General features: G+C 36.5%; 2 protein-coding genes across 5 annotated transcripts; one reads left to right on the forward strand and one right to left on the reverse strand.

Annotated features, from left to right (window-relative positions):
* The first annotated feature begins 17639 nt into the window (after positions 1-17639).
* Positions 17640-60600, forward strand: LOC127851265 (heterogeneous nuclear ribonucleoprotein R-like). 4 transcript variants are annotated; one of them, XR_008035720.1, is made up of 14 exons: positions 17640-17787; positions 30784-30928; positions 31174-31397; positions 37630-37740; positions 42494-42670; positions 45388-45523; positions 47977-48185; positions 51052-51225; positions 52009-52109; positions 52443-52537; positions 53113-53231; positions 57458-57928; positions 58978-59445; positions 60450-60600. XR_008035720.1 is itself a non-coding variant. In XM_052384909.1 (12 exons), exons 2-12 carry the CDS (start codon positions 30784-30786, stop codon positions 57803-57805), a joined length of 1839 nt encoding a protein of 612 aa, XP_052240869.1. In that variant the 5' UTR covers positions 17640-17787; the 3' UTR covers positions 57806-58800. The 4 variants fall into 4 exon arrangements, 3 of the variants coding, with proteins under 3 accessions (XP_052240869.1, XP_052240872.1, XP_052240870.1); XM_052384909.1 differs by lacking the exons at positions 58978-59445; positions 60450-60600 and having other exon boundaries at positions 57458-58800; XM_052384912.1 differs by lacking the exons at positions 58978-59445; positions 60450-60600 and having other exon boundaries at positions 53113-53235; positions 57458-57644.
* On the reverse strand, positions 21580-23621 carry LOC127851266 (uncharacterized). Its single transcript, XM_052384913.1, has 2 exons — positions 23355-23621; positions 21580-23072 (listed from the first exon to the last, which is right to left on the reverse strand). Exons 1-2 carry the CDS (start codon positions 23569-23571, stop codon positions 21853-21855), a joined length of 1437 nt encoding a protein of 478 aa, XP_052240873.1. The 5' UTR covers positions 23572-23621; the 3' UTR covers positions 21580-21852.
* Positions 60601-63378: the final 2778 nt, after the last annotated feature.

Below are 63378 nucleotides of genomic sequence, written 5' to 3' on the forward strand. Positions count from 1 at the left end.
CATGATATAAGTTTACAACTTGAAACAAATTTACAGGCACACATTTGTAAGAGATATCCAAGTTATATGCAAACATGTTGATAATGCATTTTACCTAATAGATGCAATTGTATTTGATATAAAATAAGTAGTGATGGGACACTTCTTGGGTCCTCACGTAAGCCTCAGGTAATGACGGACATAACACACATCGAAATTCACACACATAATGCACAAAATCCATATACTTTTGACTAGTATGACATAAAGGCAAGGACGAACAAACAGATTGAAAAGGGCATTCATTATAAAGTTCTTATAGTAGATCGCAAATATAAATTTTTGTGTTTTACTAAATGACATTATTAGCGGTAACAAAACGCCCAACAAAGGTATACAAAAAACAGATTGCAAAAATGCAAAATGACAATCCTTTATATAATTATAAAAAAAAAGATTTATGAAAGGGGCAGCCCAAACTTATGCCGGAGAAGGGTTGAGGTGGGTGTTATATTTAACTACAAACAATTGCGAGGCAAGTTTTTTTAATACACCACCATAGTTGGATGGAAAGATAAGGTCACAAACTTGTGAAAACAACAACATTTAGATTTATTGTATACGTTGTTTCATTCAATACAAAAAGTATATAGTATCTTGTACCATAGCGCGTTCGACTGTATGTCTTCTTCAGGGGTGTACACTTGGAGACTTTTCTACCGAAACACTTATCAAACTTGAATATCTCCGTTTTGAGTCAATATTTGTATTTAAAATTTTAGATGCGATTATTTGACTACATTATGTGCGAGCTCTCGATAAAATCATTCATCCGTGACGATAGGACGCTTTTGCACGTAGGATATGAACGGTTTCATCTTTGTGAACGAGGAAATGGTGAAACGCGATATAATGTCAATACTATTTCAATTTCATCATTTTAGGTGGGTTCTTACACTCGGAAAACATACAATTAATTAAAACATACAATTTGGCTCGAATGAATACTCAGGAGCGCAACAGAGAAATGGGCATGTTGCAGGCTACGTACCCCACGTGCTTAGCCGTCCGATCGTCACGGATGAACGATTTGATCGTGAGATTGCACCGATTGAAGTCAAATGGTCCCATGTACAATTTTAGATTAAAACCTTTACTAAAAACTCAGATATTCAAGATTAAAAAGTGTCGCGTTAGAAAATTTTCACTCTGCGTGAATAGTTGTTATTCGGAACTCTCCAGTCTGGGTTTTTCCGATATTTGATCACGCGCGGTAGGTACAAACAAAAGCTGACTAGCATATTTTAAAAGAGAGTGAATCAATAATTTATCTTATCGCTAAATAGTAAATACCACTTTTTCTGCTCAAACGTTCGTTATAGTTGATAAAAATACCATGGTTTAATCATTTTTCTTTAGATGAACTAATCTCGATCGTTTTGAATTTGTAAGAGTATTATGTAACACGATATAATGCTGCATGTACATGTAAACAGCTTCGGTCACGTATTAACTATGTCATTGCATATGCTGTGCGTAGGCCTTGGCATAAACAGTTTTATGGAAGTTTGTCAACGAAACTACCAAGACGTGTGTATATTATGATATTCAGATATATTTAAAATTATACAGACAAGTACCAAACAACGAAAACCTTACTATCCTAAGTTCATTCGTAGTACTAGATATCGTTCCATATCAGTTGGATATATTGATATAGCTCTATTGTGATGATGTTCTTTAATCTAATCTGAAAAGTAAAGAAAATAATTCGCTAAAAACTAAGACCTTAAGATTAGAAGGCACATCACTAACGGGCTTTACCATACATTATCTATAAAGCATGCCGAAAAACAAGAACATGAATAATGTTTTTTTAGAAGTAATATTGTATATGTCAAGCCGTTTGTATAGGTTCCTTCATACCATACAGCTGACAAAGTCTTTTTTATGTCTTTTAAGGATGTTAGCTACTGGACCCATTCGTCTAGGCGGCTGTACATCTGAACAGCGTATTTAGACTTTAATCCTGTATTAAACGTCTGACATACACGTATATCAGTGTTAGATTTGCTACGTGTAATTATTAATAATAATAGTAATAACAACAAAAGACGTAAATTTTGACATTTCATAAAAGAAACACAACTGTCGTTTAAATATTTATTATCCACGACTGAATGGGAAGCAAATCGGATATCTACGTTACTGGTAATTACTGTATTAATGAAAATGTTTGTACCTCCCGCGCGCGCTCAGAAATCGGAAAACCCCACAGCGCGCGAGTTCCGAATTAAATCTATTAGGACAGGCCCTTGTGGAAGAGTGGCGGAACAACCCGCATTTTTTATTTTTAACTACGTGACTTTAACGAGAAAATGATGTGTACACGTTGTAAGATTCATGGAGCACATACAAGGTATAAACCACCATTTACAACAAATATATGGAATTATTGCACACACATATGAAAGTTTAGAATCACACACATATTTTAAAAATTTTACAACACAAATATCATAATAATCAAAATATTGCATACATATATGAACTTTTAGAACATATGAAAATATCGAGCATCAATATGAACTTATACAACATGTATTTGTTAAGCAATACATATATAGGATTTTACCATATATATATGCAACTATACCACACAAAATGGAAATATAAAACATATATGTTCAAATATACCACATAAATATGGAAACATTGGATTTTGCAACGTTTGACGCGCCATACACATGCGTCTAATACGGATTGCTAAACTGAAAGGAATATTTCTGCAGCAATGACGTGGGTGGCAGCTGGATGGAAGAAGGCATTGATGACTATCCGTTGGTCACAAGGTGCTCCTCTTCAATACGTGTCACGAAATACGTGTTGTTCATTCGATAGTTCACTGGTAAATTCAATAGAGTTGTGGAAAGTATTAGTTGGTGTTAGAGTTAACCACAAATATTTGCGAGACACGTTTTTTTCTGATACACCACCATATTTGGATGGTAAGATAACGTGTGAAAACAACATTAACATTTATTGTATACATGTATATATCGATTCGCTAAATTCACTAAAATTGTTCGCTATTGAATAATTGTACACGTAACTCATTTTTTTAATTAATCGCAAGTTTGACATGAACACAAGCCATTCACATTTATATAGAGTGTACGTGTCTTACAAAGAGGGTACGTGTCTTAACGCGCTGGTCGAGATTTATCAATCTCTTGCACGACGGTTACATTACATTCACCTCTGTGTTGGGCTCAGAACGGACTATTGTTATGAAAGCGTCTCATTCATGTCATGATCATACCAAGCGTTCATCATTGAGGTTACAGTATACTAAACAATCTCTTGCCCGACGGTTACATTGCATTCACTGCATTAAAGAAAACCATCTCATACCATGATATCTTATATTAGTCTTAATTCATTATTATAAAATTGATATGTTTTTTTGATGTTAAGAAACCAACATACATACGCACGTCGAAGCAATTCCTAACGTCACTCAATAAACATTATGTTCAATTATTTACATATGTAAAGTGCGTGGAATGATTCCATCTGCGTAAATGGGCAATAAAATAGTTCGAAAGAGTTGCATTAAAACTCGCAAGTATTTGCACGATTTATCGTACATTTTAAAGTCATATTTCTTAATTTAATGCATGCGATCTTAAATATCCAATCAAATATACATTGAATGCTTTTGTTCGGTTTTAGCTATTTTATAGACAAAATGGCGTGCTGAGCCTTTCGCAGAGTTGTATGTGAGAGCAAGGAACGACAACTCTGCGTGGAGATTGGAGATTTATGTGCACTTTTTATCTGCCTATATATTTTATAGAGATAACTTAGACAAAATGACAACAACATGGCTCTTTTTGACGTTCCGAAAGCATAGAAAGTATAATGAAAATGGTAATGAGAACTGAATATAAAGAAAATTTGCATTCGCCATCATATTAAATAGATATTATTGGAATATCTAATACCTATCTCACTAAGAATATAATGTCATGATGGAAATTCCCTGTACAAAACTTTTGATTTTTGACACCATATACGAATTCAAAATATACTATTAGATAATTGATGAAAATAAATAAAAAATAAATCTGCGAGCAATACTTTTTACTCACGAATTAGGTAGTCATAAAGACAGCGCTATTGACCCGTACTTTGTTGTTTATGCATTTCTTGTTACCCTTGCAATTCACACAACAACTAAAAATGGGTATACTAATGCGCTTCTTCGGCATAGCTGTTTTACCCAGCTTTTCACCTTAAATGGGGATTTATTGTAAACAAACATTTGAAGGATTTAACTAGTGAATGCAGCGTGTGGCTTGTCCGCCAAGGGGAGTAAAGACCGCTGGAATTGGGGATCTTTAGTTGAGACCAAAAGTCGACAACAAAATAAATTCATTTACCCCCCCCCCCCTTAAAAATAAACTATTCGCAAATTAGTGCAAAAATATGCGGATGCATTTTTAACATGTCGGCTATGATCTGTATAAAAAAGATAGTGCTCAATGCAAGTGCAATCTATAAAGGCATTAAAGGGGGCTTTTCACGTTTTGGTAAATTGACAAAATACAAAAAGTGTTTCAGATTCGCAAATTTTCGTTGTCGTGATGATATATGTTAGGAAACAGTAATACTGAACATTTACCATACTCTAAAATATCCAAAAGGAGCCTTTTGGAAATAAGTCGCAAGACTTTCAAGGGCTTTCCTGGCAGTACATGTCCTTATATCAGACTTAAATAAACTAAAAGTTATCAGTCCAATGTAAATTTACCTAGAATTTATACCTCATGAAGTCAATTTAATCTGTGATATTTTTGTGCTTAACTTATGTGTTTGTTCTATTATTTTGTTTCACGGATCATTTCGTAATGTTCAAACAAGTAAAATAGTATAAGTCACAAATCAATAAGATTGCATATTATTTTATTAAAGTCGGTATGATCCGTAAAACAAAATAGTGTCTTTGTGTCGTATGAACGAATCTGCATAAAACTCAATTTAGATTCACATTGTACATCGAATCATTCTTGTCGTCAGTTGTCAAAACGAAAGTACGGTTGATATTCAAAAGCATATTACTAGTATATTTCTCTGTCCGGGATATTTTTTCAATATGTTGATGCTGCATTAATTAATATAAGTTTATATGAAGTGAAAACACCAAAAATAAACAACGGTTGCGATAGACACCTATAAACTGTTAGATGCACATAATATCACTTAAACATTAGTTCATTTTTGTCGTTGCAGAATTTATATATGTCGTGCATTAATTTATGACATCAATCTTAACTTGTTATATCTAATTTAAATCTAGATTAGCATAAATAATATTGTTTCACAAGTTTTTCATTAAATTAAACGCCTGCATTTATTCGTCTTCTGCCGTTTGCATATTTTTGCTACTGACGTTTGCCATTCCTAAACGTACTACTGACGTTTGCCATATTTGTTTTCACTCTTTAAACATTTATTTTATATCTGGTAGATATTTTTGTTTGTTTATGCATAGACATATGTAATATATGTTCGTCCGGTAAAGCATAGACAGTTCTGTGATAGTTAATTTTCGATAACACTGACTGTTTGTAATTTTGCTACTGACGTTTGCTTCTTAAATGGAAATTTGCGCCGAAGTGTTCTCGAAAACCAGAGCAACACACAAAACGCGTGATATACCGATTGAAAGCTAAATGCATGCAATATTGCCTGCACTAGGTCGTATGAAAGTCAGAGAATGATCAGTAAAGATATTGGAAAAAAACCTACCTTGCGCGGCTGTTTGTTGTCATAAAATGACTACTGACGTTGACTTTTGTGGTCACGTGACAGTTTTTGTTCATTCACAGTGTCTAAGCTAATTTGTTTTAAGCTTCTGTGAAATTGTAAAAGTTATTAAGGTATGCAAATGTATCACACATTTATACCTCATGATATCATGATATCTATCTATCTATCTGTCTGTCTGTCTGTCTGTCTGTCTGTCTGTCTGTCTGTCTTGTCTGTCTGTCTGTCTGTCTGTCTGTCTGTCTGTCTGTCTGTCTGTCTGTCTGTCTGTCTGTCTGTCTGTCTGTCTGTCTGTCTGTCTGTCTGTCTGTCTGTCTGTCTGTCTGTCTGTCTGTCTGTCTGTCTGTCTGTCTGTCTGTCTGTCTGTCTGTCTGTCTGTCTGTCTGTCTGTCTGTCTGTCTGTCTGTCTGTCTGTCTGTCTGTCCTGTCTGTCTGTCTGTCTGTCTGTCTGTCTGTCTGTCTGTCTGTCTGTCTGTCTGTCTGTCTGTCTGTCTGTCTGTCTGTCTGTCTGTCTGTCTGTCTGTCTGTCTGTCTGTCTGTCTGTCTGTCTGTCTGTCTGTCTGTCTGTCTGTCTGTCTGTCTGTCTGTCTGTCTGTCTGTCTGTCTCTGTCCTGTCTGTCTGTCTGTCTGTCTGTCCTGTCTGTCTGTCTGTCTGTCTGTCTGTCTGTCTGTCCTGTCTGTCTGTCTGTCTGTCTGTCTGTCTGTCTGTCTGTCTGTCTGTCTGTCTGTCTGTCTGTCTGTCTGTCTGTCTGTCTGTCTGTCTGTCTGTCTGTCTGTCTGTCTGTCTGTCTGTCTGTCTGTCTGTCTGTCTGTCTGTCTGTCTGTCTGTCTGTCTGTCTGTCGCTGTCTGTCCTGTCTGTCTGTCTGTCTGTCTGTCTGTCTGTCTGTCTGTCTGTCTGTCTGTCTGTCTGTCCTCTGTCTCTGTCTGTCTGTCGTCTGTCTGTCTGCCTGTCTGTCTGTCCTCTGTCTGTCTGTCTGTCTGTCTGTCTGTCTGTCTGTCTGTCTGTCTGTCTGTCTGTCTGTCTGTCTCTCTGTCTGTCTGTCTGTCTGTCTGTCTGTCTGTCTGTCTGTCTGTCTGTCTGTCTGTCTGTCTGTCTGTCTGTCTGTCTGTCTGTCTGTCTGTCTGTCTGTCTGTCCGTCCGTCCGTCCGTCCGTCCGTCCGTCCGTCCGTCCGTCCGTCCGTCTGTCCGTCCGTCTGTCCGTCCGTCCGTCCGTTTGTCTGTATGTCTGTCTGTCTGTCCGTCCGTCCGTCCGTCCATCTATCCATCCATCCATCCATCCATCCATCTATCGATCCATTATATGCATCTTTGGCGATTAAAAGCGTTGCAACGGGAAACGATTGAATAATTTGGAGAGTTCTGTTGTTGTCGTTATATTGTGTGATACTACGGGGAAAGCTTATCTAAAGTATAAAATGCATCAATCATTGTATCATTACGGATGGCCGAGTGGTCTAAGCGATAGACTTTTACTCCAGGGGTATAGCACGATGATAGGGCGAATACCACAACTTTTCCGCTCACCGTCAAAATACATGGCCTCAAACTTTTTGGAGAGTCCAGAAATGAAAGAAAAAAACGAGAAAAGAAAGTAGGTTAATAATAAGAAGATATTCCATCGAACGAAGTATATACTTTACGCCTAATTGCCGTTTACCGCATCAAAATTGAGTCGCTATTAACTTCAAAATAGTGAAAACAATTTGAGCATGTCATGAAAGAAGTGACTTTCATGACGCGAAAAATCGTATTTTTGCAGATTTTAAATATTTTAAATGAAAGATTTTTTTGTTAAACGGCATTTATGGTAGAAGAATCAATTTACAACAAATTATGGCATGTTTTATTGAATATAACTGTGATTTTTACATTAACACGTGTTAGCAAGTATGCACCGCTCAACACTAACATTATAGAAATATGGACACCGCTCAACGATGTCCGTAAAAGCACCGCATCTTTATAATTGTTTGGCACCGCTTTATTCTGATATTTTTTCTTTCAGAAGGAAGAGACGTTCAAATTTATGTTTGAACGAACCAAAAAAACAATAAAAGGAGACTTTTCCTCCCGGTACTTAAGACAAGCTTCTAAAGACAGTCTCGAAAAAGTTTTTTAATTAATATAATTGTAACCCCTTTGTTTCTTATATAAGTAGTCGAGAGCATCTTTGGTATTTATCTTTGGTTTTGGTCACAAACACCAAATTCATATTTCATGAAATGTAACCAATGCAACATCACACTGTACACTCTATACATAACTAAATGTATTATTTCCTTCGGTTAGTTTTACACCAACATTTGCTTATAACTTTCCATAATCGTAGCTGTACATCTTTTTTACGGATTATGAATCTGAAATCAATAAATAATATTTTTTGGTGCAAGCATGCCATCATTTTTAAGATCAATTCTGGGACATGTAGCTTTGTTAAATGGAAGATTATCGTAAATAAATTGAGCTCATGATGGCTCGTTCTAGCTTATCATTTAAAGGGACCTTTTCACAGATTTTGGCATATTTAGAAGTTAGTCATTAAATGCTTTATTTTGATAAATGTAAACATTGAATCTTAAAAGCTCCAGTGAAAAATCAAGAATAAGATTTAAAAAAGGAAAAAAATGTATCGCGCACCGGGGCTCGAACCAGTGACCCCCGGAGTCCTGGAGTAAGAACGCATTAATCCTCTCGGCTATTCTGCCGAGTGTTCATGCAGGACGTATTTTATATCTTGTATAAGCATTCTTCGTAGTTTCGTAAATTTAAACGACAACAACAGAACTCTCCAACTTATTCAATCGTTTCGCTTTGCAACGCTTTATAATTTTTAGGTTTTTAAATCGTCAAAAGATGCATATAATGGCTATATTAGACTATGGTAAATGTTCAGTAATACTATTTCCTCACAAATATCATAACTAAAAAGAAAATTTGCGAATCTGAAACAACTTTTTTTCAATTTTGTCAATTTACCAAACCGTGAAAAGATTCCTTTCAAACCATGTGCAGAAGTTAGCGGTGCCACGAATTTCAGTTACACGGAATATAAATACGGTGTTTATAATCAGTGTTGCGCGGTGCATCGATATTTATGTAAGTGATGCATGTTTTTACCAAAAAATTAGGCCATTAACAGATATTCGTATGGCAAGTTTTTTGTATATATACAATGATTTAAGTCTGTCACATCAGGTCTGACACATCGACAATCATCTGATTATTACATTTTTCTCACAAGTACGAATGGGGTCGAGCGCGACACGACTTTTTGTAAACGCTCGTTCAAAGTCATGCTAAATATTTCACGACTGGTGAACTTTTAAATAGACGACATATTGGTTCAAAAATTCGATGGATTTCTTCGCAAGTTGCAATCATTTTGAAGTGTCTTATAATAAAACATTTTGTCACCCACTTACCGGATATTTCTTCGTCCACCATGTTTCTTTCCGTCAGAAGGATACGGTGCTCTTGTCAGAAGTATAACATTTTGACGGTGAGCGGAGTAGTTGTGGTTATCGCCTTATCACCGTGTATAAGTGGTTCGAGCCCAGTTGAGTTTTTTTTTTCTTTCTTTAATTTTATTCTTGTTTTTTTTTTACTGGAGCTTTTTTGATCAAATGTTTACATTTATCTATATAAAGCATTTAATTACAAACTTCAATACATGCCAAAATCTGTGAAAAGGCCCCTTGAAGACAATGACATTCACCAATTTTGTATGGAGTCCAAGCGACTATTACCAGACATTCGCCGATTGTGTATGGAGTCCAAGCGACTATAGACAAGTAAATTGTTATTGTTTACATTCGGGATTTTCCGCGCATGCGCACTGACTGGTTGGCAAAAACACTGGTTACAGTAATGTAAAACATGTATAAAGGACTTTTGTCATAGACAATATAACGATAAAATAATCCGAAATAAACATCAAATCTCTTCAATAATAGCGCAAATAAATCATATTTAGTACCAATACATTTGTATTCATAAATATAGTTTCGTCTTTATAAAAATGCAAATTAACATGACGCCGCCTGTCAATCAAATCCTTATCTAAGAATTGATCTACCAATCAGCGATCGATTAATCGGACGCGCGAGTTAGCAACGAACTATCCGCCATTTTCTAGACAAGCCATGTCTAGGTTCACTTTTATTTCAACGAGTTTCTTTTGTTTTCCTCTTTAAAAAACGTAGATTAAAAATGGTTTAACGGTGTCAATGGGGATTATGTAACTCTGACAATCGATATCTTAAAAGATTAGTTGGTGGCATTGAATTTATATCGTTTCCAAAGCCGAAAAGAGATCTTGTAATAGATGGATAAAGGCATGCGGTCGTCCCCACGAACAACTGAACGTCAATACTGTCAAAGACAATTACAATATCTTATTATCGAATACACTAGCAGATTTAAATAGTTTATGTTATTGATCTGATCATCACATAAAGTTAAGTTAGATTAATTAAATTTATACCATTTCTAACGCGCAAATGCGGTCTTGATAAGAGCGAGTGGAAGCTTCACTGTGTAAAATTAGCGAGATCCCTCTTATAGAACATTAATTTATTTCAAAAACTGGAAATGTCATATAGGAAATAACTAAGCATTATTAAGTATGAATAAAATCACGTGTGCATGTAAAATAATAGAGAATATTGGTACCCACTTTGCGTAACTTAACGAAATCCCCGTTATAAATCGAGTTTTTTAGTGTGTCAGAAACAAGTGAAACCATTTTATGTTACTAGGTTATAAAAACGTTTCGATAAATGCCATTGTATAAGAGTTATTATTACTGATATAACCAATAAATGCGGTAAGTTGGGGGAAGTCGGTACATGCGCGAGCGTCTGAAACTGGTGGCTTTACCGAATTCCCGCTCATACAACACTACATTATATCAGAGAATGACCAAACTGATTGTTTTGTCTTGCACTTTCAATTATAGTGATTGATAAATGTCCCATAAGCAATATTTATATTATTAATATCACTTTTATACGTAATAACATGGGGGATTTTGGTACCCACTCGGTGTCAGAAAGCGCGTAAAACTTCACAGAAGTCCCAGTTTTAAAGCGCTATTTCGTGTCAAATACACGGGGGGGGATGTTTCGTTAATATTTTCGTAAATAACATGGGTAAATACCGGTGAAGAAGTGTTAATTTATTGCTAATACCACCATTACAGGTAGTAACAGGTTCGATTTCGGTAAGCGCGCAAGCGTATGTGAGCGTGTTTCATGTACCGAAAAACCCGTTATAAATAGCTGATGTTCTCTAAAAACGTATATTTTTGCATTTGAAGAATAACTACATGATAACTCTTTTAACAAGTGTTATGTGGTGTCAAAAAGTCCATAAAAATCATCCGGAATATCGCGTAAATCTATATGCAGTCTATAGGCAAAGAAGCCATTTTGGTGTTAGCTTGTCTATGTTTGCTTCCCGCTGAGCCACGTGATTAAGTGGGCGGAGCGATCATCGTCCAGGCGTCATGTCAATTAGTTATTAGCATCAGAGTTAACGTGATTGGAAGACTAAATACTGAAAATCCTACAAAACAAAACAAATAAATAAGCCGTATTCTTTCTTATAGTAAGACCTTTAAAATAATATTTTAAAAATAATGAAACATATATTTATTTGATCACAATTATAAGTGGTGCGGATTGTTATTGATCATCAGAGATCGATCGAATGTGTAAGAGGTGCATGCAATCAATTATACAACAAAACCCTAAAAAAGCGGAAAACATAACTATTGTTAAATTTTATCATTTTCTTTTCCATTGAATGATTTTTCGTTTCGATCGTTTCCATTGAATGACAATATTAATAATTTTAAGAATACAAATAGAAAAGAACCTGCATATTGTGCAAATTAAACTGTCTATGCATGTATATTGATTTTTTTTATTAAGTGATAAGGAGTGATACATGTAACAATCAAGCATTCTATGATAAATAACACTATATATTTAATTCATTAAACGCAAGTATTTGTGATTGCTTGTTTTCATGATGGTGTTCCGTGCACTGCTGTTATAAAAATTAACATACAATGTTTACACGTACTTGCCGATTTTATATTTACCGGTAATCGTTAAATACATTAACTGTGTAGCAGTAAAATTGCACATTTTTTTATTTATAGATTTATTAAACACTGTTTTTATGATTAAACTGGCTAATATCACAGAGCGTATATTGAGTCCGTGCTAATATATATACACTTAATCTTGCTTATACATTTCGGACTAATATCTTCATTTTTTTAAATATGTTAACATATTTTATTAAAGCAACTGAACGTGCCCACCGTCTTCCAGGGAAAAACTATCCACGTCCTTTGATCGTTAAATTTTCCCTCTTTAAGGATAAGGAACGCATTATCAAACGATATCGAGAGCAAAGGAAATCCGATCGGGAGTACGAAACCAGTGATGCAACTTCTAATGAGGCATCTGCGACTGATACCGGAAGTGGAAAACGTGTTCGTGTGAGTGAGGACTTTACGGAGCGGGTCCGGAAGGCTAGATCCTCTCTTATTCCATACTTGAAAGAATCACTTGCAGCTGGAAAGAATGCTTATCTACGTCTTGATAAACTTATCGTAAATGGAAACAGCTATGTGTACGACGAAAATAAATAGCGTCCAGTTCCATCATTTAAATAGGTTGCCGGCCAACGCTCCTGTGATAACATCAGTGTTAACAATGACTTATATTTAAATGAAAATAACACTGACTTAACTGTGAACTATTTGGACTCTCAGCGTAATACACTAACGAGTTTGAATGACAAAAGGATAATAATTAATGATAACAATAATGATTCAACAAATTGTCTTCATAACAACATTTCTTCTGTGAAATCTTATCTTCATATTTGTACGTGGAACATTGGAGGTCTTTTTAAATACCAAGATGATATAGATTTTCATAATTATATCTCAACATTTGATATTGTTGGATTAAACGAAACGTGGTCTGTCAAAGATAATATGTTTAATATTCATGGTTATACCCATTTCTGTTATTCTCGACCGAAAAGACAGTCCGCTTACAGCGGTTCCGAAGGCGTGTCAGTTTATATAAAAGATAATCTAATTAATGATGGGCTTATTGAACGTATTTGTCATGATGTTACTGAATGTGTTGTCTTATTATTTAAAGGCTCATTGTTTAAAAATTTAGATGACATTATTTTTGTTTTTGCCTATGTTTCACCTGAATACTCAACTTTTTATGATGGAAACGATAACAATGGTATTGATATTCTATGTACCAAACTAAATAATATTATTGCTGATTTTCCAAATACCGAATTATTTTTGGCAGGCGATCTAAATTCTAGGATCAAAGACTTCAACGATTTTATTCCAGAAGATGATCTGTCATTTATTTTTGGGAATGATAATGATTACCCATCTGATAATTTTGCAATTCGAAGAAATTCTTAAGATGAACATTATAATAGTTTTGGTTTATCACTTATAGAATTATGTTGTACATTTGATATCCATATTTTAAATGGTCGTCTTTTTTGGTGATAAAGATGGTAATTTTACATGGTTTGCTAAAAATGGTGCAAGTGTCGTAGATTATATGATTGCGTCATCAAGTTTATTTAGATATATTTCTGACTTTAAAATCAGTGATAAAGATAATTCTGATCACTTTCCACTTATTTGTCAATTATGTTTTGAATCAACACAAACAAATTATTCAACAAGCAATATTTATGATTCAAATGTGCGTTTATGGCAGAAGTTTATTTGGAAAGATGAATTGAAAGACGATTTTTATAATAAATTTTGCATAAATTTCCGATGCTTTAGAGAAAATCTAAGAAATCGTAATGATCGTACTTTTAGTTCGTATATCTCTGATTTTATTAATGTATTTCAAACTGCTGGGGAAAATATGAAGTCTCATTCTAAATATTTTACTTCTGACACAGCCTGAATGGTGGGATCATGAATGTAATATTGCTAAAATTGAAAAGTCACGAGCTTTACGATATTTTAGAATTACAAATGATAGACACGATCTTATGACATATAAGGCTAAAAAAAGTATTTTCAAATCTATATGTTCAAACAAAAAAGTCGTACTAGCTGACAAAAAACGTAATGATCTAGTTAGTTCCCGGAAAAATTCTAAAATGTTTTGGAAAACTCTAAAAGGAAACCGTAAACATCAATCAAATAGTATAGATCAAACTCAATGGCAAGATTATTTTAAAAATTTATTCATAACTAAAGAATACAATTCTCAAGAGCAAGATGACATCAGTCTTGAAAATATTCAATACGATTGTAGTAGTTTAAACGCACCCATTTGTAACCAAGAAATCATTGATAGTATACATCACTTGACATCAAATCGCTCAGGGGGCCTTGATGGAATTTGTGTTGAAATGTATAAATTTACTATTAATGATATATTGCCCTTTTAAAATCCACTTTTTAATGAAATTTTTGATTCTGGTATTTTTCCTGAAAATTGGAGCGAGAGCATAATTACTCCACTACACAAAAAAGGATCTATTAACGATCCTAATAATGACCGTGGTATCTCACTTATAGATTCTATATGTAAAATCTTTTGTCATATATTAAGTAATAGATTGACCATATGGTGTGATACTTTTGGTGTTATAGATGAGTCACAAGCAGGGTTTAGAAAACAATATACAACATCAGATAACATTTTTACATTAATGGCGCTCTGTCAAAAATATTTATCTAAGAAAAAAGGTCGTTTTTATTGTATTTTTGTAGATTTTGCAAAAGCATTCGACAGCATACAACATCAAAAACTGTGGAATGCTTTTGCAAGAAAAAATGTTAATGGTAAATTTTGGGTTATTATTCAATCGATGTATAGCAAGTTAAAATCATGTGTTTAGGTTAATAACAGATTGACGGAATTTTTCCCATGTAATATTGGAACCAGGCAGGGCTGTATGGCCAGTCCCGTAATTTTTTCTATTTTCATAAATGACTTAGTTACATATCTGCACTCAAAATGTGATCATGGTATATATGTCTCTGAAGATATAAATGAGTTAATTGCTTTAATGTTTGCTGACGATGTTTTCAGTTTCTCTGATACCATCATACGTCTGCAAAGGCAAATTAATTTAATTGAAAATTTCTGTAAATCTGTTGATATGAAAATCAATCTTGATAAAACAAAAATCATCGTATTTAGAAATGGCGGTGTTGTTAAAAAAAATGAAAATGGACATATTGTGGAGAAAACATTGATATTGTATCATCTTATAAATATCTTGGTGTTTATTTAACGCCAAAACTTCTTTGGTCAAAAACTCAAGAAATGTTAGCATTGCAAAGTATAAAATCAATTGCTTGTATATTTAGATATCAACGTAAATTTGGTCATTTAAGTTCTGTAGATATTTTTAAAGTTTTTGATGCCATGATTAAACCTATACTTTGTTACGGGTCCGAGATATGGGGCTATTCATATGTAGATAAAATTGAAAAAGTACAAATACAATTTTGTAAACAATATTGTAACTTACCGCAAAACACACATGATATCTTAGCTTTAGAAGAATGTGGTAGACATCCTTTATGTATAACATAGATGTCAAATTGCATCAAGTTCTGGTTGAAAATCACCCGTATGGAAAATCATAGATACCCGAACCAGTGTTATAAAATGTTAACAGATTTAGATGATGCAGGTAGAAGGACATGGGCTAGTCATATCAGAGAATAACTATTTAGTTATGGATTTGGTTATGTTTGGTTTGCTCAAGGTGTTGGGCATGAAGACAATTTTATACATCTGTTCAAAACACGATTACAAGATTGTTATCTTCAAGTATGGAAATCAAAAATTGACAATTCTCCTAAAGCATTGCATTATAGATTTTTTTAAACTGATTTGTACTGTGAACCATATCTGAATATAAATATGTCTTTTGTTTTAAGGAAAACTTTGTCGTAGCGGATCCGTGGTCTAGTGGTAACACACTGGCTTCACAATCCAGAGATCGCTGGTTCGATCCCCCGCTGCACCTAACCTACTAACTCGCCTTTCGCATGAGACGTTAAACCGAGGTGCAGTGTACTAGGTGCTATACACCGGGCACTAAAAGACCCATGGTCACCTCTGGAACGGGGTGTCTCCTGTATCTTGCACTATCCCCCGTAACCAACTAACACGTCTTTCTGGGGGCGATGGCCATATGGGAGACAATCCCGGTGCACTCGATAAAAAATAATGAAGAAAGGAAAAAGGAAAACTTTGTCATGCGTAGCATGATCTCATGATTGAGAAAGGTCGACATTTATCAATAGATAGACATTTAAGATTTTGTCCATTATGTGTAAAAAAATAATATAAGCGTAGTTGAAGATGAATATCATTTCTTTTTTGAATGAAATGAATACGAAACATTTAGGCAAACATTCTTCAAACCTGACTTGTTAAGAAACCGATCTCATCAAATGTTTTATGCTATCTTATGCTTAAAAGATGAACATAATATAATAAGGATTGCTAAGTTTTTGCATAAGTCGCTTGTGAGAAGAAAATAAATTTTAAACATACATACTTGAATATATTTTTGTAATGCTCTATCTAACATTTTAATCATGTGTATCATTTCAGAAACTTTTTTCTTTTTTGCTTAAATGTTCTAAAATGTATGATTATGTATCACTCTGCCTGATATATTTTGTAAATGCTGTATTTTGGGCCGGTGGCCTATATTACTTAATAAACATGTCTATGTCTATGTCTATTAAAGCAACTGTCACGTATTTGGTTTTAAAATTTGGCTTAAATGACTGCTCAATATGCCAAAAGATGACATGGAGGTATCATAAATTGTGTTTAACGACCATATAATCATCTGCCACATGTGGTTTATGCAGGCACCCCAGGTATAGGTCCCTGGGTTTATGACACCATGTTTCTTTGTAACTGTCTGGACATTATCCGATCATAACGAGATAATCGATTTGTGATACACAAACATGCAATTAAACACCGGGTAAACATGATGAAACAAACAGTGTCAAAATTGGTGTGAACAATTAAATAAAAGCAATTACATTTATCGAGAGAATTTATTTAATGTGTAATATGGTACGTTTTTACAGACATATTAAGGTTCAAATCAAAACTATATGTTGCTTGCATAAAATCGATCTATTTGTTGTTTGTTTTCATGCTGTATTGTGTTCTTTTATTAAATTAAATTTATTCTTAAAGAATTAACATTTCTCAGATTTAAAAAAAAAAATCAAAAATGCTGTGCTAAGCAGAGAGATCTTTGTGGTAACCACATACCGAGCTCGTAGATTGTGTTCTTCCCCCAAGTTCGTTTTAGGTAAAAACAAATAACAACAATACAATCGTTACTAAAATGCATTTCCTTGCATGCTTATCTCTTTTCAGATATATTTTATAAAATTATATTTGATATAGTTCATTATTATCAATAATATGATGATTAATTTATGTTCACCGTCTCTATAATTTTTTATGCGCTTATACAAAGACCTATAGAATACAGGAATACCTAGAATACCTATAATGTTATCTATAGGTCTTTGGCTTATATGATTTCCATCTCTTTTTGCCAACCAGTGGGCGGAGTCTAACTTTGCAGGTGCGCGTGACGTCACGCGTTTACTCGTCTATTACCAGTATAATCTATATTTCGATTCAAGATTCTTTCTTCGAAAATTCTTAGTACTTTATCGTACATTAATCATATTATCAACTAAATTTTCTTAATTTACAATGTTTATATGTAATTTTTTGTTAATGTTTAATTTATTACGATATTTGTTTTCTTTAGAGACTATGAACCCCTGCGCTCAAATTTGAAAACCCTGTTTCTACCGCGTGCCTGTTTAATAACAAGAAGGGTCAAATATCTCTTTGTTGGAGGGCTAGAGAATCATTGTTTAAAGGTATTTAATTAAGGTAGTGATTTATAGTCGGTTGACGAGAGAAAGATAACAGTAACAACTCGTCTGCTATTATATTTTGGTTCTTCTAAACTAGAAACCTATTCACGCGATGTTCTAAATTCAAGATGGTGGACTTCAGCATTTTGCCTTTCTTTTGTTTGCGATCAGATGAATCATGCTGGTAAAGCTTTGTTGATCCTTCTTCGTGCGGATCACAATATTTTGATCTACATTCCCTTTGTATTTGCAATAATTCAACTCTCAGCTTTATAACCCAAAGGGTTGCAATGGCCGTCTTTTGTCTAAAGGAAAAGTAGTCCATATAAACGGACTCCCAGAGCCTTTGATAATTTTTGCTATGGCGGCTCTGGCAGTCCATATGCACCCCTTCATAAACATGGGTGCAGTTCAGCGCAGCAAATCTGTTCGCTTCACTAAACAGACGTCGTTCGAGACAAATTGAGGAAAATAATGAATAAACTTCATAAACATGTTAAATTTACCTGAATGGCAACCTACGCAGGTTATCCTTTGCATGCACCCTATAAAAACACGACAATGTTTCAACACACATTTCTCGCTGACATTTTTATGTTTAAATTTGAACTAGTGTATTCTGTATCGAATACCACCTCGTTATTGACTATAGGCTGGAACACATAACCCGACGTGCAAAATATTGGTGCACTGCGACCTAACCAATATTGGGTTAATTTTCCAATATGGTGGATACAGCGTACACAACAAAACCTTAGTCAATGAAATCAATTATTTCTTGCTTTAATGGTACCATTTGGATAAGTTTGTGGTTTAGATAGGTAAACTTTAATAAGTTCTTGCAGTTTCAGTGTTCCTTAACCCTTGCATTGTTGATAACATTTTGCACCCATGGACAAGAGAGAGCGTATTGCAACTCTAAGCAGCCTATAGAGGATATCCATGAGAGGTAACAATTTTACCCTAACACCGGTTGGAGGCATTCGGACTGCAGCACCGCTTATCGATCGATTGTCAACAAAGGAACAAAGGAATTCGCTAGCGTATTAAGACGGTTATTTGTTCAAATAGTGATAAAATTTGATAGTGTGCTTTTGTTGAGATGTCTAAAAGTCGTGTTCCATACAAAGATGGACTAGATTCTGTGACAAGGAAGCGCTACGAGGAAAAATTGTCGCTGATAAATGGGTTAGATCCATACGAGGAAAAGGAAGGGTGGTCGGACAAAGAGGATATTTTCCCACCCATAACTCATCCTGACATTTTTTTCTACCTTATCCACACTCCTAGCGTATACACTCAAGAAGATTTGAAGGCTTGGAAATCCTTGGAGGCAATAAATCAGGTGTGCCAAGGATGGGTGAGAGAGAAAAAGGCCCTTGTGAAAGGAGAGTCCCATGTTGTTGTCACAGCAAAGGTGGGTTTATTTTTGTGAATGAGTTTCTGCATCATATACAACTCTGTCAGCATTGTCACTTTGCCATAATTTACACAACTCATAATGTATTATTTTATTTCTTACTTAATTCAATAGAAAGTAGATTAAAAATCATGTCAATCATTGGCTACTTAACCATCTTGTTTGATTTGTAACTTATAGATCAGCAAAACTTCCTCCTCATCCTGTGTCAAGGGGATGCGGGCTGTTACCGTATCTTTATTTTTATATATCATCATCTTTTTGATAAAACAATTAAACCTGTTTAATTTTTCCGTTTTTAGGTCATGCATTCCCAGAGAATGAGGGAAAAGCCACTTAACCCATGGGTGATTGCGCGGCCAGATGGAGCCATTGCCGGGGCACATTGTGACTGCATGGCTGGACTCGGCGAGGCCTGTACTCATGTAGCAGCACTGCTGTTTTCAGTTGCAACATTTGTCCAAATCAGAGACTCGAAAACTGTCACTGAAAAGCCAGCTTACTGGAAGCTGCCTACATCAATGAAGGCTGTTGAGTACAAAGAAGTGTCTGAAATAAACTTCAATCAGCACGGTCAGCCAAAAAAGAACTGGACTCCATAATTAATGCTGCATGTGTAAGCCAAGTCGCACAGACACCAACTCCGACTAGTAAAGGAACTGTCCCCGAGGCAACCGAAGGAGAGTTTTTGAAATTTTGTGAAGGACTGAGCAAATTGGACAGCAAGCCAGTTTTGCTGTCAACAGTGGAGCCCTATGCTGACCAGTATATTCCAAAGACAGTTACAAAAGACTACCCACAGGATCTGTCTGCACTGAGAGACCCCAAGTGGTTTGACAAGGACTACGATTCATTAGTGACACACTGCCAGACAGTCAAAGTTCAATGCTCTGCAGAACAGGCAAAGAATGCTGAGTTAGGGACCAGAGAGCAGTCGGATTCAGCCCTGTGGTACCGCTTTCGTGCTGGACGCATTACAGCTTCCAATGCGAAAGCAGTATGCACAAGTGCAAGTGAGCCATCTGGATCTCTAGTGAAGAGAATTTGCTATCCAGACTTAAATAGTGCTAAAACAAAGGGCATTCCAGCTTTGACATATGGACGTGATAATGAAAAACAAGCCAGACAGATGTTATTTGACATGCTTCAAATTGATCATGAGAATGCCTTAATCTCAGATAGTGGACTGGTCATCAGTGAAGAGCTGCCCTTCCTAGGAGCTTCGCCAGATGGCATTTGGTCATGTGACTGTTGTGGGACAGCATGTGTGGAAATAAAATGTCCATTCAAACCCCATACACAAGAGGAACCTATTTCCGAAAAATCCTGCCCCTTTCTTACACTGCGTGATGGAGAACTGACCCTGAAGAAAAACCATCAATATTACTACCAGATTCAGGCTCAGCTAGGTGTGACACAGAATGACTTATGTTTCTTCTTTGTATGGTCAGAAAAAAATGTTCATCTGGAGCAAATAGAATTCGATGAGGATGTTTGGGATGAAATTTGTGTAAAATCGAAGAATTTCTTCGTCCGCGGTGTTTTGCCTGAATTAATTGGAAAGTACTTTTCAAAATTGCCATGCAATAAAAAGCCAGCAAACGACAAAAATGGTCAGCCCAATGACCAATCTTCGAAAATACTTAAACCGGTCAGCACCAATACTTTGGCATCTGGGAAATCCAAAAAAAGAGGTTGCGGAAACAAGGATGATGATGATGATGAAAAATTGTACTGTGTGTGCGGACAAGTGGAGTTTGGGCTAATGACCGCATGTGACAATACTGAATGTTCAATAGAATGGTTCCACTGGGGATGTGTGGGCATTGAGAATGAACCCCAAGGAAAATGGTACTGTCCAGAATGCAGGAAATTACCTGCTTTTAAAAGAAAGCGGTGAATTCAAAGTGTTTCTGAGTTGTGAGAGTTAACAAAATAGATTGCACCACTTTTTTATTTTGTCTTAGAGGTTTTATCAGAAATTTAATTATATTTGCCTCACTCTGAAAAAAACAGGACCAATTGCATTCGCATAAAGTGTCGTCCCCGACTAGTCTGTTCAGTCATCACAGGCTTATATGGGACAACATTTCGCTTTAAGCATATTTTTCATTTAAAGGAAGGCTCGATATTTATTTAGCAAAATTACAGTCTTGACGGAAAGTGTAGTTCTTTGTTCCTCATTAGCCAGTGTAGATTGCATAGGCTAATCTGAGACGACACTTTACGCACATGCATTAAGACCCGTTTACCCAGAGAATGGCTCATTTGAATATGCTACCATGTGTTGAGTTTTATCAGTGCCATTAAAAACAAATGTTTGTGCAAGTCATTCTATTACTCTGATAAAATTGATAATAAACGCATTGCATAAATATATTTGTGTATTTATTTGTTGTTTCTACTTATAAAATGAGTTGTGTGACAGAAAATATGCCAGTAAAATAATTCTCAGATACACAGTAACTTGTCAGTATGTGAATTAAAATATAGCCAAATTAAAATTGTTTATAAACAAGTTGTTTTCTTCCTTTACTTCATTCAATTGAGCTACAGTTATGTATGATTGAACAAGCTTGAGGTAAAATAACTTAATAGTCTGGCCGAGTTAATTCAAATGATTGATTTGATCTTGGTGATAAATTATTTCAATCGGAACAGATAACAGGATTATTCAAATTAATCAGTGAACAACAAACAACTCCTATTTTGTCAATCATGGTCAATCCATTTTCATCTTTACCCATGATTAGGCGAATAGGGACTGTTCCATTTAATATGGGGTATTTCTGTCGAACTGTCCCAATAATGCGTTCCACATGAATCCTAACATTTGCTAGTTTTCGTGTCGACTCTATATCCGCTGCTGATAGCTGTCGCTGTCCTCTAGTAAAAGCAGGCGTATACACATGTCCACATAATGATCCAACGCTTTCCTTTATATCAAATCCTCTGTCTGCTAATATTAAATCGCCTGGAAGAATTTTATCTAAGAAGCCACAATGTTCTGTGATGTATTTGTCACTTACTCTGCCACCCCATGATTTTGAAAGAAAAGACACACTGCCTGTTGGTGTAATTCCAATTAAGAATTTCACAGTATTGTGGTGTTTGTATGCAGACCATGTTTCAGCACGGGCTTTCACATTTGACGGGTTTTCAATAAAAATCTCAAAGCAGTCTATAATGACGGCGCATTTGGTGCCAAAATGTTTACGGAATTGCATTGGCATAGTTTTTACAAGCGTCTCCCTTTCAGGCCAGTTAATGCATCTCTTCAAGCGATAATACATTACATCTATCATAGAGTTTAACAAGCGTGATACTGTTGGTTGTGAGATATTAAATTCATGCGCAAGAAACAGTACAGATAAATTAAATCTAAACCTAAGTAAGGTCATCATCAAGATCTGGAATTTTGTCAAGCTGTCGGACACTGGAATGAACTCTTTCAGATAGTTAAACAGAACCATCAGTGTTGCAAAGGAGGCTAGACCTGTGAAACAGTTGACTTTCACATCATTTCCCTGAAAAGCCTCCTCTGAGATCTTGCTGCTTACTGAAACTGATTTCAGATAATCAATTTCAGTCCTGAGGGCAGTCAGTTCACTTTGCATGCCTTCCATGTACCTACTGTCTATGTCAGTTTGTGTGCCTTGGGTGGTGGTGCTATCATCACATTGTTGTATGTCGTAGACTTCTTCTGTGTCTAAATCTAGCTTCCTTTTGGTCCTCTGCTGGATTCGGTTGTACCTGCCCAGCTGTGGAGAAATGAAACCAGGATTTGGTGTAGTCACCTTCTGCCCTCCTAGTTTCAGACTTGGTACCCAGTCTGGGTTGTCTTTGTCATGGAGCTCTGCCTTTTTACCTGAAGAACAGTTGTATTTCAAAATTAACTCCACTTTTATAATCTTTCTCGCAAGTAATAATTTTATTTGCAAGACCAACTTGGATCATGGTAGTTGGGAAGATTGAATTTTATATATCAATATTTATTAACTTGTGTACTATTAGCTGTTATATATACAGATGACAAGTTAATTTCTAAAAATAGAATTTGTCACAAGCAAAATATATACTTCGTTCATTATGTCATAATGTGGTGTGATGGTTGCATGTCAAAAAAATCGCATATAATGCAACTACATACCAGTTACGAAGTGTTCAGAACAGATTCTGAGGTTTCCCAGGTTCTTATCGGCGAAGTTTTGGTTGAGTTTTACAAGCCATTGATGCCGTCGCTCTGTGCTCAGTTTCTCAGCTAATGAGCCTTGATTCGTAATAATAGCAGGTAATCTGAAGTATTGTAAGCCTTCCTCTCGGTCTGCTTTGTTTGAGCAGCCATAAACTCCACACTTTAACACCATTATTGTCAAATTTGACAGTTGAATTGGTTAAAAAAACGCGTTAAATCGATAGCCTCTGTGTACTTTGTTAAGTGCAACCGGTGCGAGGGTAAAATGACCTAGCCTCCAGCGGTTTCAGCGATTGGCTGATTACGTAATCTGAAATACCTCTATTGGGCTATAAAGCTTAGATGTGAATTATTGCAACTAAAGGCAAAGGTGCAAAATTGATCACCAGTGAAAATGCTAAGGAACACATGATACTGCAAAAACGTATCAACGTTTACCAGTCTATCTATCTATACTGTCTTAACTCCCCTTGCGGGTATTATTGATAGGTAATAAAGCAAAAACTCATGCCAATGAATGGTACCATTAAAAGCAAGAAATAATAGATTTTTATTTAGGGCCCATAAAAAAATTGGCCACATTTCAACTGTTTAAGAATAATAAACTGACAAATTGGACAAAATAAACAGTATTCAAAAGGCAAGACAAAACCCGCCAGGGTTTTACAGGACGTGATATTCTGCGTCAAATACGGATAAAATGCCGGTCAGGATCTGTCATCTGTTATTTTGGGTCCCATGGGACGCTATCATTTTGATGTATTGGTTCTCGTAATATCAACAAAAAACTCGGAAAGACAACTGCAGTACGTTATTTTCTAGAAGGATGTGCCAGATGTCTTGCTTGTTGATTTCTCGACCAATCATGTTATCGCGCACCTGCTGTTGCTAGGTGCAAAGTCCTGAATTGAGATTACATTGCGTAAATGTTAGCTATTTATATCGCTATGAAAGAAAAGCTTACTGCGGTTATGATACAGTACACTCCACGCGTTTTCCCCAATTTCCCTCCATACTCCGCGGGTTTCGACCTGGAGGGAGATTAAGAAAATCCCGTTATACGCGGCGTTTGCATGATTTTGGACGCGGCGGTTAACGATCGGCAAAACTGATAAGCCGACGCGGCGGCCCTCGGCGTTGGCAACGCGGGGGAAACTCCGCGTTTTACGAGATAACGATCAATTTAATTTTGTTTGACTTCCTGATTTTCAAATAAAATTACGTTTATTACAAGTACATACATGTACATGTAGTATAATATTTACAATTAAAAAAAACAACCAAGATAGATCGATCCCGACGTGGTTGTAGAAGTAGTTGTTGTTGTATAGAAAACTCGTTGATTTACGACACACAAAACGTCGTCTTTTAACTAATACTTACCAATTAATATAAACACAGTTTGCAACATTGTTTTTATTTTGATAATTTAATCCAAAGTTTTCATGTTAGCGGGTGATTTTCTATACTGAACATGTATACAAATGACCAAGGACCCTAAAATTCTCGCAAATCTGTGTGAATTGACAGTTTGACGTAATCAAAGAAAAGCCGCTTCCTGTCTAAAAAACTTACTCAAGTGAACACGTTCAACGAATGCATAAGGAATGGTTTTAATTGTCGGAACAAAGTCAATTCTCTGCTCGCTAATGCATTGATTTTCTCTTTGTTTGTAGGTTATTCCATTGATTGCTAAAAGGTGGTTACTATTGACTTGATAATTGCATTTAATATTCACAGTTGTATTCTTGTTGCGTCGACATTCTAAACAATGTTTACCAGTAATTATGGACCAAATCGGCAGAGAGACATTCACACATGTTAATCCCTTTTGTCAAAACACCGCAGACAGCAGTCTACACAATTGGTCAGTAGACAAGCTTTGCGTGTTTTCATAACGTCAAACACTTAAAATCCAGTTCCGCCCAGATGTCTTCTTTATTCAGTTTACAGTACAATTAGTGTTAAAATAATTACTCTACTAAAATACCGTAACGATAAAGATTCGGCGTGTTCGATTTGAAATTATTTTAGAGGAAATATCAACTTATTCGCGATATAATTTCGTTAATAAATACCAAAGAAACTTTTAACCGAAATCAACAAAATTTAATGTTCTCTGCGCTACAAAGTTTGTATCAAAAAAATCAATACACGCACGCTTTGCAGGAGTATACATTGTACCTTGACCTTGTACATTGCAGCATAATTTTCGCGCGCTTTTGTCGGGAAATATATACATGATGACTGTATATTGGAAGCATTTGTAAACGTCGTGTTAACAATTAAAAATCGTAGTGTGTTTCGGATAACTAATTATTATTCTTATTTGGAAATTTTATGGAACATTATTCTTGTGTCATATGTGTTATGATTTAAATATTAATTTGTCAAATGTATTATATAAGACTAATTCATATTGTAGACGAACCTGTGAATTAAAAAACATAATTTTTATACGAATTAATTTTCTGTACAATTATCTTTTTTATACATGTACTACAGTATTTAAACAATTTATTATAACAATGTTTTTATTTTTTGGCATGCCCAGTAGTACACTGCTAACGCGGCGTTGCGCGGCGATCACTGATAAGAACGGAAAGTGTCTGCATTTACCGACTAGCCTAAAGTAATACATGCCGCGGGAATAAGCGAACGCGGTGTAACGCCGAGCGTTTTATCAAGTTCACCTCGCTCTTCCAACGCCGTGTGAACACTCGCTAGCAGAAAAAAACCCGCGGAGGGAGCGCGTTTTTTGGGGAAAACGCGTGGAGTGTACTGTAGCTTATTATCTGGCAAGCAAGATTAAACTATAAAAATAAATAGAAATACAATCTTAAATTTTATAGGTTTGTGTTAAATCTCGGCTATTGTTTACATAAATAATCGATTACTACCGGTATGCTTTTAACTAATTGACTGACACAGCCAGCATATTAAGCATACATTCGCTGATTGTAACTCAAATTGCATGAATTGAAATAAAACGGTATCATGTTTCCATTGTAGTATGCTAAAAACAACAAATTCACAGCAAAAACAAGCAAACAATACTTGCCATGAATAAATGCCCATGCACGTGTGAAGGACAAGAGTGCTATACTACTAATATATCACCAAGTTATAGTGGGACCCCCATTTTTATTGACAGGACCCCTGAAAATTATTAACAAGAGTACATGGGACCCCTAAAATTTGAGATGAATGTAAAACCCTGACCCGCACTCCGATCTAACCATAACCCTTCATGTAAATGCATGCTTACAAACAATACTATCACAATTTATTGCTTTACATTGTTGAAAAATAAACTACTTACCCCTAAAAACTAATTCCAAGAGTTTATATTTTCTTTGCAACAACTGTTTTAACCCTATTTTATTTACTTGAAAACAAAAGTCGCCATTTATTTCCACTGATAGAATCACCTGCTCTTGAACCTGGCTTAGCAGTGAATTTCACTGACAGCTAGGCACAGAATCATCCAATCAACAACAAAGACGCTTTGACAAATGGCGACCGCTTATAACTTCCACGGACTGGATGTAACTAAATGAAAAACACTTAAGTTGTTTATTTAACTCTTTTTTTTTTTCATCGTGTCCGAAAATTAAGAGACACACATTAAGGTGTCCGAAAATTATAATTATATTGAAATTATGCAATAAATCAAATGTACAATCAGTCTTCACGATAGTTCATTTTATCCACTAGCCATTCGGGCTACTTGAATGGTGAAGACAAGTAGCCCGGCAGCAAAATTACTAGCCCAAAGTAAATTTGTTAAAATATACACCCTGCTAAAGGGTTTCATCTTTCAATAGAAGGTAATCTATTAAAAAGTAAAATTGTATCCAGGGTACAGCGGGTTTTTTTCTTCTTTGAACGGGTCCGGTAAACGGCCCTGTTTCCAAGCGGAACCGGACCTGGTCCCAAAATCGCCGACGGACTCTTCCCAATTTAGAAAACGGTCTTATCCCAAATAGTTTATATAAAAAAGGCCTCGTATCGATTCGAAAATCCCAAATAGACTATCTTTTTTGTCTCAAAACGACTTCAGAAGTTAGTAAACAAGTATGAAAAGGAAACGGTTGTTGTTGTAGTTGTTGTTGTTCTTTTAGAATGAGGCCGACGCAACTTCCGATAGGTGGAGCCACCTAGTTACCAAGTTGACTGTTTCCCGGCCGGCATACATAATGCGGCATTATTCAGCGTTTTTTTTCCCCAAAGGGGAAAGGTACCTGTACCCCTACAATTGGGAATTTTTCGAGTCGTGAAATCTTCAAATTGGGAAAAAAACGAGTCGCGAAATCAATGAATTGGGAAAAATTCGAGTCGCAAAATTGATGAATTGGGAACCTTTAAAATGCATGTAATCTATCATTAGGGGCTATATTCTGCATCACAAAGCATTTTAAACTCTAGGTTTTGACAGAAAAACTACAGTACGGTTATGATATTTTGACTATCATATCATGTCATGTGAAAATTGTGTTATTGCCACTTCAGTTAGAATGTGCCAGTCAATTGGAAAAAAATATCTTCCAGTGATAGGCATAAGCACTGAGGTTGCATAAAAAATAATATTAATAATTTTGTTTTAGCCCTTAAAAGTCTTACAAGCCCTGCAGTGTTTCATGTGAGTTAAATTAAAAACTTAAAAACTAAACAAAAACAACAACAATGGATCTTGTACTGGTTTGACATCTTTTAACAATAGACAGTGAGAATAGTCACACGTAACCAAAATGAGTTTTTAGAGTGGAATGCTTTAACAATAATTTTCAAAGGTACGTCTTATATTTTGTTTTGATTTTTTTTCAAATCATCAAATAAGATATTAAGATCATCTGCCATTAAATGCTTATGTATATGTTGTAAATAACTATAGGATTTTACACCCATGTCTCATTATTTTTAATTTTATGTTAAACTTTTATTTGTTTATATCCGTATCCGAATAGTTACTGTCCGGATTTGACACTTAAAAAACTATACATAGAAGTAATATGCGCATTAAGCTCAATATGGTTACGTTTTTTTTTAATGTCAACGAAAAATTAGTGTTGAGAAAGTTTATTGATGTAAGGAAGACTGGTCTCAGCGATGGAATTCTTTCACGGGAAATATCGATCACTCGTCGCGGTTTTGTAATCCATTCACATTTTACACAGCGGTTAGAGTTGCGCCCCATTTGAAAAGTTTTGTTTACTTTCTGCGCAACAATGTCCGGCGAAAATAAATGGCCGAAAATGAAACGCTCGACAATATCAAAAGATATTTCCAGCGAAAATAAAAGGCACTGGCTATTGGGAACGGCACCTAAAATCGTTCGGAACGGTAGATATCGAGATTGGGAAAGGTCCGGTGCTAAAATTGGGAAGCCTCCGGTAGGCTTTGGGAAAGGTACCGTTCCCCGGTACTAGTTAAAGAAGGAAAAAAAACGCTGTTATTGAATGCTGGCGGGGAAACAGTCAACCAAATAAGGCAATAGTAGTAAAATTGACCTTGTTTTGTAAGCTTCGATAACAATGTTTCACATGTTCGTGACAGTTGTTTATTGAACATTCTCATTAAATACAGATTCAATATACAAAATAAAACCCTTATCCGAAAAGAATGATAGATATTTCGAAATGCCGACTTTGACAAAATATTTTTTCGGGTTTTGGTGTTATTCGTAGCGACGTCTTTACGTAGTAAACAAACCCCACAATTCAAAATACTACTTGATGAAAGAACAAAACGAAATCAGCCAAGCATAAATTTAGCCACCTAAATTTCTGTTTTCCATTATAACAATGGTCATCTGCTGGTCCTTTTAATTTAGACAAGTTATCTCAAATTGCCATACAAAGTAATTTTTCAATTGGGCTTTATGCCATTTTAAACAATTTTCACTTATATTGCGGCAATACCCATTAATTCTATCTGGAAAACCAGTTCTTAATTTTTTTTTAAATAAACTGGTATTTGTTATACAGACTTATGATCTACCCTATTCCAGAATGCCATTGATAGTGTATAAAAGCATTGTTTACTACATAAAATAGATTCCAGTCGATGTATTTGTATGATTTTTGATATTTCCCAATTTGATGGATTTCACGACACGAAAATTCCCAATTTGAAGGATTTCACGACTCAAAAATTCCCAATTTCTAGGGGACAGGGGGAATGCGGCCGAATTTCGGCTGTGGATTTGACAGATTGAGGGCCCTGACAAGTGAAGGCATAGATCCTAAGATGGCATACTTTTATCATACATGTTGACTTTTTTCTTATGCTGTGTTTTTAAGCATAGCTTATTAAACTCTGTCTTACAGAAGTAGCTTCTCCTTCATCACTGATATTTAACCACTTTTCTTGAAATTCACGTTTCCGTGATTTTTCATAGTCATTTGTTGACTTACGATCAGTAGTGGGCAGTTTCTTGCCAGGCTTCGCTTTAGCTACGTATTTAAGCATTATGCAGCCTTATGCGCGTAGGGACTTACAACTTTGGAAATAAACACACACACAAGGTTACAAAGTAAAACGATGTTTATTCCGGAAATGCAAGCCGCGGACGTTGATTGGTTTCCTTCAGCAGTTAACACATCAGCATGGCGTATGCCAATAGTAAATAACCAGTTTAAATTGTTCACCACGTGGCCTGGGTTACGACTCGAAAACGACCGTTGAATGTATGAACGCATTTAAATCTTGTATTTTAGGCGTAGTTGAACGAAGTTCTGTCGGAAATCTTCGGAAAGTACTCACAAAATAATGACGTTTATCACACTTAAAAATGTAAACAATATTAATACACGGAATTTCTACTGGCCCGACGGGCGTACGATATGGCAATTTTAATAGGCCCGAGCTATAATTTACAAGCCCAGGCCAACGGGTGTGCGCTTATTTCGCAGACTGTACAATAATTGTCTTCTGCTTTAAAAAAATATACACAACTTAACAGCTTTGCTAACTTGTCTGAAATGATATAGAACAAAAAAGTAAATACAGAAAACATTATGCTTCCTGATTAGTGCGCCACTATTTCAAATGCTGTTGGATGAATCCATTATATTCTACGGGTATGCATGGTTATTTACCCAATAACGCCAATGACAATGTTATGGCCCATTGCCCTCTGGCATCTGTCAGGTTTTATGACCTTAATCTGGTTGTAAAAATCCATGATCGAAGTGTCACAAGATACGCGAAAAAAGGGCAGAAGATGGTTGAATAGCGCTGTAAAATATACTGTGAGAAAATTTAGAGACATTAATAATCGATGAAACGCCATATGTCCAAAATTGAGTCACGAAAAATAATTATTTTTACCAAAAAAGAGGGTGTCCAAGAGTAATTACGGTGTATGGTTTTGTTATTTCAGATGCAGAATGGTGCAAGTGTTGTCAAAAAAGAAGTAAAAAAAGAAAAGGATGGCAATACTGTTCACACTGATGACTATAATGCCCTTGTGAAATATGGCATTTCAGAAGATGTTGCAGCAGAATTGGAAAAAATATATGCCACAGGTGAAAATAGTATTATTTTGTTTGCCTATTGGTCTGGTGTAAAATAGTTTGTGAAGCATTTTTTCAGCAGCAGCTTTAATTCTTAATTTCATCGTTTCTGCATCTGCAATTTTAGCTGTTCTTAGCTAAGGCTGAAAAATAACAGATAAAGGTATCTTAAATTGAGAATATTGGTTAAATGATTGCATATAGTATATCGACTTGTGGGTTCGTGAAAACAACTTATACATGTCCATTTTCTTCAGGGAAACTTTCTCACTCGGAACTTGATGAAAGAGCACTGGATGCTCTGAAAGAGTTCAATGCAGATGATGCCATCAAAGTTCTGGAACAGTTCAACGAAGCCAGTCTGGAACATGTTACCAACAAGAGTGCTTTCCTGTGTGGTCAGATGAAAACTTATAGGCAGAAAAGCAAAGGGGGACCAGGCAACGCAACTCCGAAGGGACCAGATCCAGAGAAGATCAAAGTAATTACAAATTTGTTTCAAATTGTAGTATGTTTAAATTTAGCTACACATTTTTGTGTTTTATTTAACTGCTCAACACATGAAACAACAGGTTTCCTTCTTGCCTTTGGGCATGTTTCAGTGTCTTGCCTCCGGGCATGTTTCAGTGACTGTAATTAACATTGGTATTAACTATTTTTTAGCTCACCTTAGCACAACGTGCTCATGGTGAGCTTTTGGGATCGCCTTTTGTCCGTCGTGCGTGCGTCGTCAACATTTTATCTTGTGAACACTCTAGAGGCCACATTTTTTATCAGATCTTCATGAAACTTGGTCAGAACATTTGTCCCGATGATACCTCGACTGAGTTCGAAACTGGGTCATGCTGGGTAAAAAGCTAGGTCACAATGTAAAAAAATAGAAAAACCTTGTGAACACTGTAGAAGCCACATTTGATGCCCAATCTTCATGTAAATTTTGCCAAAATGTTTGTCTTAATGATATATTGGTTGAGTTCAAAAATTGTTCCGGTCCATTGAAAAACATGGCCACCAGGGGCAGTATTCCTTATATGGCTATTTAGAAACCTTGTGAACACTCTAGAAGTCACAATTTTTGCCCAATCTTCATGAAATTTGGTCTGAACATTTGTTTCCTGGATACAACGGTTAAGTTTGAAAATGGTTCAGATCGGTAAAAAACATGGCTTCCAGGGGGGGGGGGGGCCTTTTTCCTTATATTTATACAGTAAAAAAGCTTGTGAACACTCACATTTTTTGCCTAATCATCATGAAATTTGGTCTAAACATTGGTTATGTGGATACCTCGGACGAGTTTGAAAATAGTCGTGACCATTTGAAAAACATGGCCATAATAACAGAGGATTATTATGTTGATAATTGGTTGGGGATGAAGTGCAACAAACGAATTTTTGCCATTTGAAAACCCTTTATTAAATAATCTCAAAATTTTTAGTAGTAATATTGATTTCACAGAAAATTACTTGGGGGAGAAACAACTGTATACAACAGTTTAGAGTCAGGCCCCAAATTCCTAAGCTGGCCACTTTTCACACATTTTGTTGCATGTAATTTAATAACCGCAGACCAATGAAATAACCATTAGCCACAGCAGGTACCTCATTATCTCTTGACAGTTGCTTGATGCCTAACCCCTTGTTTACAGCCCTTTGCAGTGAACAGCATGGAACAGCAGTTGCTATACAGTGGTATCAATATAGAGATAAACACATAAATACATCCAGTGATTTTTTTTGCCCAAAATTACAGCCGATATTCTGCTGCTTCCCAATTGCAAAAAATGACGTTTTTTCCCAAAAATTTGATTAAAATTTCCCCAAAAAAATACAAAATTTTCCCAATAAAGCCAATAAGATTACAATGTAATTTAGCAATAATTTCGAACAAGTGCCGATCGAGCTTGTTGGGTCGTCGCCGAACGACAACTGACTTACGAATTGTTCGCGAATTTAGCCGAATATGATTTTACGTTGCTATCCACATCTCTCTCAATATTGCGAGGGAAACAGGAGATAGTCGATGTATCCCGATTGTAAACGCCTGTTTTTACACACGTCCAAGATGGCGGCAAGCAGACGAGAAATTTGCGATAAGCGGCGAAAATGATAAATAACATTCAAATTAACAACGGATATCATATGGTTATTACGGAATAATTTAATGCGTGTGTCCATTAACGCAAAATACAATATTTGAGATAAAAACAACAAATATTTATTAGAAATCTTCACAGTGAATGTGCATCACGGAAATCAGTGTTGGGAAATTGGCGTTAGTCTACTGGTACTGACAAAGTTAATGCATTTAAGATGAGTATTGTTCGAAAATGGAAAGAGACAAATATGATATGATATATATGTTAGTGGATCTGTGTATAATCAGATTCATTATTCAGGGCCCTCAATCTGTCGCATTCCCCCCCCCCCCCCCCCCCCCCCCCCCCCCCCCACCACCACCCACCCCACCACCACCCACCCCTGAAAAGTATACTTTTTTCCCCTTTTTGGGGGGAAATTCCCCCTAAAAAAAAATTTTTAATAAAAAAGATGTGTCTCATGATTATTATATCTCAATTCTATTTTAATTTAATCTTGTTAAACATACTAAATTATGAAAAAAGCAATGAATATAGTGCAAACATGTACAAATGTTAAAATTAGAGAGTAAGTAAAAAATCTCCCCAAAAGGGAAATGCCGCGAAAATTCCCCCTGCTATGGGTAGCGACCCGCTTCCCCTAAAATGGATTGAGGGCCCTGATCATATGCATATTCTGCTTTATTATGTTTGTCACGCTTTATAGTTTACTGAAATAGCATTGAACGGAGGATGTCAAGTGCAAGATGTTGAAAGGTAAAGAAATGAAATAAATTATTTTAACTCCATTTAATACATCATTGACATAGCAAGACCACTAAAGCGTGTTTTTTTTTAAATATTTGTTAATGTTTTCACCATATGATATTTAACTTAAAAAAATACTGAATTAAATTCTTACTGTTAAAGAGGTTATGATTAAATGGTATATTTAAGAATCTATATAGATAATTGCAAGTTCAATATGCATGGGGAAGGATATAAACTTAACATTGTCTTAATTGTGAGAACACATTAAATTAGCACTTTATAATATAAAAATGCTGTCAAACATACTTTATAATTTTAATTCTGTTCTTATAATCATATTTATAATGTTTCCCAATTTCATGGTTTATCACGCTATTTTTCCCAATTTCATGGTTTATTGCGCTAATTTTCCCAATCCAAATGGCACAGGCTGTAACAAAAAAAATCACTGACATCTGTCTGGCATTTATTTTTTTTATAAAAATCAGCATGCTGACTGCATACAAAGAACAGGTTACAACATTAAAGCAAGCTCTTGAAATAGCAAAAGTATGTACTTATATACTTCCAAGAAAGGTTTATTCAATATATATAAATATAATGGGCGATGATATTTCATATTTCTTAGCTTTAAGTACAGTGATGCCTGATTGAAATTACTCTATATGGCTATTATTTAACTTATAAACTATCACAAAGTCCCAGTGTATATTATGAATATCAAGAAGAACAAGATGTGTTTGTGAAACACAATGTCCCCCTATATGATGTTCGACATTGAAGGATGACCTTGACCTCTCACCACTCAAAATGTGCAGCTCCATGAGATACACATGCATGCCAAATATCAAGTTGCTATCTTCAATACTGCAAAAGTATTCATAAAATAAGCGATTTTGGCCACATATATTTGACCTCTGGCCTTGAAGGATGACCTTGACCTTTCACCACTCAAAATGTGCAGCTCCATGAGATGCACATGCATGCCAAATATCAAGTTGCTATCTTCAATATTGCAAAAGTACTCATAAAATGAGCGATTTTTCCACATATATTTGACCTCTGACCTTGAAGGATGACCTTGACCTTTCACCACTCAAAATGTGCAGCTCCATGAGATACACATGCATGCCAAATATCAAGTTGCTATCTTGAATATTGAAATACTGCAAAAGTGTACATTAAATTAGCGATTTTGACCCATATATTTGACCTTTGACGTTGAAGGATGACCTAGACCTTGAGCTTTCACCACTCAAAATGTGCAGCTCCATGAGATACATATGCATGCCAAATATCAAGTTGCTATCTTCAATATTGCAAAAGTAATTGCAAATGTTAAAGTTGGCGCAAACAGACAGACAGACAGACCAACCAACAGACAGGGCAAAAACAATATGTCCCCCACTACTATAGTGGGGGACATAAAAAGTAAAGATATGTACGTAAAAATATCCTTTACCTTAGGCAACAACTGTTGTCAAAATTCAATTATATTGATCAATAAAAAAATAAATTAAAATATTCTCCAACTTTACTGTTGAACATTTATTGACAAAAAACTATCGTGTCTTCATGTACACATATTCTATCACAGATATACTTTGTTCAAGAATTAAAGAGATAGAGAAAATGTACTTAAAACCAACTATTTGCGATACTTATGATATTAACCCTTAAAGCGCTGGAGCTGAATTTTAAAGGCCTTTGCAAACAGTTTGGATCCAGATGAGACGCCACAGAACGTGGCGTCTCATCTGGATCCAAACTGTTTGCTATTCTGATAGTATTCTTTGAAAAAAATTCGAAGAAAATGCTAATTTTAGAAATTCAACAGACGACATTTTAGCAGATGACAAATTTCCCAGCATGCAAAGGGTTAAATGCAGCTTGTATTTGAGAATAAATTTCGCAATAAAAAGGCATTTTAGTTTTGCATTGGTTGTAAATAAAGAGTAGAAGCGTAGAGGAATTGTTAACAAACAACACTTACAAATGTGAATAATTAACAAAAATTAAATCTTAAATGAAGTATGAAATTTCATTTTAAATCATAAATACAGATTGATATACAAAAGTCATGTAGGCCTACATGGATGATATGTGAAATGCAGTATTATGTGAAAGTCAGAAATACCATTATTCTAATTAAATTTATGTAAAAGACGTACGTGATGTATGATATGTGAAATGCAGTATCAGAGCTCCAGATAAGGGTCGTATTTTCGTAATTACGAATTATTTTCAAGTCTGTTACGTATTTATTTTAAAATCTTGACGTACCATTAAGAATTACAAAATCAAGTTACGAATATTATTTTTGTATCGGTTCGTATCGATTTTTATTGAGTTCTTTTCGCGCATTAAAGATCTTTTCGGTGCTTATATAGAATGGTTATCGGGTTTGTTTAACAAAGCGCATTTTTTTTCAATAAAAGCGGCGTGTACAGTCAATCTGTCAAAAAACAATGGCGGCGCCTAGAGAGCATCCTAAAAAACTGCAATGCGTGCAAAGACATGCTTTTAACATATTGTACGCAAAGTGAGCCGAAGTTGAATGTTAAGAAAGACATTATAGAAAAGATCTTATACGATGTTGTATGTTCAGTTGCCGACACAGTTGGAAAAGCTATAAAAACCCGCGACACGACGGGTCCAAACTTAAATAAAAAACAAACAAACAATGAACGAGTGGAAGGGACAATTCCCGTGGCTAATCCTTGAACAGATTGAAGGGGAAACCCGTTTTAATTGTGAAATATGTAAAAATTCATCGCAGGCATGCGATCTAAGCACAGTTTGGGCATATGAAGGTATTTGAAAAATAAAATTGTATAATACTGAATAGACACTGTTTAACTCGTATAAATAAAGTTGCTAGTATGTTTTTTTTTATTTGTTGCATGAAAATAGCCATAATTTTTTATTTTTTGGTCATTTAGAAAAGTTAAGAATTATTTTCCAAAACTTAGTAGTAACGTTAAGAATAAAATTTCAGAGTTAAGAATTCTTTTTGAAAATCTGGTAGTACGTTAAGAATTTTCTGGAGCTCTGCAGTATTACTTGAAAATCAGAGTATCATTGTTCTAAAAAACTTTGAATGGAAAAACAGTGAAAACGTATTTTAATAATAGAGCACACTAAGTCTGTACTACCGCCTGTCTGCTCAGCACTCGCCCCTTTTGAAGATTTTACACTAAACAATCGGACTTAAAAGCGCAAGTTAAGTATGCAGGTTTTTTTTTGGGCCCGATTTTATTATGTTCCCAAAAAGTATACTTTTTTCCCAAAAAGTGGCAAAAAATTCTAATTTCAAAAAAAAAAATATTTATATAATTTATTTATTTTTGGAAATGTCTTATGCGTATTTTAATTCAATTACATCTAACAAAGTATTATATGCTTTTGTTCTTTTAATTTGAATGATAATAAAGAGTTATATCAAATTTAGTATTTCCCTAATCAGTGGACTTTTCGTGTGAAAAAAAAGGCTAATGATTTTATTTTCCCAATTTCATGAAAATGCCGCTAAAATTCCCAATTCCAAAGCCATGGGCTATCTTCCCAAAAAGTGGAGAGAAAAAACCTGGTATGAAGTACTTTTATTATATTGAACTCCACCTTCCCAGAATAGTTTAGTTCCTTTGGGTCTCAGGTGAGCGCCTGAGGGCCATGGGGCCTGGCCCTCTTGTTTAACCCTAAAATCAGTGTGATATCATTTGCCTTTATGTAATATAATTTGTTCAGGACTTGACCTTTGCTCAGATGCCTTGTTTGATTCTTTTTATCAGAAATGTAAGTTATCTTGAAGAGTGTAAACCTTAGTTTCTTGTATGCTTAAGTTTGTGTTGTTTTTTTTGCTTCTCAGGAAATCCTAGACCGGTCTGGGTATACTCTGGACGTGACAACAGGTCAGAGAAAGTATGGAGGACCACCCCCTGACTGGGGGGATGATCCACAGCCTGGACCAGGGCATGAAGTATGAAAATGGAAAAAAGAATAATTCAATTTCTTTAAAATTTTAATAATGCAATTTCACCCTGGCAAATACATGTATCTCCTCAGTTTTTTAGCTCGACTATTACATATAAAATATATATAGTGGAGCTATCCTACTCACCCCGGCGTCTGCGTTAGCGTGCAAATGTTTAAGTTTTCGTACTGCCCAAAATATTTTCTTTGTCCCTTGACATATTGCTTTCATATTTTGCATACTTGTTAACCAACATGACCCCAACCTATAAACAAGAGCAGACAACTCTATCAAGCATTTTGTCATAGTTATGGCCCCTTTTCCATGGCCCCTTTTCCACTTAGAATATGCAGCAAATGTTAAAGTTTGCGTACTACCCCAACTATTTTCAATGTCCCTTGACATATTGCTTTTATATTTTGCATACTTGTTTACCAACATGACCCCAACCTATAAACAAGAGCAGACAACTGTATCAAGCATTTTGACAGAATTATGGCCCCTTATATACTTAGAATATGCATATTAGTGATAAATCTATGTTAAAGTTCAGCGATTTTCCTCCTTCTTTATAAAGTACCGGTAAACGGCACTTTCCCAATTACGAAAAAAATACAAATTTCCCAATTGCTGTCCTTAAATTCCCAATTAAAGGTAAAAAAAAAAATTTTTTTTTTTTTTTTTTTTTAGCAACATTTAGTTAGTTTCCCTTTGCAGCTCTATAGCTTGAACCTAGGTTTATATAATATTGACAGCTTGAAAACACTTGAATCAAATACACCAATTTCCCAATTTGAGGTTTTCACGACTCGATTTTTCCCAATTTTGAGGTTTTCACGACTCAATTTTTCCCAATTGGACCGGTACAGGTACTTTTCCCAATTGGACAAGGAAAATCGCTGAAGTTTGACAAAACAACACTTGCCTTACATACCACAATGCACTCCACCGAAACCACCCCCCCCCCCCCCCCCCCCCCCCACATTTTTAGCTTTTTTGTGATCGCCTTTTGTCCTTCGTGCGTCATCAACATTTACCTTGTTAACACTCTAAAGGTCAAATTTATTGCCCAATCTTCATGAAACTTGGTGAGAAAATGTGTCTCAATAATATCTTGGACGAGTTCGAAAATGGTTCCGGTTGGTTGAAAAACATGGCCGCTAGGGGGCGTGGCAGTTTTCCTAATATGGCTTTACTGTATGGTAAAACCTTGTTAACACTCTAGAAGGCACAATTGTGGTCCAATGCTCATGAAACTTGGTCAGAATATTTGAACTAATAATATCTGTGCGAAGTTCAAAAATGGTTGAGATCAGTTAAAAAACATGGCCGCAAGGGGGCGTGGCATTTTTCCTTAAATGGCTATTTACTACAAAACCTTGTTAACACTCTAGAAGTCACATTTATTATCCAATCTTTATGAAACTTGATCAGAACATTTGTTATAACAATAGCTTGAGTGAGTTTGAAAATGGTTTTTGCCCCGTCTGTTAGTCTGTTTGCTCCAACTTTTACATTTGCTATAACTTTTTCAATATTCAAGATAGCAACTTGATATTTGGCATGCATGTGTATTTTATGGAGCTGCACATTTTGAGTAGTGAAAGGTCAAGGTCATCCTTCAAGGTCAGAGGTCAAATATATGTGGCCAAAATCGCTCATTTTATGAATACTTTTGCAATATTGAAGATAGCAACTTGATATTTGGCATGCACGTGTATCTCATGGAGCCGCACATTTTGAGTGGTGAAAGGTCAAGGATATCCTTCAAGGTCAAAAAAAAAAAATTCAAAGCGGCGCAGAAGGGGAAATAGTGTTTCTGACAAACACATCTTGTTTTTAGCTCACCTCAGCACAACGTGCTCATGGTGAGCTATTGTGATCGCCTTTTGTCCGTCGTGCGTCGTCAACATTTACCTTGTTAACTCTCTAGAGGCCACATTTATTGTCCAATCTTCATGAAACTAACTAAGAACATGTGTCCCAATAACATCTTGGACGAGTTCGAAAATGGTTCCAGTTGATTGAAAAACATGGCCGCCAGGAGGCGTGGCTGTTTTCCTTATATGGCTGTAGTAAAACCTTGTTAACACTCAAGAAGTCATATTTATTGTCCGATCTTCATGAAAAATTGTCAAAACATGTGTCCCAATAATATCTTGGACGAGTTCCAAAATGGTTCTAGTTGGTTGAAAAACATGCCCGCCAGGGGGCGTGGCAGTTTTCCTTATATGGCTATAGTAAAACCTTGTTAACACTCTAGAAGTCACATTTTTAGTCCAATCTTCATGAAACTTTGTCAGAACATGTGTGCCAATAATATCTTGGACGAGTTCAAAAATGGTCCCGGTTGGTTGAAAAACATGGCCGCCAGGGGGCGTGGCAGTTTTCCTTATATGGCTATAGTAAAACCTTGTTAACACTCTAGAAGTCACATTTTTAGTCCAATCCTTATGAAACTTGGTCAAAACACGTGTCCCAATAATATCTTGGACGAGTTCGAAAATGGTTCCAGTTGAATGAAAAACATGGCCGCCATGGGGCAGTTTACCTTATATGGCTTTACTGTATGGTAAAACCTTGTTAACACTATAGAAGTCACATTTGTGGTCCAATGCTCATGAAACTTGGTCAGAATATTTGAACTAATAATATCTGGGCTAAGTTCAAAAATGGTTGAGATCCATTAAAAAACATGGCCGCAAGGGGGCGTGGCATTTTTCCTTAAATGGCTATTTACTACCAAACCTTGTTAACACTCAAGAAGTCACATTTATTATCCAATCTTTATGAAACTTGATCTGAACATTTGTTCTTACAATAGCTTGAGTGTGTTTGAAAATAGTTAATGTTCGTTGAAAAACATGGCCGCCAGGGGGGGGGGGGGGCAGTTGTCATTATATGGCTTTAGTGAAAACTTGTTGACACTATATTAGCCACATTTATTGGCCAATCTTCATGAAACTTGGTCAGAACATTTGTCCCAATGAAATTTTGCCAGAGATTGAAGCTGGGTCATATGAGCTCAAAAACTAGGTCACAAGGTCAAATAATAAAAAAAAACATGTTAAAAGTCACCTTTTTGGTCCAAAATAATCTTCATGAATCAGCTTGCATTTTTTTCAGAATAGTCTAGTTCCTTTGGCTTTCAGGTGAGCAGCGCCTTAGGGCCTGATGGCCCTCTTGTTTCTTATTTTTGAAAGATCATCTATTTAATGATCACACACCCACATTATACCCCCCTCTCCATGTCCATGATGGCTTACGTTATACTGTCAAGCACTCGAATAGTCGAGCGCGCTGTCCTCTGAAAGCTCTTGTTATGCTCCCGGTAGGGTGGCATATAGCAGTTGAACTGTCCGTCAGTATGTCAGTCAGTCTGTCCGTCCGTCTGAAAAAAACTTTGGCCATAACTTTTTCACTATTGAAGATAGCAACTTGATATTTGGCATGCATGTGTATCTCATGGAGCTGAACATTTTTAGTGGTGAAAGGTCAAGGTCATCCTTCAAAAAAAGGTCAAATGTCAAATTTATGGCGTCTGTCCGTCCGAAAACACATTTTTGGCCCAATTTTCATGAAATTTGGTCAGAACATTTGTTTCCTTGATAAGAGAGTTGAGTTGGAAAATGGTTCCAGTCAGTTGAATAACATGGCTGCCTGAGGGGGGGGGGGGGACAGTTTTCTTATATTTAAATAGTAAAAAAAAGCTTGTGAACACTCTAGAAGTCACTATTTTTTGCCTAATCATCATGAAACTTGGTGAATAGATTTGTTTTATATATCTCAGATGAGTTTGCAAATGGTCCCGATGGGTCAATAAACATGGCTGCCAGGGGGGGTGGGGCAGTTTTCCTTATGTGACTATATAGAGAGAAACCTTGTGATCGAACACTATAGAAGTCACATTTTTTGCCTAATCATCGTGAAACTTAGTCAATACATTGGTTTTATTGATTTCTTGGACAAGTTGGAAAATGGCTCAGATCGGTGAAACACACTTTTTAGCTCATCTGATTGCTCAGGTGAAGTTTTAGGATTGGTCTTTGTCCGCTGTCTGTCCGTTTACATTTGGTTTGTAAACACTCTAGCATTCACATTTCTCAAGCATTCTTTATCAAAGTTGCTGAAAGATCTCAGTCAAGTTTGATGATGAGCAAAATCACATAATTAATGCCATAATTATTGCCCTTAGATTGTCCAAATTTTCATTATATTATACAAAATCCTTGTAAGCAAAGTTTGATGTTTGGTAAGGGGGGGGTCAACTCAAAATATAGGTCACCATTTCAAATCTTACAAAAACAAAAAACACTCACTACGCCAGAGTTTTGGTTCAATTATGATGAAACTTGACCAGGATGTTTGTCTGGTCAATATCTAGGTCAAGTTTGACATTAGGTAAAGATTCAAAGTCAGCAATTGACTGTAGGAAGTATCAAGTGGAAGTAGAAGTAGAAGAATGAACCGACTCCTCTCAGGTGAGCAAACTAGGGCCACTTTGGCCCTCTTGTTAAATGATTGGAACAGGTTAAGTATTGAAATACAGAGGTTGAGGGTGTAATTACAAATAGCCATTTTATTCCTGATGTCTTAATGCTTAGTAATCTGTTGTATGTAATTTTCATCAAATAATTATCCAAAAGTTATACATTAGCAGCACTACTATTTCCCACAGTAATGAAGTCAATTGCTAAAATTCCATTTTTGTAATGGTGTAGATAGTATCGGATAAACCCATATTAATGTTTTTCTGCAGGTGTTCATTGGGAAAATTCCAAAAGATGTGTTTGAAGATGAACTGATACCGCTGGTTGAGGAATGTGGACGAGTCTGGGATCTCCGCCTTATGATGGATCCACTGACTGGGTTCAGCAGAGGATATGCATTCTGTACATATGTGGATAAAGACGATGCTAAGAGATGTGTGCAAAAAGTATGACCATTCACAACATTTGATTGGATAATGGCTTAGGCCAAAAAAAAAAATAGTCTTGGTTCAGGGAACCCGACCGACCCTATTTTTTGCCCCCGACCCTAACGATTTTTTGGTCCATGGAAAAAAATCTGATGGCGAAAATGCTAAAATCTCGTAAAATTTCATTGAAAACAGCCACCATTTAAACCTGGATTGGTTTTCTATATTTTTAACCAGGTTTTCCGAAGGAAAAAACTGGTTATTAGATTGGCGAATGCGGGCGGGCTGGCTGGCTGGCGGGCTGGCTGGCTGGCTGGCGGGCTGGCGGAATAAGCTTGTCCGGGCCATAACTATGTCGTTCATAGTCAGATTTTAAAATCATTTGGCACATTTGTTCACCATCATTGGACGGTGTGTCGCGCGAAATAATTACGTCGATATCTCCAAGGTCAAGGTCATACTTTGAGTTCAAAGGTCAAAAATGGCCATAAATGAGCTTGTCCGAGCCATAACTATGTCGTTCATCGTCAGATTTTAAAATCATTTGGCACATTTGTTCACCATCATTGGACGGTGTGTCGCGCGAAATAATTACGTCGATATCTCCAAGGTCAAGGTCACACTTTGAGTTCAAAGGTCAAAAATGGCCATAAATGAGCTTGTCCTGGCCATAACTATGTCATTCATTGTGAGATTTTAAAATCATTTGGCACATTTGTTCACCATCATGGGACGGTGTGTCCCACGAAAGATTCACGTCAATATCTCCAATGTCAAGGTCGCCACGACTAAAAATAGATTTAAAAAAAAAAAAAACTTACAAAGGGGGTTAATTTTTTTTGGTCATATCAAAAGTTCAGTTTGAGTTTTCTCCCTTTATCAGATTTTTTTTTCACAATGAAAACCTGGTTTTGTGACAATTTTGTCCCTTGTTCTCTTTGTTTCAATGAAAGTGTTCGCAATTTGAACAGTGAACAAAAACCGGTCTGCACCTGTATACGAGACATTGCTTGACCTTATTGTTATTGAAGTGCGCATGCTAGCTGGCCAATCAACATTGAGCTCGCTTACACATGAAATAACGTTGTTGAATGAAATGTAAAAATGGGTGGAGCTATGGAGTAATATTCGGTAATTCATGCGCAGACACTGTGCACTTTGAATACACAGTTAAAATTGTCGACTGCAAACAAAATAGCCGCCGGTCGCAAATGTCGTATTATTAAAGATTAAAAATGAAAAGAAGCGTGACAATAATTTAATTATTTCCAAGCTGTCTATTGATCTGAATTTAAAAGTGATAATTAAATAATTAGTTCTATGTCGATGATGTTACAACTTTCTGTCAATTTCCGATCAAATGAAAAGATGATAATTAATTAATTTGTTTGTTTTACTCGCACACTATGCTAACTGACAGCAGCGTATTTTAATCAAATGAAAATGTGAAAAACACGCGCGGTTTAATTGTAATTAAAGTTTCGTATTTTTAACACATAGGAAGAGTCATTCATCTAGTCTACTATAAAAATGGAATTAACCACTTTGTCTCTACAGTCGCTAACATGGCGTCTTTAACCTCTAAGCGTCGTTGGACGAAAAAGAGTCATAAAAAAAATAAATTAAAACACAAAACACTAGAGCATTCCAAGAGTCATGGAAACTTGACAACAATTGGCTTCGCTTTGATAATGAATCAAAATCAATGTACTGTGATGCCCTTAGCCTGTGCAAACCAATAGCAACATTCAAATTTATGTACACTGCTCACTTCCTGTGCGATGCGCTCAAACCCATTGCCATTTTATAAAAAAATGTACCAGAAGAAAGACTTGTGCTATTCTGAGGTTACCCTCCTTTTGACAGCCACTATTCAGACTCTTGAGCACCTGTCGGAGACTAGGTCAGGTCTCATGATGAAAAAAATTCTGAAGGTCACACCCCAAACACCAGAAACTGATAAAGATGGCTTGTTCACTTTTGAATATGAAGGTCACACTATTACAGACAGACAAACAAAAAATGGTTGGCTCAAAGAAATTTTGGGCCAGCGCTAGCCCTGAAGAAGTGCATAAAGAGCTAGGAATATTGAATAATATACAACGACTAAATACCACATGTGCAATGTTAATCATTTGGTCAGTGTTTAAACAATCATGGGTGCATTAACTGACCCTTTTTCACCCTGAAATCAGTCGACTGGTAAAAAAAAAAAAAAAAAAAAAAAGAAAAACCTACCTACCCTCCTACATTTTTCTGGCCATGTTCCCTGAACCAAGACTATTTTTTTATTTGGCCTTAACTGTTAAATGATATAAGAAGCTTAGATTGATATTGGGCTGATTGTAGTAGTCTCAGAGTATTAGTATAACACAAAACATCAGTCAGAAGTTATCAATAGCTGATCACAAATCAGGTCCTGTACAGTGGTCACATCTGTATAGGCTGCTATATTGTGTAGATCAACTGGCAATACTCCTTACCTTTGTGGCACTAGTTTTCGTGTCATGAACATTTACTGTATTGCACACTTGCCTAGTCAACCAAAACATAAATAAAAAGTACCAGTATATGATATTGGAATGCTCTGTAAATATACATGTGTTTTGCTCTATATGTTTGTTCCATTTATAAACTTAATGAGGTAATTTATTTTTGGAAGATGTATTTTTAACGATGGATTATATGCATTCAGCATGGAAGTATTATTAACATACTGGTATTTCATTTCACAGCTTGAAGGTTATGAAATCAAAAAGGGGAAAACATTGAAGGCCAATGTCTCAATTGCCAACCAGAGACTGTTTGTCGGCAACATTCCAAAAAGCAAGTCAGAGGATGAAATTAAGGAAGAATTTTCAAAGAGAACTGGTAGGGCTTTCTACAATTTGTTTGTATTGTTCTTCATTTCTTAATGAGAATTTTACAATTAAAGATTTAATAGCCGTAGTCTTAAACTATTTAACTCTAGATCTAAAATAATGCACACAAATGCTACTTAATGAAACGTCCCCTTTTTAGCTCACCTGATTGCTAAGGTGGGCTTTTGTGTCTTTGTCCATCTTCCGTCCGTCCGTCGTCCACATTTGGTTTGTTAACACTCTAGAGGCCACATTTCATGTCCGATCTTCATGAAACTTCATCAGAAGATTTGTCCCAATGATATCTCGATCACATTCAGAACTGGGTCATGCTGGGTCAAAAACTAGGTCACTAGGTCAAAAAAAAGAAAAACCTTGTAAACACTGTAGAAGTCACATTTCATGCCCAATCTTCATGTAACTTTGTCAAAATGTTTGCCTTAATGATATGTTGGTCGAGTTCAAAAGTGGTTCCGGTCCGTTGATAAACATGGCCGCCAGTGGGCGGGGCAGTTTTCCTTATTTGGCTATAGAGAAACCTTGTAAACACTAGAAGTCACAATTTTTGCCCAATCGTCATGAAAGTTGGTCAAAACATTGGTTTTATTGATTTCTCGGATGAGTGCAAAAATGGTCCAGATCGGTGAAAAAACATGGCCGCCAGTGGGCAGGGCATTTTTCTCTCTATATATATAGTGAAAACATGTGAACACTAGAAGTCACATGTTTGGCCCAATTTCCATGAAATTTGGTCTGAACATTTGTTTCCTTGATACGAGAGTTGAGTTGGAAAATGGTTCCGGTCAGTTGAATAACACGGCTGCCAGCGGGGGGGGGGGGGGGGGGGGGGGGGGGGGGGGGGGGGGGGCAGTTTTCCTTATTTGGCTATAGAGAAACCTTGTAAACACTCTAGAAGTCACAATTTTTGCCCAATCATCATGAAACTTGGTACAAAGATTGGTTTTATATCTGTCACATAATTAATGCCATAATTATTGCCCTTAGATTGTCCAAATTTTCATTATATTATACAAAATCCTTGTAAACACTCTATAGAGGTCACAATTTTGTTTCAGATTTTATGAATCTTGGTCATAATATTTATTTTTGTAAGCAAAGTTTGATGTTTGGTAAGGGGGGGGGGGGGGTCAACTCAAAATATAGATCACCAGGTCAAATCTTACAAAAACAAAAACACTACATATGCCAGAGTTTTGGTTCAATAATGATGAAACTTGACCAGGATGTTTGTCTGGACAATATCTAGGTCAAGTTTGACGTTTGGTAAAGATTAAATGAACTGTCTCCTCTCAGGTGAGCGAACTAGGGCCACCTTGGCCCTCTTGTCTTGTTATTTTTAGCTGATTACAAAACACAGAAGTCTTTGTACACAAATATTGTATGTTATTGTATATTACTGTGAATTAAAACTGTTGGTGTAAACATCAGGGTTAACAATTCTGACCATGGTGGCAAGGTTGCGAGGCCATCATTGCTATTTCAATTAAAAAGACAGAATTTTCCTCTTAAATCTGAGGAAGATTGGCTTTTGTGCTCCGTATTCATAGCCATGTAATACTTCATTATGCCCCCCTTCGAAGAAGAGGGGGTATATTGCTTTGCTCATGTCGGTCAGTCTGTCGGTCGGTCGGTCCGTCCACCAGGTGGTTGTCAGACGATAACTCAAGAACGCTTAGGCCTAGGATCATGAAACTTCATAGGTACATTGATCATGACTCACAGATGACCCCCATTGATTTTGAGGTCACTAGGTCAAAGGTCAAGGTCACTGTGACCCGAAATAGTAAAATGGTTTTTGGATGATAATTCAAGAACGCTTATGTCTAGGATCATGAAACTTCATAGGTAGATTGATCATGACTAGCAGATGACCCCTATTGATTTTCAGATCACTAGGTCAAAGGTCAAGGTCACGGTGACCCGAAACAGTAAAATGGTTTCCGGATGATAATTCAAGAACCCTTATGCCTAGGATCATGAAACTTGATAGGTAGATTGATCATGACTAGCAGATGACCCCTATTGATTTTCAGGTCACTAGGTCAAAGGTCAAGGTCACGGTGACCCGAAATAGTAAAAGGGTTTCCGGATGATAACTCAAGAACGCTTATGCCTAGGATCATGAAACTTGATAGGTACATTGATCATGACTGGCAGATGACCCCTATTGATTTTCAGGTCACAAGGTCAAGGTCACAGTGACCCGAAATAGTAAAATGGTTTCCTGATGATAACTCAGGAAAGCTTATGGCTAGGATCATGAAACTTCATAGGTACATTGATCATGACTCGCAGATGACCCCTATTGATTTTCAGGTCACTAGGTCAAAGGTCAAGGTCACAGTGACAAAAAACATATTTACAAAATGGCTGTCACTACAACTAAGAGCCCATATGGGGGGCATGCATGTTTTACAAACAGCCCTTGTTTCCTTGTTGCAGAGGGCCTGGAGAAGGTGATCATTTACAGATCTGTGGAAAAGGAAAATCAGAAGAATCGAGGTTTTGCTTTCCTTGATTACGATTCCCACAAAAGTGCTTCAACAGCAAAGAGAAAGCTTGCATCTGGTCGCGTGAAGGTGTGGAATTGTGACATCATAGTGGACTGGGCTGACCCTGTGGAGGAACCCGATGATGAGACTATGTCAAAGGTAAGCATAAACGCGTTGGAATTAAGTTTGTTCCAACAGAAATGCAGTGCCCCATATAATTGGATAATAGGGTTGTTACCCATTGATTTTGAAAATTAAAAAAAATGATTTTAATTGATTAAAATGTAAATCCCTGTGATTTAAATATAACTTGATCTTGTTTTTGCACTATTTTTCTGAATAATGATGGCAGTACTGAGGATCCATAGTCTTGTCACAATCCAGGTCCTGTACAGTGGTCACATCTGTATAGGCTGCTATATTGTGTAGATCAACTGGCAATACTCCTTACCTTCAGGGCACTAGTCTGTGTCATGAACATTTATTGTATTGTACACTTGCAAGCTTGACAGGCCTTTTATATGTTCTTACAAAAAATGAATGATAGTTTTCAAGTATTGTTAGTTTGTATGCCCCCCTTCGAAGAAGAGGGGGTATATTGTTTTGCTCATGTATGTCCGTCCGTATGTATGTCCGTCCACTAGATGGTTTCCGGATGATAACTCAAGAACGCATAGGCCTAGGATCAGAGCTGCAGATAAGCTGCGTATTTGCGTAAATACGCAATAAAAAATAGGTGGATACGCAATTTTTTCAAAATCTGTGCGTACCGGTACGCAAAACAAATCGCCGATACCCAATTGGAGCCGCCTTCTATGCGTAATGAAAAATCCCGTTTTGTTTTGGCCGTTTTGAATCGAGTCTTAATCGACAAGCGCTTGTTTTTATCTGGTAACAAATTTACCAATCGTTTAGATGATAACAAATGCGAGTCAAACAAAATGGCATCTCGAGGCAGACGAAAAGTTTCGCCAAAAAAAAAATATACAAAAACATTTAGATTCCTTTGTTGTGGTAAATCAATCTAAATAAATAACAATTGCAAAGGGCATAGTTGATGACTATAATGAATTTTGTTTGGGGCATTTTCGGTCAAAATACTCTATATTATACTACCACAATACCGTTCCAAACCCCTATGATGGGGTGTGTTGGGTTTCTAAAACAAAAGTACTGGCCCATATTATTGGAACAAAATCAAGTAGAAACACATTCGATGAGTGGGTTGAGAAATTCCCTTGTCTTCAGATTGTTGAATCTGATAGCAAAGAGATGGAACAACCTATACTGCGATTGAATACAAAACATTGACTTTATGTAGGTACAGTTTTGAGAAGCTAAATTCACGTTTTATTGCAAATACCATATTCACTTGTTTGTTTTGGTACAAATACCCAATTATTTTTTTATATGAGCGGGCATCATACTTTTGGATACCCAATCACGTTTTCCATTACCCAATTCATTCTTATTTTGAAGGGTATACCCAATTACCCCAAAAAGCTTATCTGTAGCTCTGCCTAGGATCATAAAACTTCATAGGTACATTGATCATGACTCGCAGATGACCCTTATTGATTTTCAGGTCAAAGGTCAAGGTCATGGTGACCTGAAATAGTAAAATGGTTCCCGGATGATAACTCAAGAATGCTTAGGCCTAGGATCATGAAACTTCATAGTTACATTGATCATGACTCGCAGATGACCCCTATTGATTTTCAGGTCACTAGGTCCAAGGTCACGGTGACCTGAAATAGTAAAATGGTTTTCGGATGATAACTCAAGAACGCTTACGCCTAGGATCATGAAACTTCATAGGTACATTGATCATGACTCGCAGATGACCCCTATTGATTTTGAGGTCAAAGGTCAAGGTCACGGTGACCCGAAATAGTAAAATGGTTTCCGGATGATAACTCAAGAACGCTTATGCCTAGGATCATGAAAATTCATAGGTACAATGATCGTGACTCGCAGATGACCCCTATTGATTTTCAGGTCACTAGGTGAAAGGTTACGGTGACACGAAATAGTAAAATGGTTTCCGGTTGATAACTCAAAAACACTTATGCCTAGGATCATGAAACTTCATAGTTACATAGATCATGACTCGCAGATGACCCCTATTGAATTTCAGGTCACTTGGTCAACGGTCAAGGTCGCGGTGACCCCAAATAGTAAAATGGTTTCCGGATGATCACTCAAAAACGCTTATGCTTAAGGATTATGAAACTTCATAGGTACATTGATCATGACTCGCAGATGACCCCTATTGATTTTCAGGTCACTAGGTCAAAGGTCATTTGGAAAAAAAAGTTATGAGCTATTGTCATCAAATTGGCGTCAGCGTCTGGTTAAGTTTTGTGTTTAGGTCCACTTTTCTCATAAAGTGTCAAAGCTATTGCATTCAAACATGGTACACTTACTTACTATCATGAGGGGACTGGGCAGGCAAAGTTAGATAATTCTGGCATGCATTTTGACAGAATTATGTGCCCTTTTTATACTAAGAAAATTGAAAATTTGGTTAAGAAAAAAGTATACTTTTTGTGATTGGGAATATAGCCGAATTTCGGCTATAAAATAGGGCCAAAACAAAACCCTGCCTAGGGTCTTGAAACTTCATAGGTACATTGATCATGACTGGCAGATGACCCCTATTGATTTTCAGGTCACTAGGTCAAAGGCGAAGGTCACAGTGACACGAAACAATAAAATGGTATCCAGGTGATAACTCAAGAATTCTTAGGCCTAGGATCATGAAACTTCATAGGTACATTTATCATGACTTGCAGATGGGCTATTGATTTTCAGGTCACTAGGTCAAGGTCACAGTGACAAAAAACGTATTCACAGAAAGGCTGCCACTACAACTGACAGCCCATATGGGGGGCATGCATGTTTTACAAACAGCCCTTGTTTCACTCGTCTCATGACAAGACGTTTAGTGGGAACACAATGGGCTTTAAGGTGGCAGGGAACACCCTGGTTGCATGAAGTTGATAAAAAAAATATTTGTTTTCAGGTGAAAGTGTTGTATGTGAAGAACTTGACGACAGATGTGACCGAAGAGCAGCTCAAGGAGGCGTTTGAGAAGTACGGCACAGTGGAGAGGGTGAAGAAGATTAAGGACTATGGCTTTGTGCATTTTGAAGACCGTGATAAGGCTGTTGAAGCCTGTAATGCTATGAATGGGCAGGTTAGTGGAATGGTCTTCGTTGATTTTGACGTTTTAAACTATGATACTTTGGCCTATAGTAACCCACTATCGTCCGTCAATACTTTCTGTACACAGGCCTTTTTGCTGGCCAAATGGTAATCATGCAGTGTCTGTACTTGTTCGTGCAAAAAGTCCACAGATTTGGGAAAAACTCGTTAAATATACTTTTCATTATTATTCGAATTATAAGAACAATATTATTTAGTGACTTGCTTTAATAATAGTTATAAACTTTGTTAAATGTACTTGACATAAATTTGAGATAACATAGTTACAAGACACTTCTTTAAAAAAAAAAAAAGAATTGTTTCTTAAATGGGGAATATTTGTTAACTGTTTTGGGAATGGGTCTTTTTAACAGACTTGAGATGTGCCAGGAAAATGCCTTGCAAGCCATCAAAGACATTAAAGTTGTCTAAAAAATCAAATTTGGCTCAATGCATATATTTGAGGCCATTGGCAAGTTGGCCGCTGTTAAGGCCCATCCCTCTTTCTTGAGAATTGTCTAGTTATAAAATAAAAGAACAAAAGATAAGATTCATTTATCAGATAACATTGAGATCCACATGTTTTTCACAAATTAAACACAAGGAAAAAAGTTGTTGAAAACAGCTGAATATTTACAAGTCCAAATTAAATCCAAAAGACTTTTCATAGGACCATAACACGGTAAAGAACCAATAACTTGTGGTCAGAGGTAAATTGTAGATTTGGTTACAATTGTATATTTTAGTGCAAATAAAAATATGTTTCTGATTTCAGACTTTAGGGAAACTTTCCATTGAGGTTTCTTTGGCCAAACCTCCAAATGACAATAAGAAGAAAGATAGAAGAATGCAGGGAATAAAAATGAGAGGACCTGGGTAACTGCTATTAACTTGAAATAAAATAACCGATTTTAAATATACCCATGCATTTAAACTTCCATAAGGCTTTTACAAATAAGCCTTGCTCAGGGTAAAAAGTACATAAAGTGTATCCCAGACAAGCTGATGCAGTCCACATAGGCTTATTTGGGCGACACTTTCTGCCTAAACTTGAATTTCTTTAAGAGACATGAAATAAAAATCCATTAAAAGTGGAGAGTGTTTTTTCAGATTAGCATATGCGGACTGCAGGTGCTAATCTGGGTAGCCACTTTGCACATGCAATATATGCAAATCTACTTGTATTCATTCTGGTTTAACTACACAAAGGTTTGAGGAGTTCTACCCACCAGTCAGAATGGGTCCCCCTCCACCACTGATGGGCAGAGGAGGATTTGGAAGACGAGCACCACCACCCCCACCAGGTTAGTAGTGATAGGATTAATGTTGAATGTTATGGCATGATGTTTTCTTTTCGATTGTGAGGCAGAATTAAGATTTCAAAAGGTCATAAAAGTAACATAAAAATACTGCACTATCAAGAAGTGTTTTTGCATTTATCTGGGTTGTTATTCACAAAGGTTCCTCGTGAAATCCTTAAATATATATGGTGAAAATTTCAGATCAAGTGTTATTTAAGAATTCAAAGTTGTTTTACAAAATAATACAATATGAACCATCTTTATTCTTAGCAATACAAGTATTAACTTGCTTAATGTAGTCAATAAAAAAACAACTAAACTCAAATTTGCAGGAGACCTGAGGAAATATGTTGTTAAGGAATTTTTCCCTAAAATGCTTTGTGAATATGTGCCCAGGTTTGTTGTTTTAGAGATAGCAAATTAAGTATAGTAAAATAAATGAAGTTGATAATTTTTCAAAAATTCTTCCAGCTTGGTACTGTCAATGTTAGAGGTAAAGCATGCTACAAATAGGTTTGGTATGGTAGTTATTTTATTTAGACCAAACGTTTGTAATGTAAATGTTTTCTGTCTTGTAGACTACTATTTTGACGAGTACTATGACTACTATGGCGGTGGTGACGAGTATTTTGGTGGTGGTTACGGTCCCCCGATGAGAGGCGGTCGAGGTGGCAGGGGTGGCCCCTTTATACCCCCAGTAAGTATCTATAATAGCATTCTGATAAAAATAATGATTTTTTGCTCACCTGATTGCTCAGGTGAGCTTTTGTGACCGGTCTTTGTCCGTGCGTCCGTAAACATTTGCTCGTAAACACTCTATAGGCCACATTTCTTGTCCCATCTTCATGAAACTTGGTCAGAAGCCTTGTCCCAATGAAATCTTGGCAGAGTTCGAAACTGGGTTGTGCCAGGTCAAAAACTCAGTCACTAGGTCAAAATAAGAAAAAAATCGTAGACACTGTAGAAGTCACATTTCATGCTCAATCTTCATGTAACTTTGTCAAAATGTTTGTCTTAATGATATCTTGGTTGAGTTCAAAAGTGGTTCCAATCCGTTGAAAAACATGGCCGCCAGTGGGCGGGGCAGTTTTCCTTATTTGGCTATAGAGAAACCTTGTAAACACTCTTAGAAGTCACAATTTTTGCCCAATCATCATGAAAGTTGATCAAAACATTGGTTCAATTGATGTCTCGGACAAGTTCGAAAATGGTCAAGATCGGTGAAAAAACATGGCCGCCGGTGGGCGGGGCATTTTTCTCTATATGTATATAGTGGCAGTTTTCCCTATTTGGCTATAGAGAAACCTTGTAAACACTCTAGAAGTCACAATTTTTGCCCAATCATCATGAAAGTTGGTCAAAACATTGGTTTTATTGATATCTCAGACGAGTTAAAAAATGGTCGAGATCGGTGAAAAAACATGGCCGCCAGTGGGCGGGGTATTTTTCTCTATATGTATATATAGTGAGCAGTTTTCTCATTATGCCCCCCCCCCCCCCCCCCCCCCCCCCCCTCCCTTTCGAAGAAGAGGGGGTATATTGTTTTGCTCATGTCCGTCCGTCCACCAGATGGTTTCCGGATGATAACTTAAGAGCGCTTATGCCAAGGATCATGAAACTTCATAGATACATTGATCATGACTCGCAGATGACCCCTATTGATTTTCAGGTCACTAGGTCAAAGGTCAAGGTCTCGGTGACCCAAAGCAGTAAAATGGTTTCCGGATGATAACTCAAGAACGCTTACGCCTAGGATCATGAAACTTCATAGATACATTGATCATGACTCGCAGATAACCCCTACTGATTTTCAGGTCACTAGGTCAAAGGTCAAGGTCACGATGACCCGAAATAGTAAAATGGTTTCCGGATGATAACTCAAGAATGCTTAGGCCTAGGATCATGAAACTTCATAGGTACATTGATCATGAGTCGCAGATGACCCCTATTGATTTTCAGGTCACTAGGTCAAAGGTCAAGGTCACGGTGACCCGAAATAGTAAAATGGTTTCCAGATGATAACTTAGAACGCTTATGCCCAGGATCATGAAACTTCATAGGTACATTGATCATGACTTGAAGATGACCTCTATTGATTTTCAGGTCACGAGGTCAAAGGTCACGGTGACCTGAAATAGTAAAATGGTTTCTGGATGATAACTCAAGAATGCTTATGCCTAGGTTCATGAAACTTAAAAAGTATAATGATCATGACCAGCAGATGACCCCTATTAATTATTAGGTCAAAGGTCAAGGTCACAGTGCCAAAAAACGTATTCACACAATTGCTGTCAAGGTTACGGTGTCTCAACTTAGCAAAAATAGTTTCCGGATGATAACTCAAGAATCATGAAACTTCATAGGTACATTGATCATGACTCGCAGATGAAATAATGATGAAACTTGACCAGGATGTTTGTCTGGACAATATCTTGGTCAAGTTTGACATTTGGTAAAGATTGAATGAACTGACTCCTCTCAGGTGAGCGAACTAGGGCCATCTCTTGGCCTGGCCCTCTTGTTATGAACATGAGCGGAAAAATGTACCACTATTTATCGTAAGATTAATCAACACTATTTGAAGTGAAATTGTTCTGTTGAATGTTTTTGTGAAGAGTTTATAATTAGTTTTTAGCTCACCTGAGCACAACGTGCTCATGGTGAGCTATTGTGATCGCCTTTTGTCCGTCGTGTGTCGTCAACATTTACCTTGTTAACACTTTAAGAGGCCACATTTATTGTCCAATCTTCATGAAACTTACTCAGAACATGTGTCCCAATAATATCTTGGACGAGTTCGAAAATGGTTCCGGTTGATTGAAAAACATGGCCGCAAGGGGGCATGGCAGTTTGCTATAGTAAAACCTTGTTAACACTCTAGAAGTCACATTTATTGTCCGATCTGCATGAAACTTTGTCAGAACATGTGTCCCAATAATATCTTGGATGAGTTTGAAAATGGTTCCGGTTGGTTGAAAAACATGGCCGCCAGGGGGCGTGGCAGTTTTCCTTATATGGCTATGGTAAAACCTTGTTAACACTCTAGAAGTCACATTTTTAGTCCAATCTTCATGAAACTTTGTCAAAACATGTGTGCCAATAATATTTTGGACGAGTTCGAAAATGGTTCCGGTTGGTTGAAAAACATGGCCGCAATGGGGCGTGGCAGTTTTCCTTATATGGCTATAGTAAAACCTTGTTAACACTAGAAGTCGCATTTTTAGTCCAATCTTCATGAAACTTGGTCAAAACATGTGTCCCAATAATATCTTGGACGAGTTCGAAAATGGTTCCAGTTGAATGAAAAACATGGCCGCCATGGGGCGGGGCAGTTTCCCTTATATGGCTTTACTGTATGGTAAAACCTTGTTAACACTCTAGAAGTCACATTTGTGGTCCAATGCTCATGAAACTTGGTCAGAATATTTGAACTAATAATATCTGGGCTAAGTTCAAAAATTGTTGAGATCAGTTTAAAAACATGGTTGCAAGGGGGCGTGGCATTTTTCCTTTAATGGCTATTTACTACAAAGCCTTGTTAACACTCTAGAAGTCACATTTATTATCCAATCTTAATGAAACTTGATCTGAACATTTGTTCTAACAATAGCTTGAGTGAGTTTGAAAATGGTTATGGTTTGTTGAAAAACATGGCCGCCAGGGGGGGGGGCGTTGTCCTTATATGGCTTTAGTGAAAACTTAATGACACTATATTAGCCACATTTATTGGCCAATCTTCATGAAACTTGGTCAGAACATTTGTCCCAATTAAATTTTGCCAGAGATTGAAGCTGGATCATATGAGCTAAAAAACTAGGTCTCAAGGTCAAATATAAAAAAACAAGTCATTTTTTTGGTCCAAAATAATATTCATGAATCAGCTTGCATTTTTATGTCCCCCACTATAGTAGTGGGGGACATATTGTTTTTGCCCTGTCTGTTGGTCTGTTGGTTGGTTGGTTTGCGCCAACTTTAACATTTGCAATACCTTTTGCAATATTGAAGATAGGAACTTGATATTTGGCATGCATATGTATCTCATGGAGCTGCACATTTTGAGTGGTGAAAGGTCAAGGTCATCCTTCAAGGTCAAAGGTCAAATATATGGGTCAAAATCGCTCATTTAATGTACACTTTTGCAGTATTTCAATATTCAAGATAGCAACTTGATATTTGGGATGCATGTGTATCTCATGGAGCAATTTGAGTGGTGAAAGGTCAAGGTCATCCTTCAAGGTCAGATGTCAAATATATGTGGCCAAAATCGCTCATTTTATGAGTACTTTTGCAATATTGAAGATGGCAACTTGATATTTAGCGTGCATGTGTAACTCATGGAGCTGCACATTTTGAGTGGTGAAAGGTCAAGGTCATCCTTCAAGGTCAGAGGTCAAATATATGTGGCCCAAAACGCTAATTTTATGAATACTTTTGCAATATTGAAGATAGCAACTTGATATTTGGCATGCATGTGTATCTCATGGAGCTGCACATTTTTAGTGGTGAAAGGTCAAGGTCATCCTTCAAGGTCAAATATATGGGTCAAAATTGCTCATGTTATGTCACTTCTGCATTATTGAAGCTAGCAATTTTATATTTGAAATGCATGTGTATCTCATGGAGCTGCACATTTTGAGTGGTGAAGGGTCAAGGTCATCCTACAAGGTCAAACATCATATAGGGGGACATTGTGTTTCACAAACACATCTTGTTTTCAGAATAGTCTAGTTCCTTTGGCTTTCAGGTGAGCGCCTTATTTATTTATTTATTTATTGTAACATTAATTTGTTTGACTAAATTTAATGTTTGAAGAAGGCGATTCATTTTAGCAATGATGTGAACATAATTGATAAAAAATTGCCTGAAGGGTGTTTTGTGTAAACTTGGCTTTAATTTACAATCTTTTTGTTTTGTTTTTGGCAGCCCGTTCGCGGCCGAGGCGGGGTGCCACCCCGCGGTGGACCTAGAGGGGGTCCTCCAGTTGCTGCTCGGGGAATGAGAGGAGCTGCCAGGGCCCGGGGAGGCCCTATGATGCGAGGGAGGGGTGGACCGATGGCAGGCAGGGGCCAGCAGACCCCCAGAGGGGCCAAGCGGAAGGCCCCAGAGGCCGTGTCCAACATGGGCGCACAGGCTAAGCGCCGGCCAACATCTAATGAATGGGGCGCCCAGCCTATAGCACAGCAGCCTTTGGGTCAGAGTGGGTATGGTGGTTACGGTGGTGAAGGGGATGCCCAGTGGTATCAGGACTCGTATGGGCAAAATTGGGGTTAAGCAAGCCACAATTTCAGCACCGTTTGAACACTCAACATAGAGCGCATGCAGCTTCACGAGTCCCTTGTGAAGACGGCACCACGTGTACATAGCCATACCTAACAAATTTTTAACAGTCTGTGTGTAAGTCTATCGTTAAGTGTGCAAGTTTTGATCTGTTTTGACTGGTGGTTACATTGATTGCAACCAGGTTTTGGAGTGGTTTTTTAGCGCCCCATTAGAGCCATTTTCAGTCTCATTAAATGGTCTTATAATTAGGTATCCTTTATCCCTCTGCTTGGAGTTGACCAGTATTTGCAAGTTATATTTTGTAATTGATGCTCTTCCCTCGTGTATTACAAGAAGTATTTGGCAGTTATAATCCCCTAAGCAGCAGCATTTATTGAACATAGATAAAATTGTGTTCAGATGGGAACATATTGTAAATACAATTTTTCGAAAGATATCGAATACATTGGTAATATTTTTTACAGTTACATTTAGAATAATTTACCACAAGCTGATTACTTTTGTCGATGTATTGAGGTTAGATTAGTTTTGTACAATTTATGACTTGTCATTAGTAATCATGTTGTCATTTACATGTAATGTCTATTCTCTGTCTTTTCATTGTCTTAAGGTGGAAATAAAATCATTTTAGAATGGGAGGCGGAAAACTACAACGGGCGAGGCATGGTATGGTATTGCGCAAGGGGGGGTTAGAGGGTTTGGGTTAGTGTTAGGGGTCGGGTTAGGGTTTGGGTTAGCCTAAACCCAACCCTAACCCGACCCCTAACCCTTACCCTAACCCTTTTTTGGGGTTATCACCCCTGACCATGCCTCGCCCGTTGTAGTTTTCCGCCTCCCTTTTGGAATACATGACCAAAAGGCAATAAATTTGAAACAACAATCATCTTGTATAAATTAGCATGTCATTGGCAATTAATTGTATACTTTAATACTTAAAATTCATGAGTCACTTAATTATTTTGAAAATTAAAATTATGTTAATATCAGCTTTTCATTACTTTGTTATTTGTATGCACCATTTACCAGTACATTGATAAGAAAAATAACCTTCAATGTTCATTGTTGAGAAAAAACATCAGAACATCTCTTTCCGTCATCTCTTTCATGCTCTCTTGTTTCTTTATTGTACTCAATTTGTTCTTTCTTTCTCTCTTTCTTAATAGAAACTGAGGAAGTTGGCAGCAGCCGGCAAACTACCATCAATTGCCATCAAATTCACTCAAAATTTATTTATTGAAAATGATGAATAATTTTTACATCACAAAAACTCATTAACAGAAAACTATTATTAGTAATAATAACATGATAAATTTAACACTAGGGCAAAAACAAAAAGCAACAATATTTTATTTCAGGTAATTTCTAATTGAAACATTACAGAGCTTTGTATTGTTCTACACATTTTAGAAATATTTTGATTGTTTATCTTTATCTTGCTGTATAGATTGATGATCATTTTCTTATGTCAAAAAGAAAACAATGCTCGAATTGAGCATTGCATTTTAGTTTTGGTTGTCTCTAAAGGTCTTTGTTGTTATGAAAGACCTTTCATTTCGAGCATTATGGCATGTGAAAGGTTACAACAGAGTAACCAAGACATCGTGAATGGACAGGAGGCTGTTACTGTTAAGGTAATATTTATTGCGCTCGGTGTGACCGTGTTGTGATCGCAGGGCCCTCCATTTACACAATTTATTGCGGAAAATTGCTCATCTTAAAAAAAATCCATTCCATTCAAGCTGTTGACATTTAAATGAAACCAATTTGTATGCTCAATTTATGTATTGCGATTCTAAAGTATGTGTAAAATGTTAACACATTTGCAAAAAACAGTCATGCTTTGTGAAACAATATACATTGAATTCTAAATAGTATAGTACCCTTGTACTCTTTTTTTTTTTTTATACATGAAAAAAAATCCGCAAACTAGGATGCAATGCCTAGAAGTTTGTTGAGTGTAAAATAAAATAGTTATAAACAATATGAATGCAATGTGAAAATTTATGAAAGAGGGCCCTGGATCTTTAATGCACATGCAAATGTTCTCTCCACATAACGATGTTGCATTGCCAACTAAGAAAATAGAGATTAGCATTTTATTATGCTTATTTTTGATGCAGATTTGACTGAAAAATATTTTTGAAAGGAAATTTAAAAAAGCAAAAACAATACTAATAAAAGAACGGATATGTGATATTTCATGTGTGTGCCGATCAAATTTATGATAGTGTGTGGATTTATCAGTTTGTGTTTGGATGTTAGCAACACCTTTGGATGGAGTAAGCCAGTGCAAATTATTTACACTTGTCTTTGGAATCCACATTTATCAAAGGAAGAATTCAAAATTCAATCGACCAAAAGGGGATTTCAAAACATATTTTCAAAATTGCAAGATGTCAAAGGTAAAGTATAGTAGAAAAAAAATTCTACTGATTTTATTAACTTCAACAGAACTTTGCAGACATTACAATAATATTAAATAAAAATTTGGCAAAAATTACTTATTACAAGGCAAAATACCATGTCAAACAGATCGTAATGAAGTTCTTTTAATGTTTAAAATGTTAATGGCCAAGATACTTTTTTAATATCCACAAGATGCACTGAATTTAGTATAGGCATTCGATTTCTTCAGGTATGGCTGTTGTGGAGGTTGATGGGAGACGTTGTAGGCGGTACCAAACGGAAGTCCAACAGATGCTGTTGAATTCCTGATCAGATCAACATGATTATATAATAACACTTTCAAACATGTTAGGTGCTGCTGCAATAAAATTGTAAAGTGATCCTTTTTGTGGGCTGTTTGATTGTTTTTCATTATCTCACTTCACTGCGCAGTAAAAATGCCTTCCAAGGTTTTGAGTACTTGCAACAGAAGCAATAATTGCTAGTCTAACAATTCATGTATTTGTCGTCCTTACATCAAATTAATTTATTTCTCAAGTCCGGGTCCTTTCTTATAAAAGATCTTTTGACAATTTTAAGTTATGACAGTAGTTTTGGCTCACCACAAATTAGCTTTTATGAGCAAAATGTTCCTGAAAAGACAATTCAAAAGGAAATAAAAAAAATATAAAAACTGATCGTAACGGTTTAGGCTAAGTACTTGGTCAAAATTGCATCAAAGGTTTAGTATGTCTTTCGTTATTTAATAATTATTGCTTTACAGGACGTCTGTGGTAACAAGATTCGCTTCTTTTAACTAGAATATGAATGTCGTGCAGTGCCAAAGATTACAGGATAATCTGTCTAGTATCTTCACTATTGTAATGAGATTAATGAAACCTACACGTGGAAATTAAAATAGAGTCCAGTCGCCTTAAAAAACATGAGCAAGCTATTGAACTTGACAATATTTGTGAGTGTTCAGATGTGCTTACAATTTAAATAATCCCGAGTTCGACACAAGCATTGGAAGATCTTCACAGTAGGAACAATGTTTGGTTGACTTCTAGGTGTTGTATAGTATCTCTTGATACACTCTTGAGAACTAGTGGATTTGGCTTTGGAGAAAAAGCATACATTTTGAAAAATGGAACATGCGCATTAAAATGTAATAGACCTACTTCGGAATGTGCAAGACTTAAAAAAACCGAGATGTGTTTGTCACAAACACAGATAATGCGCCGCTTTGATTAAAAAAATTACCTTTGACCTTGAAGGATGACCTTGACCTTGCACCACTCAAAATGTGCAGCTCCATGAGATTCACATGCATGTCAGATATCAAGTTGCTCTCTTCAATATTGCAAAATTTAACCAAGGTTTAAGTTTGTGACAGACACCTACAATGACAGACGGACAGGCCAAAAACAATATACCCCCGATCATTCGATCCGGGGGCATAAAAAAACTAATCTGAAAGTACAAACAAATCCGGCCCATATAAAATACTGTGGAAAGCACATGCGATGAAAATGCAATTAGGTCAGCATTGTTTCAGAGGGGGTAATCACGTGATAGTCAAGATTGCGACGTCCACGCCGAGACAGTTATTTTTCGCTGTTTTATACCCTTTATTACTATTGTTTAATTTTAAAACGACGCTCATTTTCCAGCCATATCGGTGAAAAAGTGATTAGCGTTTATTTCGTATTTAAATTCGCTTTATATGTCGACTAACCGCAAATTTTATTAGTGGAGCCCTTATTAGGTCATCCCGCTAAGAAATTTCGCACCGAGTAAAGTCGAGATATAGAGCGAATATTACTATGAAATAAACGCCAGTAAGTCTCTTGCTAATATGGCTGGAAAGTGGGCGTCATTTAAAATAATACAAGTAAAGGGTATAAACGGCGAAAAATACCGGCCTTCTTGATAATCACGTGATTACCCCCTCTGTGTTTGTACCTAAGGATTATATCAAAACATTCCAAGTTATAGAATACGCGCATTTCCTGTGTTTAGCGATTCTAGAACAATGCTCATTGAAACGTGGTCACATGTTGAATACAGCGCAACACGTTTACTGCTACATTGGATAGTGATGCATCGCCCAATTGGTGTAAAAGGGTACCATGTGCCTTCTAATTTCATTGTCACGTGGTCGAAATGCAGTATACTAAAATAAATCGGCACCGAGAAATATCCCTTTTGACGTATAACAAGATGAAGTAAACTAAATAATACTCGTTCAACTGAAATGTCATTAAAGCCTAATGCAGTTCAATATGACGTAGGATTAACAAGAGATGTGTTTGTCAGAAACACAATGCCCACTAATGCGCCGCTTTGAATTAAAATTTCTATACATCATTTGGCAGGTTTAGAAATTATCTCCCTTTAAAGCTTATAATTCCTTTGGATTGTATTTTTAGCTCGGCTGTTTTCGGAGAAAACCCAAGGTATTGTCATAGCCAGCTCGTGTAGTGTCCGTCGTCCGCGTCTCGCTAAAACCTAAACATTTTATCAAGGTTTTGAACATTGGCTCTAAAATCAAACTGCTTCAACCTACAGCTTTAAAACTTCATATGTAGCTGCACCTTGGTGAGTTCTATATGCCACACTCATTTTTGGGTTACTATGTCAAAGGTCAAGGTCACTGACCTCTAAAAAAATATTTTGACAAGCTTTAATTTATTCAAAACTGCATCCGCAGCCGAGCGTTGCACCCGTTATGCGATACTCTTGTTTTACTTATGACCAGGTCATAGTGTTTTTCCCAGGCCATATTAGCGTGGCGAAAAGCCACGCCGCCCTCCCGGATCGCCACGCTGCCCTTTTCAAAGGCAAATTTCGCCACGCGCCCTTTTTTTCAAAGGCAAATTTCGCCACGCGCCCTTATTGATAACATCTTTCTTGCCTTACGATCTAACTTGGTCCGCAAAATCCTTCCTTGATTGTCTGTGACGCTCCGACTGTGCTTGATTTACTCGAGAGACGTCAACGTCTAATCGACTATATTAAATTGAGCATATTTAATCTATAACAGTGCTCGATTTATAGGTAGGTCTTCCTGACTGCTCCAAAGCTGTGAATTAGTCATGCGTGAATAACCCCGTGTCGGTATCAATCGATAATGCCGGAGGCTATGTTATACCAAGCGCACTTTTCGCCCGGCAATG

This window comes from Dreissena polymorpha, chromosome 11, assembly GCF_020536995.1.
Source record: "Dreissena polymorpha isolate Duluth1 chromosome 11, UMN_Dpol_1.0, whole genome shotgun sequence".
In the NCBI taxonomy this organism is placed as follows: domain Eukaryota; kingdom Metazoa; phylum Mollusca; class Bivalvia; order Myida; family Dreissenidae; genus Dreissena; species Dreissena polymorpha.

Bases quoted from the DNA above. Each gene is read 5' to 3' on its own strand.
- LOC127851266 (XM_052384913.1), bottom strand. From the start codon at position 23,571: ATGGTGTTAAAGTGTGGAGTTTATGGCTGCTCAAACAAAGCAGACCGA. The intron at 23,073-23,354 runs GTATGTAGTTGC...ACTGTTCTTCAG, and splicing joins TTCTGAACACTTCGTAACTG to GTAAAAAGGCAGAGCTCCAT.
- LOC127851265 (XM_052384909.1), top strand. From the start codon at position 30,784: ATGCAGAATGGTGCAAGTGTTGTCAAAAAAGAAGTAAAAAAAGAAAAG. The intron at 52,110-52,442 runs GTAACTGCTATT...AACTACACAAAG, and splicing joins ATAAAAATGAGAGGACCTGG to GTTTGAGGAGTTCTACCCAC. The intron at 53,232-57,457 runs GTAAGTATCTAT...TGTTTTTGGCAG, and splicing joins GTGGCCCCTTTATACCCCCA to CCCGTTCGCGGCCGAGGCGG.